This window comes from Macrobrachium nipponense, chromosome 16 (assembly GCF_015104395.2).
Source record: "Macrobrachium nipponense isolate FS-2020 chromosome 16, ASM1510439v2, whole genome shotgun sequence".
NCBI lineage: Eukaryota > Metazoa > Arthropoda > Malacostraca > Decapoda > Palaemonidae > Macrobrachium > Macrobrachium nipponense.
In genome coordinates, this window is record NC_087209.1 from 21,216,768 (window position 1) to 21,288,856 (window position 72,089).

Consider the following 72,089-nt stretch of genomic DNA (forward strand, 5'->3'; position numbering starts at 1 on the left):
GTTAATAATAATAATAATAATAATAATAATAATAATAATAATAATAATAATAATATGGATGGAGGAAAAGATGAAAGCGAATGAATGATTCATAAAGTTTTTTTGGGATTAGTAAAAAGGACGATGGTAGGGGGAGAGAAGAAATTACTATAATTATTAGTCAGAACAGAAGAAGCAAGGCGGGCAACAGGATGCGTGCAATCGACTGGGAAAGAATTATGGAAGCCAAGGTCGTTGACAGAATTCCTTATTTAAGTGAAATGTGGATGTTGAATGCGATTTACAGGAAAATTGTGGAAATTCGTAAAATAAATGCAAAATGATTAGCTTAGGTAAATGGGTGAATCAGTTTGAGTTGGTTCGTTCATGTGGAAAGAATAAGGATAGTGGCGAAAAGACTATGGTTCGGAACTGCTAGGAGGGAGAAAGAGATAAAGGCCTAGTTGGGATATTGCCGAGGAAGAGCCTCCAGGCCAGGAAGTGCTAGAGCAAGTATTCTTTAGACCTTGTGCTAGAGTACGCGCAAAAGAAGGTTGACATCGTATTGGGGAATAGGCCGGTCGACGCACCACTGTCGACCAGCCTTAATTGACAGGTATAAGGCCCCGTCCACACGGTCGAGCTTTGGTCGACGAACTTTGTCCGATGTGACGTCAGAAGCGGAGAAACACCGAGAAAAGTCAGAATTTTGGCACGGTTTCTCCGATTCTGACGTCACGTCGAACAAAGTTAGTCGAGCAAAGCTCGGTCGTGTGGACGGGGCCTAAGAAAAAGCGTATGTTCTGGAAGTTTTGTAGACAAGGTGTTTCACCGAGATACAGCTATTAAAGTATAATTGTAGCAATGGCCACTGTTTTCTACTATGGTGTTACCACGATCGTCAGGGGCGAATGGCTATACTATTTATAAAATCCTGAAACTACCTGTTTGAGCGGAATGGCTTAAATATACATTCACACAAGTAGGCTATGTAGGATACTTGTGTTTTCATGGCCCAGAATAACATTTTTGTGTCATGTAAATGTTTTGCCAAGCTAATATCTTTTAGTTTTTACCAAAGACTTATGAATATTAGCCTCTCCTTGGATATCGGCTTGCGAGGTGATAATTCACAATTTATTAGAGACGCGATGACAAGAGTCATAGTATTTCATCTATACACGACGAATTATTTTACAAGGTAAACATTTTGGTATTTGAGCAGTCGATAATAAGTGGTGCACGTGGTCTACTGATTACAAATTTGCCTTTACTTCTCAGGTACTTTTGCAGAGTACCGCAAGCGGAAAATTAACCACTAGCTTTCATTCCCGAACGATTTCACCTCTAGTTTTCCAAGACATCGAGATCTGCGGTAAACCGAGATTTATATCGAGTGTTTAATTTCCCCTTAGTACTAATTGTTCTGGAGTTTTCAAGATTTAGATTGAAATTGTATGACATTTGAAAACTTCGCCTTCTTACATGTTTTCTGATTAAAATGATAGGCAATAATATTTCTTACATTTGATTACCATTTTTCGCGGCAATTTGAGCATGCAGGAAGAGATCTTTGAATTTAATTTGAAAGTTGATATTAATTATTTTGTGATCATCCAAAGGCAACACTAAACAGCTGTTTATGACAGATGCGGGAAGATGCGGTCTGGTAAGTGGGCAGGCGTTATGATTGATTAATCAACACATATTAGGTTTTTGTAATATCAGGCTAAAACAGGAGGAATCATGCAGTGATGATTCTGGTAGTCAAGCATTCTTTTTGAAGGATCCGCGTTGCACCACTTTTGATCACCAAGTATTGTGAGGCGTCTGCTCCAGTATAAGCGCTCGAAACAAATTGAAATTATAATAAAAAGAAGCAGCAGATCCTAATTCCCTTCGGAAAGGGATTGGGAAATAGGCTTCGATCAAAACAGTAAACGTTTCCTGACACCGGCGGTTTAGTTTAGCCTTCATTTCTCCCGTCGTCTATTGGCCAGAGAAGGCGTTCAGCGTAGTGGCTAATATCGATTACATTCTGTTGAATTTAGACTAAGTTACAAGAGTCCTAGGGACCATGTCAGCAAGAGGCATAGCCAAGAAGAGACAGAAGAATATTAGCAAGAGTCAAAGAGCCAATGTCTTGTTTCCCGTAGGGCGTCTCCACCGTTACCTGAAGGCAGGACCAGGAACTCGCAAACTGAGGATAGGAGTTGGGGCGCCTGTCTATGCCGCCGCTGTCATCGAATACCTTACAGGTCGGTACAGAATTCGCAGATTATACGTGACTGTGTGGAATAATTGCCCCATTTTATTGTCAGTTCTCACTGTGCCATTATCATTTACACATTTCCATATAAAAAATAACTTTCAAAAATACTTTCACATGAGAAGTCGGAATTCTAAACATCCGTAAGCGCAAGAGAATCAGCATAGGTCACTCGATGAATAAGCTTATCAATAAGCTTTGAACTATGGCACATGGCTCTCAGAATTTCGTAAAATTTCATTTACGTACCTAATATTTACCTAGGTTTTTTTAATGATGACACTTCTATCAAAGTTGCATGGTAGGCTAATCCTAGCTAGCTAACTTAGTCGCTATCACCTAACCTACCTAATTAAACATTAACCAGTGTTAGGTAGCCTATGTTGCCTTAGAATAGGTAGAACTTAACCTCGGTAGTACAGTACCTTAAATATTGGTTAGATCTAGGCATACCTAACAGCTCCACGTTGGGGTATTTCTTTGGAAATGACAGTTTCCTATGGTATTTGGGTTGTTTGTTAAGAATTTAGCCTACTGTTATTTTTTTGGGGGGGTCAACTGTGATTAACCCACAGGGGCCAGTACTAGGTAGTAAATATGGCAAAATACATTTGACACCCCAATCCCTAATGGCTGTCATATTTGCGGGACTGTTCTTTGCCATCTGTGCGGAGTTATTGCCTAGAGTTGTTAAATATTGGCTTATTTTTATACAAGCATTCCGCATCGTTCGCCCCCACGAATACGAAAGCCACCAGGAATTGGGGCATCAAATGTATTTTGCCGTGTTTAGTACGAGCCCCTGGTGGTTAATTACAGTCATCCGAATAAATATTACTTAAAATTCTTGTTCAGGAGGTAAAACTGCATAGAAAAACTGCAACTGCCATAGTCTAGGCTGCCGCGGAATAGTAATGTAGATCTACCATACAGGCAGTCCCCGGGTTACGACGGGGGTTCCGTTCTTGAGGCGCGTCGTAAGCCGAAAATCGTCGTAAGCCGGAACGACACTTGGAAATATGCCTTAAACTAAGAAAAAGTTAGAGAGACCTTACCTGTGTGACATGCAAGTATTGCATGATGTGTAGTGTGGTTATTTCAATGGCAAAGGATGGTTCTTGAAGGTATAATTCTTTATTAAACTCTTGTGACACTATAAAGCACAATGTACTACACTTAATCCTTAGGTTAGATTATACACTAAACACTATATTATGCACTGTACACTACGTAGTATGTATGTAGTAATCCTTTGGTAGATCCTGGAGTACACTAAAATCCCAGTCTGGTAGCTCTGGAAGGTAAAAGTATAACACAATTAGTATACAAAATACTACACAAAGTCCTGAATGCAATATGTAAATTATAGATATCAAGAGTAAAAGAGTTAATGTATGTTAATTAATTCCTTACTTTTAGTTTATAATTCCTTACTTTGAGTTATATCAAGAGTAAAAAAGTTAATGTATGTGAATTAATTCCTTACTTTTAGTTTAAAGTTGTCATGCTATGTAACCCTGGATGCACAAAGTCTTATGTGGCCCCATAGCCTACATCATTCAGGGGGGTTCTGGAATGTACAAAAAATAATTAGTATGTCAGTAAGTACTCTATGCATAGTAAGTTACATACAGTAATATGCACCATACAGTGGTTTAATATCACATATATAACATGTATAAAACTTAGTTAATGTATGTTAATTAATTCCTTACCTTTAGTTTAAAGTTGTCGTGCTATGTAACCCTGGATGCACAAAGTCTTATGTGGCCCCATAGCCTACATCATTCAGGGGGTTCTGGAATGTACAAAAAATAATTTTGTCAGTAAGTACTCTATGCATAGTAAGTTACATACAGTAATATGCACCATACAGTGGTTTAATATCAACTGGTATGCATAGTAAATGATTGGTCTACACCCCCTGTTCAGCAGGGAGTGTACAGTATGTACGTAATTCCATGAGGGACCTTGATCACTTATCCCATGTGAGAGATCTTGGTCACTTTTTTTTAGTATGTACGTATAAAACTTACTTAATGTATGTTTACTACTATGTATAATTCCTTACCTTTATGTTATGTAGTAACCCTGGACAAAGTTTTATGTGGCCCCATAGCCTGCATCATGGAGGGGGTCCTGGTTTTCTGGAATGTACCAAAAAAGTATCAAAGTTAAGTCATGTTATGTATGTTTAGTAAGTTACATACAGTAACCATACGTACAGTGGTTTATAACATGTATGTACATAATCAAACTTGGTTGGAAATTCCTGTAAAAAAAAGTTATGTACGTATGTAATACTACTGTATGTAAAAACCTTACTGTTCATACTTTGTTACACTACATGTTACATGTGATACGTATACTTTCCTGAAGGGTTTTTTCCATCCAAAAATGGTGCTTCTACTTGTAGTTATCCCTTGATGACACTTGTAGTAGTAATTTGTTAGTAACAACCTGGAGTTGTGTGAAAAAATGTTGGTTCTGGAAGGAAAAAGTAACAAAATTAGTGTACAAAATATACACTACAGAAAGTTGTGAATGCAATATGTTAATTACTGTAGATATATCAAGAGTACTAAAAGAGTTAATGTATGTTAATTAATTCCTTACTTTTAGTTTAAAGTTGTCTTTTCAATGTAACCCTGGATGGACAAAGTCTTATGTGGCCCCATAGCCTACATCATTCAGGGGACTCTGGAATGTACAAAAAATAATTTTGTCAGTAAGTCCTCTATGCAGAGTAAGTTACATACAGTAATATGCACCATACAGTGGTTTAATATCACATATAACATGTAGTATAAAACTTAATTTAGAAATTCCTTACATAACTTACCAACTTTTAGTGAGTCTCAAAGCTGTTACCTAGGTTGTGGGAGATGGAGGTGGAGGTGTAGAGCATTCATGATAAGGATGCATTCCAAACCTAACTTCAGTGTGCTTTATCACAGATAACAGGCTAGGAGATGGGCAGTCTGGAATGAAGAATTAATATTAAAGGACAGTATGTAACCACTTAGGTGTACAAAATTTATTGTACGTATGCAAACATTAAACACAACTGAGAATTCCTTACCTTCAGCAAAATGAAGACATGTAGGCTATGTAGAGGTCTGGTTTATGTAAGTCACAGGTGCATGCCAGTCTGGAATGATAATGTAATAGTACATATGATTATATAGTATGTATGTTACATACATAACATGGTTATTACATATGTAATAATAAAACATTAATAAAAAAAAATGCCCTTACCAAATTCTAGTGGTTGGCTGCTTACTGGGATGGCCATATGGTACATGAGAGTGGGTGGCTGGGCTATGGAGTGGGATGGGCAGGTGCTTGGGAGTCTGGAATGATAAAAAATATATAAAATGATAGTTACTACTACTGTAACTACTGCACTTGTTATTACTATTTGATTATGTAGTGTGTAATACGTATGTTCAATATAAAAAATGAAGAATTCTTTTACCTGAAGGAATGGGAGAGGTGATACTACTCTCGTATCAACAGATTTGGGCTCTGGAGAGGTGATACTCGTATCAACTGATGAGGGAAATCAGATCTGGAAAGAATGATAGGGTACATAAAATATATTATAAGGTGGATGTAATTGTAGCATATGTACACTTTTAATAAAATTTCTATTAGCAATTTATAAAACATTTTATACAAATTTGTTAAGGATTCCTTACCTGATGTATAGGGCGAGGCATCAAAACCATGGAAAGGCTCAGGGTCATCTGGGTCACTGTCACTATCAAAGGGTCTGAAATGAAAAAAAAAAAAAATAATAAGGTTATGCAACATCAAACACATTGTACCACTATGTAAGTTAGTGTACGTATGTATGTAGGGTGTAAACAATTTCCAACATGAAAATGAGAAAAATGAAATTGCTTACCTGATTGTACATGTACAGGTGGGCGGGCTGATACAGAGGGTCCAGGTACAGGGGGATCTGGAACTGTCACAGGTAGTACAGGGAGATCTGGAACTGTCACAGGTAGTACAGGGAGATCTGGAACTGTCACAGGTAGTACAGGGGGATCTGGAACTGTCACCACTTCTGCAATAAAATTACAAATGATGAAAATTAATGAAGTTACAATTTACTCTTACATTTAGTTGTTACATTAAAAAATTAACACATTTTAATATGTACACTATGTAAACACATAAATTAGTAAAACAGTTCAGAATTCCTTACCAGGACTAGGAGTGGGAGGTGGTGGTACTGGAGACTTGTGAAAGAAAGTGTCAAGCCTGGACTGCACACTTCTCTTCGTCTGCTTCTCCTTCAGGGTCTCCTTGTAGAAAGTCACCAAATCCATGATTCCTCTCTTGATTTTGTCAAACCTAGAAACGTTAGGGTCTTCTGCCTCAAAAGAAGCCAAGGCTCTCTCCAGATGAGTAAAACCCTCTGACAAGCCTTTCACAGTTAATGACCTGGGTTTTGGCTCTGGTGCCGCCTCCTCTTCCTCAATCATTTGTTGTTCAAGTTCAAGTAAGTCCTCTGCAGACAATTCCTCTCCATGGGAGCCAGCAGCTCTGTTACATCATCAGGTTTCAAGATCTAGTTTCAGCCTCTTGCTTAGCCCTACGATCTTCCTCGTCACAGTCTCGACGTCTTCTGCCTGGTCAAAGCCTTCAAAACTGTGCACAAACTGTGGACACAGTTTCTTCCAGGCCCCATTTAAAGTGGTCGTCTTCACCTCGTCCCAAGCACTTGCAATATTTTTCACTGCATCAGCAATGTTGTAGCCCTTCCAGAATTGCTTCAGTGTCAACTCCTTGTTAGCTTCTATGGCCCTCAAAGCAAAACGTATGGTCCTTCTAAGGTAGTAAGCCTTGAAATTAGCTATTACTCCCTGGTCCATTGGCTGTATCAGCGATGTGGTATTGGGTGGGAGGTACACCACCTTCACATTAGGATGCATGTCGTCTCAAATTTGAAGGGTGACCAGGGGCATTGTCCAGGACTAAGAGGGCCTTAAAAGGCAGACCCTTCGAAGTCAAATACCGCTCCACTGCTGGCACGAAATGGTCATTGAACCAATCTTCGAAGACCATTAAGGTAACCCAAGCCTTCTTGTTTGATTTCCAAATCACAGGGAGTTGACTCTTGAAAATGCCCTTGAAAGCCCTGGGATTCTCGGCCAAATACACCAGCAAGGGCTTCAGTTTCAAATCACCACTTGCATTGGCCCCAAACAGCAAAGTCAGTTCGCTCCTTTCCAGCTTTATGGCCAGGTGCTGACTTCTCCTCCTTGGAAAGGTACGTTCGATTTGGCATTCTTTTCCAAAATAATCCAGTCTCATCCACATTAAAGACTTGGTCAGCCGTGTAACCACCATCCTTAATTATCTCAGCCAAACCACCTGGAAAACTTTCTGCTGCTTTGCTATCAGCACTAGCAGCTTCACCTTGCAGCTTCACATTATGCAAATTTGCACGAGCCTTAAAACGGTTAAACCAACCTCTACTCGCGGAAAATTCACCACCAGCACTGCCTTCGCCAAACTTTTTCACTACTGCCTCATGCAGCGCTCTAGCCTTCTCCTGGATCACACTTAAGCTCACGGAACACGTCGCTGGTTCTGGTCCTCCAGCCAGATCATGAGCAATTTCTCCATTTCAACAATGCTCTGGCTACGTTGCTTCTCGTTTATCACCGTTGACTTCATCGGTGCAGCATCCTTAACATGCTTCAGAATACGTTCCTTGTCCTTCACAATGGTTACCACCGTGGTCCTGCTCAAGCCTAAAGAACGGCCTATTTCGGTGTTAGTTTCTCCCTTCTCCGAACGCTTTATCACGTCATATTTGACCTCCATCGTCATGACCTTCCTCTTCTTGGATGAACTATCATCAGAGGAAGTACTTTGGCGTTTAGGAGCCATTGTAAATTTGCGAAAATGGCAAGGAATTTCAGCAACGTCTTAGCACACAACCGACTGAACTTCAGGCAGACACGCGATTGAAGTGGCGTCCTTTCGTATTGTTACGCTTGGCGTCCTCGACCGTCCGAGGTCGTTGTTCGGTCAATTTACCATACAGTTTAATAGCGTTAATTAATTTATGCTCCTCCGCTCAAAAACTAGTTCTGCATATGAGGTATCGTTAAAAAGCATAACAAAACGTCGTAACCTTGGAATTTGTGTTGTAATCTAACCAGAAACTTAGTTTTTTTAATTATGTACTGGAAACAAGCAATGATTTTTCATTATATTTGCGCTTTTGGACTGTTTTAAACTGCGCATCCCAAGCTAGTGTATTCATTCGCCCGCAAACTAGTTCCGCATATGCGGCGTCACTAAAAAAATTAAAAAAATACGAAAAAAAAGTGTCAAAAATCATCATAACCTCAAAATTTTTGTTGTAATGTAACCAAAAACATATTTTTATTATATACTGTGCTAAACTATAAAGGATTTTTATCATAGCATGCGTTTTTTAAAAGCGTCGTTAACTCGGAGCGTCGGAAGCGTCAGCGTCGTAACCTCGGAACAAGCGTCGTAACCCAGGACGGAATTTCCATTGAATATTTAAGAAAAAGCGTCGTAACCTCGGAACGTCGTAAGCCGGAACCGTCGTAACCCGGGGACCGCCTGTATTGGCATCCAGCATAACAATAATAACATGTTTTTTAAATATGGTTAGAACATATAATTATATGCATTAGCTATGGGTGTGCTTAAATTCATGGCCTTGAGTGGCTTTTTATTGTTTAGCACTTTTCTTGGTTGCTTAGGCCCTCGTATTTCCTATCCCTCTGCATAAAGCATGGGCAAGGCTAAACTAGGTTAATTATCAGTGATACGTAGCCTAGTAGACTAACTTCTTTCCTTTAGGAAAGGAAGAGTGCATTTGTAAAGAAATTACTGAGCAGCAAATAACCTGTTGTAGTCAAGCACAAACTAGCCGAGCCTCTGTGCTAACCCATTTTGTGAGTTGTTGATAGTCCACTTTATTTCTTATTTTCTTTACCCTGAGGGTAGTGACATATCCTTATCAAATTTGTCCAACAAAAATAGTATTTCCAAATAATCTTTTTGTTGCCTCTGTGGTATGATAGCCCCCGTGCTGCTGTTATTCTGGACATACTTGATGTGATTCAAGTTATTGAAATTGCATTGTTTTCATTAGGTTTTACATGTTATTGATGGAAAATAGGTAATTCTAGTAAATAACTCTGCACTGACTGCAAGGAACGGTCACGCAAATATGACAGCCACTAGGGAATTGGGTCGTGAAATCTATTTTGGCCATGTTTAGTACTAGCCCGTGGGGGGTTAATTACAGTCGACCCCCCAAAAATAACGGTAAATTCTTAATGAGTATCTGAAATAAAATAAGAAACTGTAATTTCCAAAGAAATACCCGACACGGAGTTATTACCTAGATTTACCTAAAAATACACTGTGAAGATCTTGCATTTGAATACAAGATGAGAAAATTTGTGCATTTATTATTGTTCTCTAGTGCTGTTCATGTGTAGTACAACTTGAAAATTACCTTTATTATTGTTAACCACACTTCATTAGTGTTCTTATTGTTAACCATACTTCATTAGTGTTCTTGAGAACTGTGCTCTGTGTGCTTGATGCAGTTCTAAATTTATATGATTGGATTCCCATACTACATCCTTATATGTACGTATTGGTAAACATAAATGTCAACTTCTTGCTGCTACCTAATGAAAGGAGCCCATAAGAATGCCAAAATATAGTAAGTAAGTACTATATTTCAGAGGCTCCTGTCTCTCTCTTCAGGTAGGTTCATTACCTACCTGAAGAGAGAGACAGGAGGCAGAAATATAGTACGTACTTACTTTCTATATTTTGGTGTTTTTATGGGCTCCTTATATTAGATGGAATCCTGTTGTAATGGAATATTTTTACCAGTTATTATGCTACTAATGAAATAACATTAAATTACAAAAGTTAAGCAAATGAAAATTTTAGTCAAGTTGCAAGAACCTAACTACCATCACTGTTAGTGTGAATTATTATGCTGACATATGTATTTGGCATTTTATAATTTTATTTGAAGAAACCATGGATCAATACCAGAAAGTTTTCTTAACCAAGTCCTGTATAGTACTCCAGTGAAACTTGCAAATCCACACAATAGGTTATTACTAGTGTCAAGTACTTGTTGAACTAGGTAGGTATTTTCTCATTTATATTAGCACAAGATCATTCTGTGTTCTTAGGGGAACTGCATTGGATAACATGCTTGTTAGAGACCAGACTCAAGAAGAATCAAGTAAAAGATGTGTCTTATGTTTCTTTAGGTTTCCTGTAATGCTGAGTGAGCCAGACTCACAATCATGCCTAACTTTAACCTTAAATGAAATCAAAACTACTGAGGCTAGAGGGCTGGAATTTGGTATATTTGATGATTGGAGGGTGGACGATCAACATACCAATGTGCAGCCCTCTAGCCTCCATGATTTTTAAGATTGAGCATGACAGAAAAAGCACAGACAAAAAGATGTGTCCATCTCAATAGTTTTCTTTTACAGAAAAATAAATTGATTATATACAGATTTCTTTGTAATGTATGAACCATATATTTAGGCCTAAGCATATTTCATCTGTATTTTTGGTGTAAACTCCTTTGTTTTATATTTTCTATAAATCTTAAGGATTGTGAGCCCCCCTGGCTTTTTGGAACGGGGAAAATGCAAAGCAGGTGACCTGCAACAAAAGGAAAAGTAAAATATGTTTAATGCAAGATAGGCAGTTGAAAGATTTAGTTTTTGTGTATAGTCAATAAAAGTATAAAAATATGTAGTAAATATGAAACCTGAAGAGTGGTCAAAAACAGGGATGTAAGCTAACCTAATCTGATGCTTGTTCCTGTCTGGTCTAGTTACCCCCAACCTAATTTCTGAGTGACTTAAATGATACATAGTTTGAAATTGAAGAGTCCATCCTAACCTAAGCTGCAGGTCTTGCACCTCCGTCAGCCTAATTTGGTCTAGAGTATGTAAATCATGGTGTGAAATCTGTGAATGTGTTTTGTTCTAACATAACATAACCTAGAATACTGTGCTCTGCCTGGTCAAAAGCGTCCTAAACTTGCCTATCCTACTTTAAAAATTGCGTACTGTGAATCTGTAGGCCTGGTATCATATTTGAAAGTTTGGTTGAAATTAGTCAGGTTCATTGGATGTTCTTTGGAGGTTAGTAAGAAAAACAAATACCTAAAAGCATCTTATCATATTTACTTTGCATTTTTTGAAATTATACCAATGAGAAACTGTTGCCCAAACATAGGTCCAAGATTTCTTGAAGTACAGTGGTACCTCAAGATACGAAAGGCTCAACTTACGAAAAACTTGAGATACGAAAGCTGACACGAAAAATTTTACTCCTCTACATACGAAAAGTTTACAAGATACGAAAGGTTTCTGGAAGTCCGAGATTCGCCCGATAACAATTTTGAAACTCGCGCCTGCCGCCATCTTAGTTCTAGTAGACTCGCCACCATCCTCCTGCTCTCCCATTGGTTCCTGATGCTAGCCAAGCAATGAGATCCTTCTCTCCTATTGGACAGCATCCCTCCCATCATGTATCTTTCTTACGTGGTGGCGTGCCTTCGCTCGGCCATTTCGCACCCGAAGCTTTATCGTACGCATGCGGCATTCGTTCGGTCTAACGATTTCGTTTAGTATCGTAAATTTGTTAGTGATTTTGTTGTACTACTTTATCGTGTTGTGAGAACCTAATTAGTATACATACTACATACGTAACTTAATTACGTACAGTACCTATAGTCATGGGTCCCAAGAAAGTTGCTGAAGTTCACAGAAAGAAGAGAATGCTTTCTATGGAGACAAAGATGGAGATAATAAAAAAGTATGAAGCTGGCTTGCGGTTGAGTGTGATCGCTAAGGAATACGGCTGAAATCCGTCGACAATAGGCACCATCCTTAAGCAGAAGGAAGCCATCAAAGCAGCTACACCTTCCAAGGGCGTGACTATTTTGTCCAACAAGAGGAGCCATGTGCATAATGAAATGGAAAGGCTGCTTCTTGTATGGATCGAGGACAAAGAAATCGATGTCGATATGATAACCGAGACGGCAATCTGCCAGAAGGCCAGCGCTATTTTCGGCGATTTGATTGCCCAAGCCGAAGACGACGGCGGAGAGGGGACATCAACGGCAACCCCAGAGTTCAAGGCTTCTCATGGGTGGTTCGAAAAATTCCATAAACGGACTGGCATCCATTCGGTGGTGAAGAAATTGAAATTACGTAAAGTATAAAAAAGTAAAAAGAAATGTAAAAATAAAAAAAAGACAAAATAAATTTTATATTTAAGTTTTTTGTAAAGTTAAGTGTTACAGTTTTGTTAATGTGTTTTGGAAAGTTTAGTTTGTTTTTCTGACATTTTTTTGTGTTTCGTAAAGTTAAGTGTACGTATCTGCCGTTTGTCGTCCTCCTCCTCTGCCGCCACTTTCGGAGATAGCCTCATTCGAAAGGTAAGCTTCCACATTTTACGTTAAAGTAATAATATTTCTTGTACACTAATAGTATACACTTTATTTACAGGTTTTGCATTTTTATTATTAAGTTACGTATTGAATGGTCCAAATTGTTGTAGTATTTCATTGTTTATAGGTCAATTTACCTTGATTATGAAATTTACTGGGGTGTTTTTGGAGGGCTTGGAATGGATTAACCATTTTACATGTAAAATGTGGTCCAAGATACGAAAACCTCATGATATGAAAGGCGCCTCGGAACGGATTAATTTCGTATCTCGAGGTACTACGTACTGTACTATTTTTTTTTTTTTGCATTGGTATCCATTTGCAATGGATGTTTTATTCTTGATCTTTAAACCTAATGTTAATTGGTAGCATATGTGAAGTAATCAATATTTAACTGTCAAACTTGTAAAAGACCAATTATAAGATTTAAAGATTTATTTGATTTCTTGTACTTTGTTGGCGTGATAGCTAGTGTCTTAAGGCCTGTCCAGATGAGCAGTGTGATTGCCGGGGAGTGCGGTAGGTGGGCACATTCTGCCGGGCTTACCTGTGAGTGTTGTCCACACGGCAGAGTTGGTGAATGGGCAGACTTGCCCGACGATGCCAGTACACTGTCGTACGAAAAACATGGTGGCTAGTATTGCTCAGAAAAGGAAATGTTGTGCGGCATAATAATTTGTGTATGTATAAAGAAAAAGACGAGAGTGTAGTGCAAAGATTGGCTAAATAGGAGAGATGTTCATTGGAGACATACAACAGTATATTATGTAACAATATACCTATGAACATGATTATAGAAACTACTAGTATATGAAAATAAGTGTAGGTACATTCCATCATGGCCGCCGACTCCATACATGCCTAGCAAAGGTAAAGCCATACATCCAGAAACAAGATACAAATAGGCGACACAGCTAAACAGCAGAAGCTCGTTTGGAAGCAACACTTGACATTTTTTTAGAGAGAGAGAGAGAGAGAGAGAGAGAGAGAGAGAGAGAGAGAGAGAGAGAGAGAGAGAGAGAGAGAATAGACATAAAGAAACAATAACTAAAAAGAGAGTGACTGGAATTCAAACAGAAATGAAGTAACAACTACTAAAACGGTCTACGAGAGAGAGAGGTAATCGAATAGAAATGAAGTAAAAGTTACTAAAGTGGTCCATGAGAGAGAGAGAGAGAGAGAGAGAGAAGAGAGAGAGAGAGAGAGAGAGAGAGAGAGAGAGAGAGAGAGAGAGAGAGAGAGAGAGAGAGAGAGAGAGAGAGAGAGACTGGAATTAGGATGAAACAAAATTGCCAAATGAACAGCTTGTTTTTTATTTCATAATGACAGTAGACATTTGGACAAATGACCTTGAAGAAAAGCTGGATTAAACAGTAATATTTTTGTAAAGCCTTTCTTTCTTGCCTTGGTAAAAATTATCAGGAAAAAAGTCCTATAAAAAAATGTTTATCATTCAGTTGCAATTTGATTTTACTCTGGGAACTATAAGAATAGTTCAAGATATTTAGTGTCAGTATAGGGAGCCACAACTGCATATGCATGTATTAATGTATGTAGTATTTATAATATATATATATATATATATATATATATATATTATATATATATATATATATATATATATATATATATATATATATATATATATATATATATAATATTATATATATATATATATATATCTATATATATATATATATATATATATATATATATATATAATATATATATAGATATATATATATATATATATATATATAATATATATATAATATATATATGTATATGTATGTATGTATGTATGTATTATAGTATATGTAGTATGTATGTATGTATGTATGTATGTATGTATGTATGTATGTATGTATGTATGTGCAATGTATAAATAAAGGCAAAAGCCACGGAGGAAAGTGAAACAATGGGCTACTCCATTGTTTCACTTCCTTTCATGGCTTTTGACTTTATTTATACTACATTCATCAGATTCCAAATGTTTTTATTCAGTTATACTTGTATATATTTGTATACTGTATGTATGTGTATATATATACTATATACAGTATATGTATGTGTATGTTTTGTATTTATATATTCGAATTGATAAGGCATTTTCGTTCGTTAATTTGTTTATTTATGTAAGATCGATTTACCTAATCCGTTGGCTTTTCTTTATTTCGTTGTATACTAAATGCCAAGTCATGCTTAAGTTACAAAGATCTATGATAAAACAGTACTTTTAATTTCTATTTTATGGTGCCTTATGATAACGTAAGTCTTGCAGTGTTGTACCTTCAGTCCTTGTCTCAGATTACCAGGAACCAACTGGTGATTTCGCTCAACAGAGGCGCACGACCATTTCGCTGGTTTTCCCAGTATATGTCCCCAATAACATGCTTGCCCGCCGATCAGGCCCGCTTGTCTGGACATGCCTTTATAGAACACCAGCAAGGAAGGAAAAATGGGAGGAGTATGACAGTGTACTTACGTCAGGGAATAAGAGACCTTGAAAGTTTTCGATACACATGAAGGAAACAATATGCATAAAAAATTGCACAAGCTGATATTCCAACATGACCCCTTGAGCTCTTGTGGCCCTTAGCAATTATCTCTGCAGTTACGGGTACTTTTCATCAGATCACAGATTTATTTATACACCTATGTAGAGACAAGCTCCCTCTCTGTCCCTGGGGAATCCCATCACTTCTTTGAGCCCTGCCTTCCTTGGTTTAGTTGTCTTGTATGTAGGTGCTTTGGAGCTATGAATAGCCTTCAGAGTAGGAGGTGACTCATCTTTCACCACCTATCGCAGGTGCCATAATTCCATGGGGAGGCTTCAGATTGAGATCTCACTCTAAAGGACACTTTTCTGCTAGCTTTTAAAGCCTGTTGAAATATGTTGGCGAGCTTTCTTATCTTGTTCAGCACTTTTACTCATTCCTGAATAACGAAAACTTAAATCCCAGTAGTCTCAGATGAAGGATTGAAAATTTTTCTGTTCCCCCCAGGACTTGATAAGTGGGGGCTGGTTGAGATACTACTAATTATTCCAGTGCAAGCTGTGCAGCACTATCTAAGGAGAACCTTAACCTCTTAGGCCAGAGTTTTGATGTCTTATTGTACTACTGATAAGCACAAGACGCTGTCCAAGAGCACCCTGGCCTTCTGGTTTTATGGAGAATTCTCGTCTAGCAGACCTACAGTCCATCCTGTGAGGAGGATGATTATCTGGTTCGTGCAAGGCCTGTGAAGCCAGTGGTATTGGCCCACCCCTAATCTATTGGAAAAACTTTTCATTTTTACAGTTAGTGAAGACAGTTCTCTGACAGCACCAGAGTATTTCAGTTGACCATTGTGACATTGCCCAAAGTCCCTGGATCCTTTCCTTAGGAAGTTTGGTTTCTGCCTAACAGATTGTAATGTCTCGAAGCGCCTCTCTTACAAAAAGTCTTTCATCTAAAGAACTCTGAGGGCATAAAGCTGGAGGTTGTAAGGTGAGCAACTTGCTTTTCTCCCTCTTTTTTTTCTTTTTTCAATAGTTTACAAGTTAGCAATCAGGCCAAATTTGTTCTGGATGGGGATTGAGGGATCAACCCCGATGTCATGCCATATGACTCATGCTCCCCATTCTTTTCATTCATAGCTTGGTTCTCTTAAGTTTTCTTAGAGCAAGAATACAGGCAAATCTTACTCTGGCTCTGGGGATTTTTCCAAATTATTTAAGAGGCTACAGGTCACCCATGCATTATCGTGACTGGGAACATAGCATTTGTAGGTCGAGATTCATCTTGGCATTCGGTTAAGAGACCATCATTCCACCCAGGGAGTGGCCTTCTACGTTAAATGCAATGCTTTGCATTTTTGGAGGAACCAGTATAAAATTATCATTTGTATTTTTCCAATGTGTACAAACCTGAGCCATGTAGTATCATGATTTCACCTCAGCCATGCCAGGCTGAAGAAGAAATTGCTAGCATATGGAAGGTAAGTGGAGGATACCCCAATTCAGCCACTTACCATTAGTTAACCACCCTGTTACCAAGCTTCATTGGCTGTTTGCATCTAAAGCGCCGAGGAATACTTTTTCTCATAATGCTCTGGTTTGTATACATACTTGGAAAAAATACAGATTCTTTTTAAAATTTTTCACTTTTAGCAACATAACTGTTGGTCCTAAAAATAACAGGATGCAGATGAATAATAAATGAATTGGCTGCTAGTATTGTATTACCAGAGATAAAGAATAGGATTATGGGGAACTCTTAAGAAACCAAGGCTATATAGATTATCTAACACTCTCACTCCCATTCAATGCGCCCCCTTGTTCTGGTTGTTAATAATATTTAATGATACATGAAATTGAAATGCATGTTAATTTTGACTCAAGTATATTTCTTATAACACTCAGAAACATATAACATGTTACAGTACAGAAAGGTAGGTATTGTTTTTGAGGCTTCATAATGCCCCATCATTTGTATATATTTTGGTCTATCATTTCTATAATATTTTGCTCTTTTCTGGGTGTTGATAGCATCTATGAACCTCAGTCAGTTGATGAAAATTATGATTTAGATGGAATATTTTTTCATGTGCCTCTAACATGACCTTTATTTCAGTAGGGAGTACTATTTACTATTAGGTGTGTGCACTGTTCAAGTTAGTGTTGAGTACTACTCGATTCCTATCTGCATCCATGTTCTATGATTTGTGATATCTGTATGCCCAGTACTGGAGGGCTTTTATTCTTTTGAAAGTTGATGGTTTCAATGTTGAATAGATGATGCAGTGTTTCCTTGAAGTGTTGTAAAAATCATAATTTTGTAACCTGTGGGTCTCTACCATGGTTGAACCATTTACTGTATATACTACGTATTTACTTTACTGAATGCTCTGGAAGAGGGAAGGATGTTGTCAGTGATTTGGCAGCTCTTTTTATGGTTTTTTTGATTTTGTTTTGTTTTTGGTACAAAGTAAATATGGTTGGTTAATCTGTTTAAATTTTTTACTTTATAGGAATAAATTTTATTTGAAATATATATTTTACTGATCATAGAAGGTTTGTCTTGATTTATAGGTTGCCATTAAACTGATTCTGGTACTGCTTATTTTCTTACATTTGATTACAATTGTTATATTCCTAAGTGTTATGTCTAATTTTTCTCAGATGTTTTATTTATTTTTGTATTTATTTGACTTTTTACTTATTTTAGTACTGTTTGTTGGAGCTATCTTTTCATCTTTTCAGCTGAAGTTCTTGAACTGGCAGGAAATGCTGCACGTGATAACAGGAAAACCCGCATAACACCTAGACACATCCTTCTTGCTATAGCAAACGATGAGGAACTTCATCAGGTATGAGGCTTAGATACATACTATATATTATGATTATACAGGCAGTCCCTGGTTAACGGTGATCCAGTTTTATGCCACTTGTATAGTGCCAAAAAATTGGCTGATGGCAATTTATAGCGCCATAACAGTTCCAGTTATCGGTGCCATGAGGCGCCTTGTGGTGTCATAACATGCCTAACAGAGGCGCCATAAGTACCATTATGGAGCTATAAATTGCCAAGTTTTGGTTAATGGTGGTTTTCACTTATCAACACCCCCTCGGGAACGGAGCCCCCACCGATAACTGGCGACTGCCTGTAGCATCCAATACAATATGAATATAGTATTGTGCATGTTGTGGAATGAAATATACTTTAGTACTTTTAGATATACAGTAGGCAAAGGAGGTATTTGTTTGTTCCTACAGGAATACAAACCAAGCCTTTTATGTTGGAGTGTGGAGACTTGATAAGAGAGGCAATCCCTCTGCTCAAGTGCTCTTGCTGATGCAATGACAGTTCTTGCCATCCACAGCTTCAGCTTCAGTTCCTCTACAACCACTATGCTGAGGTATTCTCAGAAAATAAAAGAGCTGCTGCAGGTATTGTGGCCTTTCTCAGCATTCCATGAAATTGTTCCCTCTGTACCTTTCAGTTACATTTGGGTCCTCCCAAAAGTTTCACTCTCACGTCAGTCTTAGTGGATCCTATTACTTCCGGCCTGGCATTGCCCTTTAAGTCTGAGTGAACTACAGTTTTGGATGTTTCTTCTATTCCTACTTGACCACAACTTCTTTTACTGGGATTGTGTCCTCCCTTTTTGCCCTTGTTTGATTGAAGAAGGATACATGTAGACCAGACAAGGGTTGACTGGCTCTTCTCGGGCACAGGGTTGTTGCTGGTGTGATGTCAGTTCCTTTGATCCCTCCACTGCTTCTCTTTAGTCTCTCTGGTACTTCTACTCTGTCTTTCCCAGAAGATCAAGGAGCTGCTGTGGGTGTTTTGGCTTTATTTTGGCATTCCAAGAGATTGTTCCCTCACTCTGCCTTTCTGGTAGTACATTTGGCTTCTGTGAAAAGTTTAACACCCCATCATTCTCAGTGGATCCCATTACTTTATCCCTGGCTTTGCCCTTTAGGTCTGAGTGAACCACAGTGTTTTATTCTGTTGTGCAAGCTGTTCTGGTAGCTCTTGCTCTTATCTTTCTGGGATGTCTGTCTTCACCTTGTTCTTCCTCAACATCTTTCTTATTTACCTTGTGTTTGGCTTGGCAGAAGGTATAGAATGTTGCTCTCCACAAGAAGGGTAAGAAGTTTCCTCATATACTTATTTAGTTCTTGTGTTGGGAGTGATGACAATCCCAGCACCCACCCATATGTAGGGCAGGAGGAATATAGGCAGTAAAACAAAAAATATTTATATCATGATACCACACTGTTGTCTATGAATGTATGAAATTGAAATGCAATCCTTAAAATGAAGTGTTTTATTTGGAAAAATTATTCATAAATGAAAGTGAATTGGAGGTTTTATATGTATCTTCTTGTGTTGGGAGTGATGACAATCCCAGCACCCACCTATATGTAGGGCAGGAGGAATATAGGCAGTAAAACAAAAAATATTTATATCATGATTCCACACTGTTGTCTATGAATGTATGAAATTGAAATGCAATCCTTAAAATGATGTGTTTTGTTTGGAAAAATTATTCATAAATGAAAGTGAATTGGAGGTTTTATATGTATCTCCAGATTTTGATGTCGCGTGCATGCTTAACAACTTTCTTCTATGTGACAGACGAAAGAATGGTGAACCCAGTTTACTATACAAATATTATGCACATTATGTAATTACTGTATATGAATGAACAAATTTGTTATGAAAAGTGGTTAGGAACAAAAAAATCAGACTTGAAAAAAAATGCTCTATTTTTTGCCTACTAATAAAGATGGTTTTGTCAACAGCTCTTACGTAATGTCACCATTGCATCAGGAGGCGTTTTACCAAAGATACATCCAGAATTATTGGCCAAAAAGAAAGGTGGCAAATTTGTTACCGGAGGCAACACTCCTGTTGCTGTACCTTATAAAAAACCTATTGCAACCAAACCACCAGCCCATAAAAAGGTCAGTACCCTATAAGGATTTATATTTTTATTTGGTAATACGTATAGAGATTTGTCTTGTTCTTGAATGTGTGTTATGTCCATTCTTTAAAAAACATTCAAGTTTCTTACTTGAAGAGAAATATTTGCTTTTGTTTTGTCTGCTCTATTTGCAAAAGTGTTCATGTTACAATAATTGAAAATTTATGACTTTAAGACGTCTTTAGTTGGAGGTTAGTTTCAGTTTTTTATAATTATTCTAATGAGAGATTTCCAGTATTAATATTCATGTTGTTTTGTTTTGCATGCTTTTTTTATTTAAAATCATCAAAAGTGTTCATCTTTGAAATGTAGTTTCTAAACCATTCTAAAAAACTGACAAACACGGGTTTGAGGTCACATGTCCTGTCTGCAAATCCATTACTTGAATTTTTCCTAGTGGAAACTGGTATTTGGAATCCAAGTGACTATATTTATAACTTTAATACTGCAAGTTTTGATTTCACTATCATTTTTCATGGGTTTCTCATCAATAATTAAGAACCATTTATTTTTCCGAGTTTTGCACCCATCCATGCATGCCTGCAGAAAACTCTTGTTGGCTAGAATGTTGTCCCTGGTAAAGTTTTATTTACAGCCATTATACTTGTGCTTTTATTATAAAAAATTCAAAATTTTGTGCAAAGGATAGACTATGTACTATTCATATTTGGTTGGAAATGTAGAGGTAACCAAAAAAAAAAAACCTAAAAATGCTTATACCTGAGTTTTTTAATAGTTTTATCACAAAAAATTAATTTAGTCGTGAAAATTATAGGAAAGTACAGTAATGATTGAATATTTTACTAAGAAGAATACAGGGGGTCCTCGAGTTACGATGTTGATCCGTTCTTAAGATGCGTCGTAACACGATTTTCAGCGTAAGTCGGAACATTAAAAAATACCACATGATTTAATGTAAATACCTATCAATAACAACGAGAGAACAATTCCTTACCTTTATTAATTTGATTGGCTTGCACACTGGAGAGGAAGCTGTGGTGCTGGAGAGACTGGGGGAGGTTAGTGAAGAGAAATCACCATAAGGCTGACTGGGATACGCCGTTGATTTTGGTCTTCCAACCAAAGCACCAATAACCTTTCCATTTCAATTATTAGACCACTACGCTGCTTAGTTATCACTGTCGCTTTCATAGGAGCAGATCCTTTCACATGTTCAACGATGCGCTCTTTATCTTTGATAATGGTAGCAACGGTCGAACGGCTAAGGCCAAGCGAGCGGCCAATGTTTGTTGGCGTTTCTCCCTTCTCAGATCGCTTTATAATGTCCACTTTAATTTCCATGGTGATGGCCTTTCTTTTCTTCGATGCACTACCATCAGAAGAGTCCGCCTTGCGCTTGGGAGCCATAACAAAGAGCAAAAAGTTACAAAAATGATACAACACAAGGGAGAGAGAGGCAGTGTAAACAACCAAAATGGTGTATGGGCGTGGAATGAGCGTAGCGAAGCGACGCCGTCCTCTCCCCCACAAAGCGTATTCTTCCGCCGTGCGCCCGGAACTAGTTCGCGTTTGTTTACGTCGCTTACGACGCTAAACCGCGTAAGACGGAACGACGCAAAATATTATTTTTTATATTTTTATGGGGGCGCGTTCGTAACCACGAAACATCGTAAGTCGAGACCGGCGTAACCCGAGGACTTACTATACAGCAAATTGGCAAATTTTCTGTGAATAATGTGGGTAGTATGTTCCATAGAAAAATCCATGAATAAGTAAAGCCGTGAATCCAGAACTACGAATAGGCAGGGGTCCAGTGTATTGACATTTACACAACTTGTTAAAAAATGAGGAAATTTTAAAAGTTACTGTTGACTAAAGAACCTGATTGGGATGCCAGAATTTTGTCTCAGCTACTAGTCTCTTTCACCTGACCATCTCATTCTGTGATCAGTGATTTCACAGATCTTGTAAGTTATTTAGTGCAGCACAGCTGTAAGAAAAAATTAAAGCTCTTTGTGCTTATAAAGTGCCAGCATGAAGCTGAATGAAGTGAAAAGACTTCAAGAAAATATTTAATTGTTGATTATCTATGTTTATTCGTGAAAATTATAGGAAAGTACAGTAATGATTGAATATTTTACTAAGAAGAATACAGCAAATTGGCAAATTTTCTGTGAATAATGTGGGTAGTATGTTCCATAGAAAAATCCATGAATAAGTAAAGCCGTGAATCCAGAACTACGAATAGGCAGGGGTCCAGTGTATTGACATTTACACAACTTGTTAAAAAATGAGGAAATTTTAAAAGTTACTGTTGACTAAAGAACCTGATTGGGATGCCAGAATTTTGTCTCAGCTACTAGTCTCTTTCACCTGACCATCTCATTCTGTGATCAGTGATTTCACAGATCTTGTAAGTTATTTAGTGCAGCACAGCTGTAAGAAAAAATTAAAGCTCTTTGTGCTTATAAAGTGCCAGCATGAAGCTGAATGAAGTGAAAAGACTTCAAGAAAATATTTAATTGTTGATTATCTATGTTTGGTGGATTCATGCTGAGGTTGCCTGCCAATGGAGCTTCAATGTGTTTATTGTAAAGTTAGAGAGAAAAGTCAGTTTATGAAGCTGTTGCTGAAGCTACCCTGGGAGTTGCACAAACACACTGTCATTCTTTAGTGTATCTTCTGGCTAATGTAACAAAGCCTCATTGAAACTACAGGCAGTCTCCGGTTATCGGCGGGGGCTCCATTCCCGACAGTGTGACGATTACTGAAAATCGCTGACAACCGAAAATTGGCGATAACAGCGCTTATCGGCTCCAATAACCAGGGATTGGTGCCACTGTTAAGTGGGGATCAGTGCTGATAAGTGGAGATTGGCGCATATTGGTGCCTAAAATCCATTTATTGTCGGTGCTACAAGAGCACCTTAAAACCGGGTCGACGCTAACTCAGGCTATCAATAACTGGGGACTGCCTGTACTGTAGGAATAATTGTCATTTAGCCTGTACCTCCATGTGCATCCAAAAGACAGGCAAATGGAATATATCTATTCCCTTTAGTGATGAGGGATTAGGCTGCCCTGATCATAAACCTGATGGTACTAGCACAAACAGCAGCATTAATCTGTTTATTTTAGATTCTTACCTACTGTTAAAGTTAGCTATACGTATCTCCATGCCGATTAGTTGAGTTGGCCTTCAAACAAAAAACAGAATGTTTTAGCTCTTCTCCTTGCTGCCCTTGTGTATAGGCGATTTTTGGTATTCTATGAAGTTTGGCTGTATTTCACTTGTTTATGGTATTGTAATTTAATTTTCCTAGGATGCCTTCCACCGGAAGCAAAACCAATAACATCAGGCTATGTAGGAATGATTTTGGTGTAAGCAGGATGTTGGAATTTGAAGTAGGTCAACATTCGGTTTGTACCAGCTGCAAGGGTAGTGTGGGATCTTTGAACTAGATGCGAGGAATGTATGGGATTGGTCTGAGGACTTTATGCTGGAATATGTCAGATATGGGAAAGAAGGGAAACTGATGGATTGCAAAAGCAATTAATTAGGTGAGGACTTAAACCTGTCAATTGTATCCTACCTTGTGTCCATTCTTGTGCAGCTGTCCCTACTCAGGCTAGGCATTTGATAGTGCTAGTATTGAGATTTCCTTTGGAGCTCCGCCTTCTGCTCCCCATTCGGTTCAGGAAAAGCATATTGAGAAGTTAGAACATAACATTAAACATATTTTAAGTTTTAATACAAGTTGAACCGAGTTTATGATGGGGAATGTTCCAAATCCCTCCATAATGTGCGCTTGTTTTTGAGTTTCCCTGTTAGAAGTAAGGCATTGGACTGCCCTGAAATAGTATGCCTTTGGGAAGTGTCAGCTACCAGGGAACCAGTACGGTTCTCAGGACGATATGGTTCTGTGCTCTCCAATACCTGCATTTGCCTAAGTACCATTTTGGTAAACGTTAATCTTCACTCTGTATGTGCATTGTGCCGTCATCGGCACCTAGTTTGAGGTGATGGCATGCATAGGATTAATAATATTTAGTATAGATATAAACATTTTTATTGAGATATGATGTGTCTGTAGCAAGTTTTACACATTCCGATGTTATGTCGACGGTTTAACCAATCTCTCATATTTTTGGATGCCTTTTCTCCGGCTATTGGCAGATCTCTTGCTACTGCCTCGGTTAATGTTTCTCTTTCAAGTCTACAATATTTATACTTGAGGGGGTTAGTGCCATCAGTGGACCTCATGCTGTGCACTGTAGGCATTACTTATATTTCCATTTCAGTGCTAAATGACCTCATAGGTCTCACTGCTTGGCCTTTGGCCTAAATTGTATATTCAACTCAAATCAACTCAACTCTACTCAAATGTTTATAGTATCTAAGGTTCTCTCCAAGCTAGATATTATTCTAGCTTCAGAGCTTTCTAACGACGTGTTGTATAGGAGTGCTATAAAGTATGATGATTTGCTTTCAGACGAAGTGGGATTGTCATTGTAACTCCTCTCCCCCGCCTCCCAATCTTTCCTGTTTTCTTTGGTGCCTTGTTTTCTTTCCCTTAGTTGACTCGTGTGGACGTAACTGAGCCCTAAGTTGCTTAAGAATCTCTCTTTCATAGAGTCTCGGATGCGAAGAAGTACTCTGCTCCTGTTGCCTCCTATCGACAAGTGTCGCTTCCTGTCGCCAGGTGTTGTGAAGAAAGATCAATCCTTTAGGTTCTTTTGTTTACCTCCTGAAAGCAGCTGTCTCCTGTAGCCCTCTGGTGGAAGAGTTTGAATTGGAGAAACTCCCTCGGTCTGATTGGTGTTTGTTGCGAATCACGCTTCGCTGATCCTCATTTAGTTGAGGAAAGAGGTCACATAAAGAATGTCTTGCTTGTCTTAGCGTATTTCTGCGCCCTTTAAAGATTTGGAGACGAGAACCTAAGGTTTCTCCTTCTCATTAGTGTGTGTTTCGTAACTTTTCTTGTACTTGAACGCACAAAGTTCCCTTTAGGTCTGCTGTGGCTTGTCTTCTTGTTTCTTATGAAGTTGCGGAGAGCCGAAGACCGCCTCTTGTGATACAAGTGCTTATTGGAACTTTAACAGTCTTTAGTATGACGTTTGGTTTCTTTCTCTTTCCTGTGGGGAGATGAACTCGAGACTGACAGGTGCTTTGGGCATGCTGATGGAGTCTCAGTCTAGTTTGTTGAGTTGTTACCTTTTACTCGCTACATTGTCTTGTCTCTGCATCAGCTTAGAGTAGTGGAGGTGCCAATCTAGCAAGTTTGTGGAGCCAGCTTTATGGTTTTGATGCCAGTTGGAGTTTAGCGAGGAAGAGAGAGAACTCATTTCTGATGCTGCAGAGTAATGTCTTCATGCTTATATTAACTCGGTTTGGAAGAAGTGATAACACTTTTGGTGCCTGCTTATGCAGCTCAGGTTAAGGCGATAAGGGAGTATGTATCTATTGGTATAGTCTTGTTTTATTCCTTTCGGGGACAAGTGCAGACCTCAGGTTAGATGGATAGTTGCAACTTCCAGGCTTTCATAGAGAGACTTTAGTACCTTACATGGTGGAGACAGTGAAGGAGAGTTGTGATTCTTTTTGGTTGTCCTCCACTGGTTTAATCCCCTACAAGTAGCTGTTCCTTTGTCATCTTCAGCAGAAATCTCTCTCATAAGTCTTCTCTTTTTAGTACGAGGTTGTATATAGAGAGAATGAATAGACCAGGCGGTAATTTACCCTTATTTTACCTCTCTCCTAGCTCCATAAGCAATTGGAGATAGGTGGTCATTTTTGGACATTTTGAGACAGAATAACAGGAAATGTCTGTCCACATACTTTTGGTTTTCTAGCATGGTTTTAGTATCTTTCCTAAGAACGGTCAGACTTTTGGTACATATGAGGACACGTATTCCTCTTAACCAATACATTCGCAGTCACACAAGTTCCTTCAAGATGTATTTACAAGAAGGTATTGCTGTTCTGTGTGTTTTGTTTGGGTTGGTGTACAGCATCTTTATAAGTAGTGTCAGGGATTTTGTTGCCCATTGGTGGATGGTGTTGACTTTAGGAGCAAGAATCTTTTCTATTGAATCACTGGTTCAAGTTGACCAACTCTGTCAACAGTATTCCAAATGCCAAGGACCTGTTGCTTCTCTAGGCCCGGTTTGTATGCATTATAATTTTTAATTCTCTTAATTCCTCCTTCCTATCTAGTGATGTGGGGATGATGCTTAATTGGGCAGGCTTGTCTGTCAAAGACGAATAGCCACTTGCTTCTTGAGGAATTTTAGGTGCTGAAAGGAGCTTCCTATATGGTAAGGGCTTTCCTTGTTAGGAAACATGGCCTCACAGGGGATTTTATCAGATAATCAGGCTCACATATTGTAGTCTCTAAGTAAAAAATTACAACTTACAACTAACTTTCGTTAAATTTGTAAGTAATCCAGAACCATCTTTGTCTCCAGGTTTTGGTTTTTCCCTGTGCCATGCAACACAAAACAAAGAGTTTTAACTAGTATCATTACACTCATGCAACATAGAATGGTCAACACTACACCTGGTAAAACTTAATAGATGTCAGAGTAGTGGATAGACCATCAGAGATGCCTAGCAGGTTTATCCCTGGTCAGAAACAAAGTTTTTGTTGGAAATGTGCTGCATTGAGTGAAATGAACATAATATTGGTTTGATCATTCATTCTATGTTAGGACAGTGTTTTGGCGATTGGGGATTCTGAAAGAACAAACTACCTGCAGGTGGTCTTTCCATCTGTAAGTTTGGCAATTGCTGTGGGATTTGAGGAGCACTCATTTAGATTTACTACTAGCATGAAGATGAACAGGAACACCTGGATGATTACTACTCCTTTGATGGCCCTCAGGCTTGAGCAGTGGATTTTTCCTTAAATTTGGCTGGATTCAGACTCGCTGGCCTACTCCTTGTATCTACTCTAAATACTATCGAGCAATTTCAAGTTCAAGAATTGCTTAGTGTCTCCTGTAGAGCCCTTGTAGCCTCAGAATAAATGATTTTCAGAATTTCTAGTGCTCTCAATAGATGTCTATTATTCTTCCATTAGAGGAAATCAACTCGACTTCACAATTCCATTCAGTTCCACTAACTTATGCATCTCCTTAACTGCTTGGAGATGTTAGAATGTCCCCTCCCAATAAGGGGATTTTCAAATTATCATATGATCTATCCTTAGTGGGTCAGAAGCAGTGGTCTGTGTATTGCTGACTGTGCCATTCAAGGGGAATTTTCAGCACCCGGAATCTTGCCGACATCAATGTTTTTCTGCTCAGAGATAGTAAGACTTTTCGCTGTCTACTTTCATAGTTACCGTTCCATACTTTCCTTGATATTGCATCATGCCCTTTTAGATCTCGCTGAGGATCAGCACCATAATGTGTTGGAATTGATGCACCTTCATCTCTAAATCAGTCTCTCTGGGGTTTAGATGCAGGTCTAAACTTTATCTGAATTATTTACTATGAAACCTTTTATTTAACACTATTGTCAGTTTATGAGTAAATTTATAGCCAGCACCCTTCTTTAAGCTATTGTAAAGGGAATGCTACTTTATCTTTCTGCCTTAGAGCTGAGGGTGATGTTAAGGCTATGTTTCACAGTGACTGTAAGAATTCCAATGTAACCTCCTTAGTGGGGAAGAAGAGGAACTGCTTCTCTGTCCTAATGGGGCAATTAAAACTTAATCTTTGTTATCCTTTAACAAACCTAGAACATCTTTGTCAAAAGCTAATCCTGAAAGGGGCAAAATGGTTAAGCCTGGAGGAGGCGAAGTTAATTTTTTGTTTTGTGGTTTTAGAAAACCTAGAATGTATTTGTGAAGGTTCAGCTTGGAAGAGGCAAAGGTAACCTTTTGTTTTGTGTTTTTAGAAACCTAGAACGTCTTTGTCAATGAACACAAGGTCCTCTGTGATGTATTTGATTAGGCTAGTGCATGAAAACTAGCTCCATGTCTTATACCTTTATAGAAGGCGAGCATTCATAATGTGAGCGGCAGTTGTAACTTCATTTAGTGTTATGTCAATTTATCGTATCGGGATAGGATTGATGTGGCTCAGTAGAAGTGCCATTTGGTTTTTGCCCACTCACTAATTGTGTTTGAAAACCGTAAAGCCCTTAATTCACTACTAGTAGTCGGTAGGCTTTTCCTGAACTAAAGAAGATAAATCTTTTAGGCTCCTTTGTTTAAATCCTGGGTTTCAATATTTTGGGGAGCTTGAAGGTACAATTTTGTATAGGAGCATACCTTTATATCACAAAGGTATTTATTCCAAGTGACTGTCGTTTTATAGGACTTATAGACCCAGGCACAGGGGTTTCCTAATGTGTCTGCAAGGCTGATCTTTACTGTTTGCTGCTCATGTATGTGAGCCTTGCTTCCTGAATGGGATCCAACTTCTGGTGGTTGTAAAATCCAGAAAGGATCAGGTAAGAGTGTTTTGGATTTCATGCAAGAAACTTTCAGTTTAATTGGCTGAACGGATTTTTGTCTAGCTGCACTACCCACTGTCACCTTCTTAATGTGGGAATCAGGTAACTATAACAGTAGGTAAGATTCATCTCAAATAATATAAATTTTTTAAAAATTTATTATGTGGATACTTACCTACTAGGGGAAATTTACAAAGGAAGAGACTAAATGGCAGAAGACCTCTGGTAGTGGTTTCACTCGCCCCAGATACCATACCGACACCTTAAATAAAGGTGAGCGAGCCAGAATATTCTGGCATTACCATATAGCTTTTTTCTCTGGTATTTATAGCAATATTTACACCTTAGAAATGTGTGCTAAAGGAACATTTCACTGGGCAACACAGGTCATCGCCCAGAAATAGATTTTTCCTTTGTCAAAATCCCTTATTTGGTCCATTGAAGACAGATTTTTTTATTCTGAATACGTATTTAATTCATGTGAACATTGACTGTTTCCAATGTTGTGGACCACTTTCTGAAGTCAGCATTTATATATAAGTGTTTCTTTTGCATCTCAGTATATGTTTTTTTTTTATTGTAAAAGAAGTTGAAGGAGATAGTGGGGAAATAATTGTAATACGGACAGCAAATCTATTAAATTAGTCTTAAATTCATCAAGGGTTGTCCTATCCATTTGGTTCTATTGTTTCATTGTCAGTTTTGATCTTTCAGCTTCCAGCTACAAAAATAAGTGATAGCACTGGAGACACAGCAGCACCAGATGCCACCGACACATCCATACCAAATTCAGCCAATACACCAAATAAGACGCCAAATGCAGCTGCTAATGTACCCGCAGGTTAGTTTGTCTTAAAGTTTTGTATGCTTCTTTCTTCTACTTGTAAAAATGACCATTCAAGTGCCATTGTTTTTGGTCCAATAAATATTTTTGAGTTTTTTTGTTCCTACTTTTCCCCATACAAAGATGTACATAAGTTATTGATACTATAAATATAATTCTAGGGTACTGCATAGTGGAACACTTGTATTCAGAGGTTTGCAAATACAATATTTGAATATGGAGATTATCAGGAAGTATATGCACTATTTATAAAATAATCGATACGTATTGCTAAAAATATACTTAGAATACCAAATTTAAGTACAGTATTGTACTGTACTAGCATTTCATTTACATGTATCTAGTTGAAAGAACTGATCTTGGTAGGCAAGTGAAGCAAAAAAAAAAAATTCAATATTTCATATTTAGCAGAGTTGAGATGTAAGAATCTTTGATGTCAGTGGCAACAAACCCTTCCTTTCAACTTTATCTTATTTACGAAAATATGAATATATATTTGTTATAAAAATGTTACTTGTACTTTAGACATTATAGTTTGAACTTTTTAGTGCAGGATATCTGTAAGCAACATGTTGTAATACTGTGCAGTATCATGATTTTATTATGTTATTCTCCATAGGATCAGCATCTCCACTGAAATTAAGAGCAAAAGGAAAGGACATGGGCACTATACTACCGCCACCAGGATCCTTCACTGTTCTCTCAGAAAAGAAGCTTTTTCTTGGCCAAAAGGTTTGAATTTCATTGTATATTTTATTTCTGAAGTAATTACCATCACCTAATTTTAGAAAGGAATATGATAGCAAATTGCTATTTACTTATTGGTAAAGCATTAATTAATTATTAGTCTCCTACCAACAAAGTTGGAATTATTGTTTTTGCCTCTGTTTGTGGCCCATGTCTGTTACAGTTGGCGTGTCATTGCAAGGTTTCGATCACAAATACTTTTAAGCATAACAACTCTTACATTCAGGGATATCATTCAAATTTGGTGCAAAGGTAGATGTGTCTCTCTCTGTCAGTCTAGTTGTCAAGTCTCGCACTCTATTAAGTTGTCGTAAGGTTTTAAGAAGTGAATTAGAGGATTCACCTAATACTGCAAAAGATCAGAGGGCTGCAGAGATCCTCATTACGGTTGCTTGATGTAGACCAACAACTTCCTCAGCATTAACCAGATGACATGTATAAGTAATGTAAATGATGAGCAGGGTTATGCCTCATCTCTTAACAACACAACACTGTTTTTGTGGCACCTCATGAAATATGTTTTTTTTTTCTAGTACTATAATGATTGGAGGTCATTAGAGCAGATTCCTTATCTTGTCTGAAATAACTTAATCTCGTATTGCGAATACCATAAAGGTAAAAACTTTATTTGTTTGGTTCTTTATTGTTGAGGAAGAGGAAATCTGTTTATTCTCGACTAATAGTGAATCAAAAAATAAATAAGAAACAAAAGACTCCCAACTCACATCCTGCTCGACCTAGGTTCATTTGCATTACTGAAAGAATGGCTAGGAATTGAGTTATGAAATGTAAAAAATCAATTTTGCAAATGAAATATAGAAAGTGCTGCACAAATAAGGTTTATGTATTTTTACACTGGTAATTATTTTAAGTCTTGGAGAATGCCATAAAAGTTTTTGCTTACTTTATGAGAATATTTGTAAATGTTATTAATTCTATCTTTTTTTTTCTTTTTTTACATTGCAGCTGACCGTGATTCAATCTGATATATCAACTGTTACAGCTGATGCAGTTGTTCATCCGACCAATTCTAATCTGGACTTCCTTGGTGAAGTAGGTCAGGCTTTAAGTAAAGCAGGAGGAAAGGAGTTTGTACAGGAAGTGCGAGACTTGGCCAATGGTAGTGGAGCTTTACAGTCTTGTGATGGTGAGTTTTTATTTTATATAGTATATATATTACCTATCTTGAGATAGCAGTATTTTAATTCTGTCTTGGTTATACATTGTTAGCATTTCAGGAAGCTCCATTAATATAGTTTGAAATTCTCTTTTTATGTACAGGTATATGGGCAATTAAACAGTACTCGGTTAATTATGGGCATGAGTAGATTTTGTGAAACAAGATAAATTGTATATCTGCAGAACAACTCTTTTGTCATTGTTATTGTGGAGGACGTATACCTTGGAATCTGTTTACAATTTTTGGCTATCTGTGTGGATTCATCTTTTATGAGACTTAAACAGATGGTTTAAAATCCATGATAGATGACATCAAAATGTCATAAAAATAAATTTTCTGCTAATGCAGGATATTGTGTTATTATTATTAATAGGGCTTAGTTTTTCCAGACCTCTGAGTCTTAAGTAGACTCTTCTCGGGCTGGTTCTCAGGGATTAATCCTGAGAGGATATTGTGTTGATTCTAAGGCTTTTACATAAACATTAAATGCAGATTCAAAGGCTCAGCTTGAGCTGAATTTTAAAATGTTATCCTTTAGTAATGGTGCCAGACTTTCAGAAATGATGCCTTTAATCAAAATAAATTTAGTAGACCAGTTTTTATTTAATATGATTATTTTTTTATTACAGTTGCTGTTTGCAATGGGTTCAAGCTTCCAGCCCGATGGGTTATTCATGTCAATGGGCCAACTACTGGTGATACTGATGCTTTTGAAAAATTAGAACGTTGTGTCAAGAACTGTCTTGTACTTGCTGATACAAGGAACTTGAAGTCATTGGCATTGCCTTCCATTGGTAGTGGCAAGTAAGTATAGTAATATATTAGCTAAATGAAACTTTTCCTCATGACCAGATTTTTATTGAAAGTTCTTGTAAAGTGTTTTAATTGGTTTTCATTTATGTATTTTATTACTTGACATATAGTACAGTGGAACCTCGACATGCGAAAGTTCCTACTTACGAAAAATCCAAGTTACGAAAGCAAAGACGAAGATTTTTTTGCTTCTGTATACGAAAATAATTCAGGTTGCGAAAGGGTAAAGTCCGAGATTCGCCCGGACCACCAAGAACAATTTTAAAACTCGCGCGCCGCCAACTGAGTAGACTCGCCACCATCCTCCCGCTCTCCCATTGGTTCCTGATGCTAGTCACTGCCATAAGATCCTGCTCTCCTATTGGTCAGCATCATGCCTCTATGTAAAGGCGATCCTTGACCATTTTTTGCGGCAGAGTTATCGTAAACACTGGAATTCGTTCGTTCACATATATGTATTTCGTTTGTTAATGTAAATTCATGTTAGTGATTTCGCTTTTGTTGTACAATAAGTTACTTTATCGTGTTGTGTGTGAACTTAATTACGTTATTAGCCATGTTTCCCAAGAATGTTGAAGTTCACGGAAAGAAGAGGATGCTTTCTATGGAGAACAAAGATGGAGATAATCAAGAAGTGTTAATGTTTTCTGCCATTTGTTAATGTGTTTTGTAAAGTTTAGTGTTAATGTTTTCTGCCATTTTTTAATGTGTTTCGTAAAGTTAAGTGTTCATGTTTTCTGCCATTTGTCCTCCTCCTCTGTCGCCACTTTCGGAGATCGCCTCACTTGAAAGGTAAGGTTCCACATTTTTCTATATATGTACGTACATGTACGTAAAGTATTTCTTATACCATGTACACTAATACACTTTATTTACAGGTATGTACTACAATAAAGGTTATGTTAGATATTGAATGGTCCAAATTGTTGTATGTCATTGTTTATTGGTCAATTTAGCTTTATTATAAAATTACTGTGGTGTTTTTTTAGGGCTTAGAACGAATTAGGCAATTTACATGTAAAACGTAGTTCAAGATAAGAAAAAATCAGGTTACAAAAGCTGCTTCGGAACTGATTAATTTCGTATCCTGAGGCACTACTGTACTGTACATGTTTATCTGTTTATCTAAAACCTTGTATATATATTTTTAGAACATTGTTGATTTTTACTATTGTTGTACATGGTTTATACAAGTACAGTAACTAACTTTTGTTTGGTGGTATAGTATTTGTTGGTCATTTCTATGGTTAGGCAAGACTTGTGTGCTTCATACCAATTGGCCGTTGAGCCTTGGGTTTGTCAGTGTGGTTGCTGTTGTCTGGCTGGTATTTTTTGAGGGTGTGTTTTATGTTCCTGTCCATGTTTATGGTTTCTGTTTGTATAGTTTTGCTTTTGATATTCATTGACTTGACATTTACATTTGATATTGTCTCTCACTTTTGGTTAATACCACTAGAATATGGAGGAAGGTCATTTTGTTAACAATGTGTTGGTTCTTATTATTCATTATATTCTGGCCATTATTGACTGTCATGGTGTTATTTTAGAAATTACAGCTTTTCATGGTTCCATTTAACATTAAAACAGCCTTTAATAGTAAAAAGGTTCTTGAAAGGACATTCCTCTTGAGTATGGAAGTCCTCTTTATGTTAAGGTGATTGTAAAGCAGGCTCCAGTTTCTTTTGTAATGTATCCACTTTTCCTCACCATGACCGAGATCGGCACAAAAGGGGGAGTTTACTTCAGGAATTCCAACAGACAGGAATGGATTTCAAAAGCCATTAGTACAATGTTTAGAGGAACAAAGCTAAAGTTGCTGGGGACATCACCAAGGATTGAAAGTTGGCTTTGTTGCTTAGCTGTGTCAATTCTTCATATTAGAATGGCTGTCTGCCTTCTCATAGATGTGATGATGAGTCGAGGTGGGGCAGTAAAATGATATCCCCAACCCTCTTATTACCTATGACCCAAAGGACTCGACGGTGTCAGAACTTTTAGACTCCTTCCTGTTTTCAGAGAACATAGGGAACTTTCATGAAAGTTGATTGATAGCAACTGGGGTGGAGATTTTTACTTTTAGCAATGCAGCCTTGTCCTTAAGTCTGGTTTCCACCAGGCAGTATAGCTTTGTCCACAAGTCTGGTTTCCACTGGGCAATGTAGCTTTGTCTTCAAGTCTGGTTTCCACTTCCATCATAAGTCGGTGGCTAAGGTTTTGCACTCCACTGATGCTTACATCAGAGGACATAGAGTACATCTGGAAGGTGTACTTTATCTCGTCCATTCACCACGTTTGTTGACTCCATTGTAAAGGCTGTGGTTGTCCTTTCGGCCTAGGGAAAGAGTGAAGCTCCATGGTTATGGAGTTAAAAGAAATGGGTACAAATTCCCCACTGACATGCCTTCATCCAGTAGAAATATGTCCAAATATTCTGGAGATTGTGGTAGGAAATAACAGCAGAGGTGCTGTTAGAAGTTACCCGACTTGGTAGTTGTGATTTCACTATTTAGATACAAGCTCCCCTCAACTCTTGCCACACCAGTAGACTTTGAATGTACAGAGGTTCCAGGCTTGGGCAGCAAGGTGAAGTCAATGATACAGCAGCAGGTGATCAACAGGTGAGGGATTGATCACTTCTATACTGGCCAGTTTTTTGTTCCAAAGCTTAGGAAACTAATTGTTAACCCTTAAGGGATGGGCTAAATATATATTAACCCTTAATGGAAGGATGCCCTCATATGAGTAACAATAATAGGTTTTGAGTGGTGGACGGATTACAGGCAGTCCCCAGCTATCGGTGGACTCGGTTAATGATGATCAGGTTTTATGGTGCTTGTCTAGTGCCATAAAATTGGTGATTTATGACATCATAATGCGCCAAGTTCCAGTTATCATCGCCATAAGGTGCTGATTATAGAGTTATGGAACCATAACATACCTAACAGAGGCACCATTAACCTGTTATCAGCGCCATTAACTGGATATTGGTGCCATAAGCGGCATAAATCGCAGTGTTTCAGTTAATGGCGGTTTTCGCTTATCAGCATTCAGCCGAGAACGGAACCCCTGCCGATAACTGTGGACTGCCTGTACCTCCTGGTGAGTATCAGTATTATGCACCATTGATTTGGAGAAATCCGGCAAGAAAGAGGTTCCATTACTTCATCAGCTCACTGATTCTAGTCAGCTGTGTACTACTTAACTTCAAGTGGCCATGTAGAGTGTCTCTCTCACATGACATCTTATAAATGTATTTGCTTGTAAATATACCCAATGGTTGCTGTTTGTTTTAGTTTGTATCTTTTTTGATGGTACGTACGTCAGTTATAATTGTAAATTTGCAAGGAAATATTGGAAAAAAATGTATACAGTACACCCCCGTATTCATGGTTGATGGGTACCAGACCCTCCCCCACGAATAGCTAAAATCTGTGAATACTTTAAACCCCTTAAAAAAAAGTTTAGAAGCCTATTTTGATAGATAAAACAAAATAAACATCTAAAAATGCTTATACCTGAATTTTTTAAGTTTTATTACAAAAAGTGCATTTTGTCTTGAAAATGATATGAAAATAAAGTAATTTGTGAATATTTCTTAGTGAAAAATATGATGAATGGGGGAAATTTCCACAAATTATGGGTATATACGGTGAGTCCACGAATAGCTTGGGGTTGACTGTAATCCAAAAAAGTTGATGTATCTTCGATCTCATTAAATTTACGTATATTTTACCACAAATACTCTCAGAATTTGTTACTAATTTTAATTCTTATCTATGATATTGTTTGGCTGATCTGGGTTGCTGTACGTATATTGATTTTTTAGCCTGGCTCTTAAGGATTAAGCACACCCTCATACCAGGCAAACTTTAAATGATGGCTAATTTAAGAAAAAACACATCAATGGAAAGAGGGAGATATGACAATGCACATGGTGTAAGAAAAAAATTAAAATTGTTCTGTACCTTCCATGGGAAGTTGAAAGTTCCTGTATTTTTTACAACCCTGTACAGGGCCTCTTTTCCAAGACACTCGTAAATTTTACCAAGTTATACATGTTTTTACTCAATGTCATAGCAGATAAGAACTAAAATCAGTAACAAATTCCTTGTAAATTATTTACAAGATTTACTGAAATGGGGAGATACAGTAACTTTTTGTGAGGTATAGTACTGTACATGTTTCTTCTAGTATTTCTTTGCAAAATTACAATTATAACTGACATTCTATTAGCAAAGATAAGAACTGAAACCAACAGCAAATCCTGGGCATATTTATGAGAAAATAAATAAAAAGACATCATGGGATATTTTTTGCCCCCTGTAAATGCTAGTGTTTTTGGAATTAAACTTGAAATGAATTATATATATACTGGTAATTAAAGGTATAAGCCACGAATGAAAAATAAACAACGGAGTTTCTGCAAGATCCTTCGTGGCTTATACCTTTATTTATGGATTTATCACATTCCAAACTTTCATGATTCAGTTACAGGTAATCTGTGGTTGAATCCATGTCCTCAGATAAGCTTGGTATAGACTGATATTTGAAAATTAACCTGTCTTCTGTAATCAAGTTGATTATGGAGGTGTAAATTAGTGCTCACTTTACTGAATTATGACAGCTAGCGCAGTTTACTTATAAAACAAGTTACTTATTATATCAAAAGCTTGAAATGCTATTTAAATTAATCTCTATATCTTTTATATGTATATAAGGTTTAATGAAAGTGGTGAAAAAATCGGGAATTACTTTTTTTTTTTCTTTTTGCTGGTTATGTGTGCACTTATTCTTGTATTGACATTGCTTCATTTTTATCATGGGGAGTGTGTTGGTATGCTTCAATCACATGGGCTGTGGGTTTGGTACTTGGAAGAACTGTGCTAGTCCACAATATTAAGTATTTTTGTGCCCAATATATTATTATTTATGATTGATGGTTTGTATATAATTCCTGTGGGTGTTTACTTCTGTTATTCTGTCTAGCAATTTTCGTGTTTGCACAGTAACAGTATGGCTTTTCAGATATTCATTATGGTTAAATGCATAGGCATACCAATACATTGTTCCTGAAAATACTTTAGTACAGTAATGACATTTTTTCCATAGAACAGTGTTGATATTGTTTTAACATAGTTTTTCAATTTCCACTCGTGCATTACAAAATGTTTTTTTCCCTAGGGCTGGTTTTCCAAAACAGCAAGCAGCACAAACCATAATTAAATCCATCTGCAGTTATTTTGTCAACGTCATGTCATCATCACTGAAGCAGATCTATTTCGTCCTTTATGATATGGAAAGTATTGGCGCATATACAGCAGAGCTTGCAAAGCTGGATTCTTAAAGGTAATATTTATGGAAAGGTTTTTCACTGAAGTGCTCACAAAGGTTCAGTTTATGATGAAAGCAATTGCTTTGTAAGCATTTTTGCAATTATAAATTAAGTGGAAAACTTAATGTATAACTTTTATAAGACCAAATTTTCTAACTTGTACAGTCACGATATTTAATACTGCATCACTTTACAAAATATATAATTTGGATCATACTAGTATTTCTTTTTTTGTAGTCTGCATATTGATTAGTTTGCGAATTTTTAATAATATTTATAATACGACAAGGAGAATAAATAAAAAAATCAGATTGCAAGAAAATTTCTTGTTTTATGTGGGTTTTTAAGTATTTTGTCCAAATCATGATGCAATATTTCATTATGTTTAGATATGAAGACAGTTCTACCAACCATTTATCAGAGTATCATCTGTATAAAGAACCTTCTGTTAAGAGGATATAATTTTGCACAAATAAAACATATAAGTGGGTAGAGTTTAGGATATGTAATGTTATGAGATTATCGTCTGTTTAAAGAACTTTCTTTTAAAAGAAATAATTTTAATTTAGCAAATATGATGTAATTATAAAAAATATAAATTTTATCATTTCATTTCTTATATTACTTATACGTAGTTCACTTTACTGAAGGGTGGTAAAATGTACTAATGTATGAGGTTCGGTTGGCATGCCTGCAATGCTGAATGTTCAGTAGACCAGTTTGGATGCATGGTGACCAATTAATCCTTATAATATCATCAAAAACATCAAATTGGATATTTTCACATAAGTAGAATTCAGATATATTATCGGATATGCCTAGAATGAGTGGTGACTTCTAAAGATATGTGAGTTATTGGTGCTTTTTGGGGTTACACTAAATATCAGGACTTGAATAACATTCATGAACTGAAACTGACTAAGAGTAATCACTTTTGCTGAAAATATGGAATGAACAATTTACCATTGTTTTTCTAAATGTTCAAAAGGATCTGTTGACTTATATTTTGATTTTCTTGTTCTTTAATTATATTTAAAAGCATTTACTGAAGTTTTATCAGTTAATTTTTTTCTACTAGAACTTTTTAGTGTTGTTGAGAGAGAAAATCAGAGAAAAAGATAAAGAAATATAGAAAAGACAAAACAGAGAAAGGAATTGAGAGAAACATAAAAATAGAGAGAGAAATTGAGAGAAACAAAAAATAGAAAAAATAAGAGAAAAGAGCAAAAAAAAAAAAACAGAGAATGAAAAACTATTGTCTACTATGGTTTAAAGTCCATGAGGCAGCAGTCAGAGGCGGCATGGTTGACAACAATACTTGAGACGCACTCTGATTGGCCATTGGCCTCAGCACCCTCATGGGTTAGATCACTACGCCCAATCTAAAGATAGTCTGCACCTCTTGTTGGACAAAAACACGCAGGGTGTTAGCTTTTTCCTTTTTCAACATCAATACAAGGTTTTTGAATCTACAGACAACACGTTCATGCCTATACTAACTCCAAACCGTCATTTTTGAGGGTTAGACCACTTTTGCACTACACGCCACATATATATTTGCATAATGGTTGTAACAGGTTACATTGTTGATTATGAAAATCTAATAACACACAAATACTTATTAATAGAAATGATAAAGCATATCATATGATACCTAGCCTTCCTTCTGTTTTTTATTTTGATAGCAAGTTTTGTTTTTTAATGCCGTACATATACATGAAACATATAAGCCTACAGATTTTGAGTGCTAAAATAAAACCCTCTTGAGAACAAAAAAAATGATTTATGCCAAGTCACAAGGAAAACTTGAAACCAGAGTTCTTAAAAGAAAATAAACGAAGGAACTATAAAAGGGATTACCTTTAAATAGAATGTTATTTAGTTTGGCAACCAGGATGCTGATTGTCCACCTAATACCATTAGTGAGTGACTTCATTTGTTTTAGGTCAAGCCAGCCTTGTGCTGGCACAGGCTTTTGCTCTAGGGCAACCCATAACCGAGTGACAAAAACTGTTAACTCTGTCACCATGGCACATCATACCCCTGTGCTGCCAGGCAAAGAGTTGCAAGATAACCACATGCTGAATACTGCCATATGCATATTGTGTGAAACAGTAGGGGAACTAATGTAATTTCTAACTTGTACAGGACTATATTTTCTAATGTACAAGATTATATTTTCTAACTTGTACAAGACTATGGTTGCTAACTTGTACAACTATATTTTCTTAAGTAACTATTCTCTTTCTTTCCCAGTTTAAGCTTATGCTTACAAATGTATAAATTTAAACGTAAATTAGACTAAAATCTGGCAATATATTAAAACTCCCTGAATTACTTGTAAAGTCCAAGGCTACCATCTTTAATAATTATAAAAAATTATGCATGTGATACAGTATTCAACGCCTTTAGTAAACACTATAGATTAAACATGCAATATAATTTATTTGGAGCTCAAGTACTGTACAATAGTACTGTGTAATTTTTACCACTGGCTAAAATTCTCCTCCTTACATATGATATGGTGCCATCCCTATCATCATGTTAAACAAATTAGGTTAATTTCCATTATCTAGCTATGCCTTGTTTCATGAGTACATGCCATTACACAAATCAAGTAAAGTTCAATGTAAAAGTAGTGTTTTTTTTTTTTTTTTTTTTTTTTTTTTTTTTTTTTTTTTTTTTTTTTTTTTTTTTTTTTTTTTGTTTTTTTTTTTTTTTTTTTTTTTTTTTTTTTTTTTTTTTTTTTTTTTTTTTTTTTGCCTGTATTGTCTAATACAATAACAAACTTATTCATTCCATAAATTAGCATGAATTCTTTATTGTGCTTGTATTATAGATATAATTATTTATATGCTTCTCTACCCATTCCATGAGAGAAATGCTTTGTTGAAGTCACATGGTTTCACCACAGATATTCATATTCTAAGGTTCAAGCTGTGTGTTGAATAAGGAATCATGCAAGATTTAAGGGCTGTTCATCTTAAATGTACAATACAGAAGCAAAAAACTTTGAGAGAAAAGGAATGACCAAAAAGAATCTGAACTAGAGCAAAAGTAAAGATTTTTCTGACTCATCGAACTACAGTACGTACTGTAATAGAAAATTATTAAATAAAACCCCCACCAAATAAAGACTGCATCTGACACAGCTAAGATACTTGTGCAGAGATACCTAAAAACAATTTTAACATCTTTTAATATTTTTTTTATTAGGATTTTAATAAGGATTAATTTATGAAAACAAACCTTGTAGGGACAGCAGTGTAAGTTAATATTGTAATTCATTTGTAGTCACAAGATTAAAAATATATGTACTGTATTTCTTCTCTTTAAATTTTAACATTCACATTAATTAAATTTTCACTTCAACAGATGCCACTGCCTATGGTAATTGGATAAAAGCCTCAAAATAGTACAAGATAACTCTCCCGATTAAAGAGGCTGTATGACTTGGATCGCTCAACTCGGTAGATGGTAAAAAACATACTAAAATCCCTAAAAGGAAAGTTTTTTTTCTTATGGTTTTGATGCCCGTTAATATGATAGTCAGTCTGTTTGGGAGATAAAGTAAATTTTTTATTAGTATTTAGATAAGTATGTCTTGAATCTAGCCTGAGGATCGTGTTTTTTCGGGAGAACCACAAGAAATATGACTTTCATGCATATCCTTTAATAGGAGGGGATGTTTCTCTGATTTTTAGCATCTCTGTGTAACACAGCCTCAATGTAATAATCATACAATTATGTGCAGGAAAGGTTAAATTTCATTTTGCTTTGTAACTCAATTGTTTGTGGTGGTGTAGAGCAAACAATTGCTTTTGAACAACTTATTTTTCTTTTCAGCTTAGTTGTGATTTGAGGATTTTTTGCATGTGAGGGTTTGTTTTATCCATGTGATATATGCCATCGTTAGGTAAGAGATGTACGCTTATGCCTCGATTGTTCAGGATACTATCATAGGTAAGGTTTAGGTAAGGCTTGTTGGGATCTTGTTTGACTGGGAATGCATTTTAACGAAAGTTGACAGTTGTTTAGAAGAGGTGCAAGGTTAACATGCTAGTTTTTTCCGTAACTGATCCTATTAATTTTCAGAATCAGTGAATACTTGAAGGTTAATATTGGAGACACATTTTGTACTGGTGTAGCTTCTATATAAGTACTGTACAGTTAAAAGAATTTACTGAATGAATCAGTACTCAAAGAATTCATGATACATTTCAATTATTTTTCATAAAAACACATGTTGTTATAACTTAATGCAGTATTTTTCACCATAGATGATATAACATTGTTTGAAAGTAATCAGAGTGGAATTATATACACTGGTTGAAAAGTTTTTAATGGTGTGATGTTGCACAGTGTGTGAAATTGATGAATATGGAATAGCTTAGTATTATATAACCTTACCTAATTATGTACTTACAGTAATTTTGGTTATGTTTGCCTTATTGTTTGAAAGTTTATATAAAATTTTGGATAATTTAATTTGTATTGTGATTGGTTTTCTGTGGTGCTTTACTGACAAGTGATATAGTTTACTGTGTTATTATTTTTTCTGTAGTCTGTTGATACCATGATAGTTATTAAGCAATCTTCTTTCACAAGTTGTTTGAAGAGATGAAGATGGTGTGTATAGTGTTAGAGATTATTACACTGTCATGTAATGTGTGGAACCAAATGAAATAATTAGGGCATTGAAGAAGCTGCAGCAGTTTATTAAAACTAGACCAAGAATATTATACATAATGTATACTTACTGTAATGCCAAAATCTGCAATGCTGTTGAAAAATTAAATGCTCTTTTTAGCAGCATGTCAATATAATTTTCTGCCAATACTGTTGATAAGAAGCCTCGTTTCCATAGACGTAACAAGTAAACTTTTAGTTTGAAAGTAAAATGAGAATTATGATAATAGCAATGGAGTAACAGTACCTTCCTTAGGATAATATCTTACCATCATTGAAAGCAGTTGTTGTTTTAATGGTCATATTCAATCCAGAACAAAATTTGGCACAGGGATGAAGTCATTATGAGAGTATTTATTGTAACAGAATGTAACTGTTTTCAAGTCCATTATATGATAACTATTCTTATTGGGAAGAGTTCTCCACAATCATATAATTACATAAAGTCACAAAAGTATACATAATGGTTTTGAGTCACAAAGTATACTTTCTGATCTGTTAACTTATATTATTTAAGAAGGATTGACATTGCATGTATGCTATAACTGCAAACAATAGTAAGGTAGTTTTATTTCTTTTAGCACCAAAGATCTCTCTAACTAGACCAGAGATGTCAGACTTGCATATTACAATAGCAAGTAACATTTGGAAACCACTGCAGTGTTAGATGAAGGCCATTGTGTGTTGTGATCATTTAGTGTGTGTCTTGCTAGAGAATATGAAGGAGCCAGATCAAGGTCGTGCAGGCAATGTTTTAATTATTAGTTGAACTTTGATATGATGTTGAGATTCTGCTTTAGGGGATGCACTTACTTTGTGATTATAGTCATTACATTTTTCATTTGTTAGGTTTTATGTGGATGTATTTATTGAGGTTGACCTATGATGATGGTATATCTATATCCAGTGACTACTCAAGGGAATATGCTTTTTGTTGTCCTCCATTTTTTGAAATACATGGGTCTTTCCACTCCATACATTATTATTGGTTTTTTGTTTTGATTGATTGGAGTAGCTCTGAAATTTCAAGTACATTTCGGCAACCTTCAGAATATGGATACCAGGTATTTAGTCCCTTTACCATAATATTGTCAGGTGGTGTTTTGTATATTTCAGTATCCTAAAATGATCTCGATTTAGGTAGAATAGGATGAGCACAGGAATGGGTCAAAGTAATTCCAGACATTTTGTAGAGATAATCATTATATTGCCTAAAGGGTAGGGCATCTGAGACACTTTGTAAGGTTTAGTAGCTTAAGTAATTAATATTTTCTTAAGGAACATACATAAAACCTCCATATATCAACATATATAGCTTTATATGAAAGTTATTACTGATAAAGTGAGTTTTTCACTTTTGCTTATCTCTTACTTTTAGAATTCAAGAGTTTTTTCTCATGATGAAACTAATTTATGGTCTTCACAACTGTACTGTCTTCCCTTTGTGATATGATTTACCTTGCAGTTTAAATCTTATTTATTATACATATATATTCAACAATCTGTAAATAATTTTTCTCATATCCTCAAGTGATACCATATTTTCACTTTTCAGCTTATTACATCCATCCAGCTTATCTGTCTCCGAGTAAAGTGAGGTACTGTAATGGTAAATCACAAACTGGGATAAAGCTGAATGACTTTGAAGTAAACTTATTTTTCCTATTCACACTTGGTCATTTTAAAGTGCACTTGAGCATGGTATCTCGTATCCTCTTCCCATTTCATGTACATAATAAACTGTAGGTGACATCTAATCCTTTAAAGGTTGCTGTGCATGTTTAGAAGACTGTAAATTACAGTATTTTTCATATTTTTGTCTCTAAATGCTTGAAAAAAATTGCACTGATGAGGTTAAGGCCTCATAGAAAATTGTAAGTCTCTCTCTAAAAAAAAAAAGTAAAGTGCAATTATATTTGACGTTTTGGGAACCATTAATTCATCCTCATGATCCTATCAGTAGCAATTACTTTGACATGTAATTTTACATAATGCCCATCCCCATTGTTTTCCTATTAGAAAGTGTTTCTTGTCTGATGTTACTTCTTCACATTTTCTTAAAAAAAAATAAAAACTCCAATGTAGAAGGAAGGTTTGGCTGTCGGCTTTGTCCCTCCAGTATCACATTACGTATATATCTGTAAACTTCAACTGGTTCTTCCTTGACATGTCAAAGCTTTCCAGTTCAATTTCTTTGACAGTGATAGACAGTTGTACATCTTTAAAAGAGTACATATTCTCATTAAGGACAGAAACCTCAATCAAAACAGAAAAGTTGTCAAGATGTATTTATTTGGACATCAGGATTTGTCTTGGAGAGAATAGGTATTATTTTTTGTTGAAAATAGTTTTATTAACATTATATTAGTAGGAAAACTAGTACATTCAGCTAGGTTGATGTTCATGGAGGTTATAATTTTTTCTTTCCATCTATGTTACATTTAAAAATTATCTATTTGAATTTAGTTTGTTTAGTTAAATGTTTGAATCACTGCCATGTGTTATTTACTACATCTTGCTGTCCCAGTCTCTCTCCTTTCTCAGGCTGTTGAATAGCCAGAAGTACTGGATATCAGTTACATTTAAGATAACTTACAGCAATGGAAAGTAATACAAACTACTTGTAATGAACTGCAAAGTGTTTTGCAAATGCAGCATTTACCTCAGCTATTGGCATATAGAAAAATCAAATGCATAATCTAATTACTACTATATAAGTATTTGCCCCTTTAAATGCAAATTAGTCCCAATAGTATTGTCTCGTTGTTAATCAAATTTACATGGATTAAAGCTTTTGGTTTTCAAGATTTTTGGGAAAGAATATTGTGACACATAAGAAGGAAGAGTAATGTCTTCTGTAGATTCAAAAATTTTTTTTCATAAATTACATGGGCAATTTTTGCATTAGATTTTAGTGTAAAATAAAATGATTAGGACTGGCTTGTCAGATTGGGCATTATTTCAATTTTGTGTGTTGGCTACTGCTGTTCAGTAGTATTAATTTTATTGTACGCACAGAAAGATGGAACTACATTAGCCATGATCAACTAAATCATGTTCAGTAGACAAACTGAAATTTAGGAGTTTGATGTATGTAGTACCATTTTTAGATTTCAGTCTCTAGGATTAAAGCTAATCAAATTTGTCTTTTTCCAAGTTTGCTTGGGAGGGCTACTTGGCAGATAGTTTTCCTACTTTGTCAGAATGTTGTCAGGCATGATGATATTCCTTCTGAAATTGTATTTATAATTGAAGTGTAGTTATCTGTGATTATATTAATATGTTTATATCTTAAATTGTTATTTCATTCTAGATAATTTTATATATTTCAATTATATGTTATTGGTATGCTTTGCCCATGGCATTCAACCCAGAGGTTGCTGAATGTTTATATTTTATCGAGATAGAAGAAACTGGGAAAACTTGATTCCATGTGACCTTTTCAGTTTTTTCTGTAATTTTGGATGAGTTTTGATAAAACGTTTTGTATGTATATCTAAATTTCCCATGGCTGTAAAGATATAAAGAATTTATGAAGCTCTGTAGTCAGTTCTTTCAGATACACAGTATCTGAAGTGCATTCTCTCTCTTAGGTTATTGTGTACGTATTCAGATACGTAAGCACAATTTGTTAATTGATGTAAGTTTGTCATATTAACAACAGTGATAAGGTAGACTGGCAACCATGTTTGGAAAGTGTGTACTTTGATAACAAATCACATTATTTGTATTGCATACCCAGTACTGTATGTATATATTCCTTTGCTGTTTGAATCCTTAGACATAGGAACGTTTTAGGATATACTTGATGCTCATTTGTGTGAGGGTAAGTTTTTGTTAAATTCCATTTATATTAGTATAGTTAATTATTTTGTTGTTATGTTATTCCAGAAGTTTTGATAGAAAATTATCTAAGTTTGTGCTTTATTAGTCATTGTATGAGAAAATAAAATTGTATATTATGTATTACCTTGAAATTCAGGAAATATATAATGAAATTTTTAAGATTCATGTAATAAATAAGAGTTGGATAAAATATTTTATTTCCCATACTACAGGTAATATTACATGTGACAACCTGTCAATTTGTTCATATATGTATTACCTTGAAATTCAGGAAATATATAATGAAATTTTTAAGATTCATGTAATAAATAAGAGTTGGATAAAATATTTTATTTCCCATACTACAGGTAATATTACATGTGTGACAACCTGTCAATTTGTTCATATAACAAACCTTGGTCTTAATGTAGGGATAAGTTTTCTAGCGTCAGCTGGAGTACGGTTAAAAATAACAAGGAATTGGTGGCAACGGTAGTCAGCCAATAGGCGAGTTGAAGGAAGCTGCACAACCTGACTTGCCACCCTCTATTCATCATCATATTAGTTTCTCTCTAGTTGCCTTTGTAGCAAAATGGTATGTGTTCATCTCTTGCATGAAGCCGGTTATTTTGGATGTCCTGCCTGCAGAGAGAGAGAGAGAGATTGCCCTTGCTCTCATTTATGTTCATGTTCTCCTGGGAGGGATAGCGATTGGTGCTCTTTCTCACACAGGCGTGACTCTTGTTCACATGGCCGTGACCATGCTTCATGTAATCATGTAACAACGGCCCAACACATGGCAGTGATGACCGTAATCCTCGTTCCCGATCACACGGCCCAAACATGCTACACGTAATGGAGCCCTACAAAGCCATGCAACTGATCAAGACATTAAGCTACTCATTTGTGGTTCTCACTCCTGCTCACGCAGGCAGGATTGGGTTCAGGACAAGCTAGCTTACTCATTCTACAGGCCACCAAACAAGTACCAGGGCTCGATCTAGCCTACACTTCAGTGGTGAATAAGAGGTGTTACAGATCAGTAGGGTCCTTATCTCTTCATGTCTGGAGACTAGTATCTCTTGCGAGTGAAACATCAGGTTATCGCAGATCATTATCTACAGCTGTGTATAAGATAAAAAAAAAAAAACTTTACTGTGATTAGCGTCGTCAATGGGGTTTCTCTCTTTTTGGAACAAAATTGGGCTTCATCTTCCTCCTTAGGAAGAAACTACTCTCATTTTGAGCTATCTAAAGGCCTGTCCACATGAGCGGGCCTGATCGGCGTGCTCCGGGGTTGAAGGGCAAATTCTGGCGGGGTTACCCGTGAATATTGTCCACACGGGTAAGGCGATGGAGAGGTGGGCATGCCCGACGATGCCAGTATATTGTGTTCAGTGCGGTACGATAAACATGGTGCCTACTGCAAAGAAGATATTGTGTAGCATGATAATTGCTTTGTGTATGATGAAAAAGAAGAAAAGAAGAGAATATGGTGCAAAGAATGGCTCGGTAAAAGAAATGTACAAGCAGTCCCCGGGTTACGACGGGGGTTCCGTTCTTGAGACGCGTTGTAACCCGAAAATCCTCGTAAGCCGGAACATCACCAAAAATCCTAGGAAAACCTTACTTTTAATGCTTTGGATGCATTCAAAACTATGTAAACTCCATTCTTATTGCATTTTGCATAAAAAAAAAAAACCTTCAAATATTGATTATTTTGCATTTTTGGTCATATATTTCTTCTGCCAGATGAGCGTTGTAGGCGCCGTAACCCTGATGAATATAACCCCGGGGACTGCCTGTATATGGTTAACGTAAGTCTGCCAGGGTCAAAGCTCAAGCCATCGGGCACCACCATGGTGATTTTGCTACAAGACCCATCGGGCAATTTGACGGTTTGCCTGTTAGAGGGAAGGTCTGCCGATCAGGCCCAGTCATGTGGACAGGCCTTAAAAGGACTCAGAATCTCAGACTTGATTGCCAAAGGTTTTTTGTTAGCCCATGCCAGAATGAGAAAGAATTGTCCAAGAATACAATTGGATTCCATCTTCCTCCTTAGGGAGAAACTACTCTAATTTTTCAGCTATCTATAAAGGACTCGGCATCTGAAGACTTGATTGCCAAAGACTTTTTGTTAGCACAAGCCAGAACAAGAAAGAAGTGTCCAAGAATACTATTTCCTTTGGTTACTTACAGTTCTGGTTCACATTCAGTTGCTGATATAGTGCATACAACACCAAATGATGTTAGGAGTCTAGGCCCTACCATCACTTTCAAGAAAAACTTGTTGGTTCACAAGATTTTGAGGCAGGTACGTGGCTTTGCCACACCACTTCACATCCTTCTATCTGTGGGACATTGCCCACAGGTCCTTGGACACTTTCCTTGGGTCTGGTTGTGACTGCTCAAGTTTTATAACTCATCTACCCCCTCATTTTGGGACCACCTTGACGTGGTGAGGGGGCTCTCGAACCTCAGGAATCTCTTCCCAGGTTCGAACCCAAGAGTCCCATATGACATTATATATTTTCGAGTAAACTTATGTGGACTTTTCCATTTTTGCCAAAGTTTTTGAAAGCAAATAAATGAGAAAACATATCATGGCTTAACGTGGAGTTAAATCCGAAGCTAAATAGTGAGAACTGTGGTAGATCCATCATCTACCCGACAATGTTCGGACCTGTTTTTCAGGCGGAACTATTCTGTGGAGCTGGACCACGGATTCCAGGGGTGGGGCCTGGTTCTAGGAATAGAACTCTCGGCATTCTATCCAGTTTGCCCATAATGTGATTAGGATGGGGATAATTGTATTAACAATAAATACTCTTAGTCCTCCGCAAGCGGTTGTTCTGCTTACACTTGGGCCATACTAATCATTGTTATGCCATCCCTTTTTGGGGTAGGGTAGGGATGCGGACATTTGGGAGTCCTTTCTCACTTGTGCCTTTGGCAGAAGATTTAACTTCGCGAAGGGCCAATGATATCTTTTCAAGATCTTTTTTTTTTCTTCTTTTTTTGTAAAAACTCAAAATTTATGAACTTTGAAATAAATGATTTGAGTACCCCTGGGCCCCATGATGGAAAACTACGGCACAGTTGATGACCATTGGCACGTCACTCCCGAATTTCCTAGGTACTGCCACAAGTAGTGAAATTACTATAAAAAGATACAAAGGAACACCCTGTTCCAAGTAAGCAGTCAGAGCCAGAAAACCAAATAGAGTGCATAAATACAAAAGAAACAAACAAAAATAAATTGGTAAACTCCAATATCGTAACAATGGAACCATACATGATGAACAATAATTCTGAATTAGAGAGAAATAATCCTCCCAGCAATACAGAAAAATATAAAAATCATAATAGACAAGCAACATACATAAAACAAGGACCAAAAGAAACAAAAATTACAGACTTAATCCCACATTGGTACATTTGATGACCTCTTTGGACCAGATAATTGGTCAAGATTTCTAGTCCTCAAAGCTGACGACAAAATCTCAGCAGCGATGCTAGAAAACAAATTACTTAACATATATCCAACACAAGACATGGAATGCAGACACATCAGGGACAATGAATGGCTTATCCAAGTAACCAATAAAAAGCAGTCCACTGCCTTTTTAAGTAATAACGAAATAAATAATATAAGGTAATAATTACAAGCCATGAAACATTGAATTATGTACAGGGTACAGTCATCCTACCCCAATAGCGAGCAGGAGCTTCCTTCAAAACAACTATTGCTAGACTCCTAAAATTGAGATATAACAATATCCACGATTTAGAAATATACTCTATTTCAAGTAGGAAAGATAAAAGTAAAAATATCAACATTGCCAAAATAAAATTTACAGGCCAAGACTTACCATTTAAAATAAAAATTCTTGGACAAAATAGAGAAGTTCGTTCCTTTGTTCCTAAACCATTACAATGTACACAGTGCTCAAGGTATGGACACACATACAAAAGATGCTGTAATAAAGCTATATGTGCAGTCTGTGCATCAGATGACCATACCACTAATTGGAACTGTAATCAATCAAAATGTATTAATTGTGGACTAGCCCATCACGCAAAATCTAAGGAGTGTTCATTTACCAATATAACACAGAACTTCAGTTGTTAATAAATAGGACAGGAATGTCAGTCATGGAAGCCAGACTTGAGCTAAAAGTAAGAGGCGTTAACAATCCATCCAAAACCCCCACCTTTTCAATGTGACTAAAAATCAAGACATCAAACAGCACAATGACAAACAAGATAGTATAAAACATGGAAACTGAATTTCATACCAATAATACTGAAACCCAAAATAAAAGTGATATTACAACAACCAATACCACCACCAACATAGATGATTCAGTTTATCCATGGAAAAGAACTTCCAATAGAAGAAGATTAAATAATGATGATAATCGAACTGGCAAAAAGAAAAGAATTCTAGAAAGAACCCCACCTAAGGGAAAAAAAGTAAATATTGAAAATTACAATCAATCCAGAGAGACTCCAACTACACAGGAGAACATTTTAAAAAAGATATTAAACTAAAACCTCATCAACAAGTGGAAATACACAATTACCCTCAATCTCAATCAAACAGCCAACATCTGGACAGTAAAGATCACTCTACAATTTCCATCAAATAATACTAATGAAAATCATACCATTAAACCAAACCAAAATATAAACTATCACCCCCCAACCATCCACAAGACCGAAATATCCCATTAACAACAACAAAACAAATAACCCCTCAAACCAACAGTCCTTATCACTAGAGAAAAGGAACAATAGAATTACAAAACCAGAAATTTCTAAAGCTAGACCAAAACTTCTGAACCAATAATTAACATTACCAAACATGCTTCATCTTGTGGTTGTAATGAATGCTTTGTAAAGGTACGTCTAAGAACCCAAACTAAGCCTACCAGAACAAGGAGGACACAGTACGAAATTGTATTGACAATTTTGGTTACCAAATTAAGGAGGTGCCTTTAACACACCAACATGAGAACGAATTATGTTCTGAATCCTTAAAATACAAAAAAGGAAATTATAAAATCAAAAATAGACTTATTAATATTCAACTATGAAAAACAAACAACTGCAGAATCTAATAACCAACATACAAATACAACGATTAAAAAACAAACAAAATAATTCAAATGCATATAAACTACGAGATAAAGTAAAATCAGCAATCAATTTACAGAATTTAACACCAATTCCTCCCAATAATGGAATATAAAATCATTCAATGGAATATAAATGGTCTCTTAACCCAACTACGTCTGGGTGAATTACAAAGAATCATACGAGACCACAACCCAATGTGCATATGTCCACAACATATAGGAAGTAACCCTACAAATATCCAACACTATAAAATTGCCTGTTATTCACCAACTGATGGTGGAAAATTAGGCACAGCCATATACTTCATAATAGCATTACATATGAACCTGTTGACATACCATCTATGCCATATCAAATAACATCAATTAAACTGTATATGCCTGATAAAAGTAAAATCACTATTTGTAATTTATATAACCAACCAAATTTCAATGCAAATTTCAGTGATTTTTCTTAACTTATTAGCAAAAGTATACAGGAACCCCTACTTATAGTAGGAGATTTTAATGCACATACGTAATCCATTATGGGATATTAATAACCCCACTGACACATCCGGAATCAACATAGAGAATACTATAATGAAACACAACCTGTATTGTCTCAATGAAAGTGAAGTTCCAACATATTTTTCAAATACACCTAACCTTTTCTTCAATTGACATTCATTATGTTCAAATGATGTAGCGGAGAATTTGAATGGAACGTCCTAGACGATTCATACACAAGTGACCATTTCCCAATCATTCTGACTACTTAAGTTATGTCAAAATATTGCCACCTACAAGATATAATATCCAAAAAGCTAACTGGAGAAATAAATATTTCCTATACACACGAAACATACCTCCATTCCCACATAATGAAGATCACAATACTACATGTGAATCCTTCTCAAACTTCATAATAAATGCTGCAGATAAAAGTATTCCAAAAACCAAAAACACATTCCACAAAATCCCCTGTCCCATGGTGGAATCCAACATTAACAACATTAAGTAAAATAAAACATATATTGAGTCGCAATCTAAACAGACTCAAAACTCGCCTTAATCACTCAACAAATGCCCTATAGTATAAACATATTAAACAAAATAGTTATAACAAACATAACATTAACCACATTAAACCACTATATAACAAATATACAGCCAAATTTAGAAAAACGGTAATAGCTGAAAAAATCGCATCATGGAAGGATATGTCTCAAACATATCTTCAAACACATCCACAAGGGATGTCTGGCAAAAAGATAAGGAAAAATTCAATGGAAAACATATAAGACCTCCAAGAAGTTGCAATACATTTAAATGGAAAAATATACCATGATACTTATGAAATATCAAACATAATTGGGAAACATTTTGAAAACATCAGTGCTTACTCCAGCCTAGATACACATTTTCAAAGTATCAGAAAACAAAAGAAAATATAATACTCAATTTTGAAACTCTTGAAGACCTAGAATATACTATATTTTTAACATGGATGAACTAGATAATGCCGTCAACTCTTGTCATCCCTCTGCACCAGGATATGATAAAAATATCATTTGAAATGATAGAAAAAATTAGCTCCTATGCTAAATCCATATTTATTAAAATTTTTACAATCGTATCTGGCTAAAACGTGTCTTTCCTGATAAATGGTAACATGCCATAATTATTCCAATAAACAAACCAGGAAAGGATGCAAGTAATCCATCAATTATAGACCGATATCTCTAACAAGTTTGCCTATGCAAAATCTTAGAAAAAATGGTTAATGCACGATTAACGTATGTAATAACCAAAGAATCCATTTTAACACCAACACAATCTGGTTCAATAGCTGGCAGATCAACCCTAGATCCCTTAACACATTTAGAAGATCATATCAAAAAAGGCTTTGAACAAAAGAATTAACAGTAGCTATATTTTTTGATATAGAAAAGGCATACGATACAACATGGAAACATAACATCATGCAAAAACTCCACTCCAAGGGACTAAGAGGCCACTTACCAATATTTATTAAGAATTTCTTAACAAACAGAACTTTTCAAGTAAGAGTAGAAATTCCTACTCAGTAACCTATAAACTGGAAGAAGGATCCCTCAAGGTAGTGTCTTGAGCTGTACATTGTTTGCTTTAGCAATCAATGACATTACTATAAATTTACCAAGTGGTGTAAAAAAACAGTTTATATGTTGATGACTTTGTCATTTACTATACGAGTAGTAATCTGAGACATGCTCAGAGAGTTCTCAGTACTGCCATTTCAAATATATGTAGTTGGGCAAATTCAGTTGGCTTTAAAACATTTTCAACTGATAAAATAAAAGCAAATCGTTTCTTCTACAAAGACAAAAGGTGGATGAAGAACCAAACAATCAAACTGCATCTTTATAGCACTGAAATACAATTTTGTACAAAAATCAAGTATCTAGGAGTAATATTTGATCAACATTTAAATTGGAAAGAGCACATCAAATACATTAAAGCCAAGGGCATCAAAGCCCTTGCCATATTAAAAAAGTTATCACACACTAATTGGGGAGCAAAGCGAGACATTTTATTAATGATATATAAGGCAACAGTCTTATCCATAATAGATTACTGCTGTCCAATTATATTCATCCGCCTCAGAATCTGCATTAAAATCTCGATGCAGTGCACCATGAAGGCGTGCGATTGTGCACAGGAGCTTTCCGATCGTCCCCAACAAACTCACTTTTGGTGGAGGCAGGTGTTTTTGCCCTTAAAACATCACCGTAATTTAATAACAATACAAAGAGGTCTTTCAATGCAAGCGGGATCGTCTCCTGCAACTTACTGCTTCCAAAACTGTAATCAAGTAACAGCAGTTAATAGTACTAGCTCTTTCCCAAAAAGAGCTAGATACATATGAACATACATAATATGAATCCAATTTTTCACCCACCAATGGAATTGCCACCACCATGGATTTTAAATAGAGTAAAGATATGTACCTCCTTGTCTTACCTACTCAAAAACAAATGACAAGTACGGAAATGTACCGCCAACATGCTTTGAAGCACATTAGAAGAAAAGGCGACAAATTTATGATATATACAGACGGCTCCAAAAATAATGTTGGAGTAGGAGCATCTGCATATTCGAAAAATATGTTAAGTAAAAAAAAGCATACCTTCAATATCAGCAGTATTACTGCTGAAGTCACAGCCATACAGATGGCTCTAGATATGATATCTGAGGCAAAAGCAAGTGTCTCTGTTATTTTCAGTGACTCACGTAGCGCTATAGATGCAATAAAACAGTATAAACCAGGAAACCAAATAGTACAGGAAATTCAAATAAAAATTCATCAACTCTCCAATCAGGAATATCAATGGAAATATGTTGGATCCCAGCACACGTGGGAATAAAAGGAAATGAATATGCAGACTCTGCTGCCAAATTAGCCTGCACTATCCCTCCAACAATTTCATATGCCCCAGTGTCAGACTGGGTAAAATCAGTTAAAACATTAATTTACCAGGATTGGAAAGAAGAATGGGCCTCGGTGCCAACAACAAATAAACTTAAAAATATAAAAACTGAAGTCTATGCATGGAGGACATCCTCACAGGAGGAAAGAGCAAAAGAAGGTGATCCTAGCAAGGCTACGTATAGGACACACAAGATTCTCACATGGTCACTTGATGTCAACACCACATGCTGACCCAGTGAAATGTAACAGATGTCAAACACCCATGACAGTACAGCATTTGCTTGTTGAGTGCCAAATTGGACCCAGCAAAGATCTATTATCTGCGGAGTTCGGAAATGAAAAATATTTTTGCGGAAAGCAGGGATTTTTCAATTAATAAAATCATAAATTTTTTAAATAAGACGGGTTTCTCAAATAAAGTCTAATTTTTTTTTTTTTTTTTTTTTTTCTCAGGATTGATCCCTGAGAACCAGCCCGAGAAGAGTCTACTTGAGACTCAGGTCTGGAAAAATTAAACACCTATTAATAATAATAATATAACTCATCTAGTGCCCCTGGTGGGACATTTTGTTTCATACCTATGATGTTGGATATGAAAGTGAGAGTAAATAAGGCAACTGATGTTCTTCCTTTCTCTTTCTTTATTGCCTCAAAAGTTCCTCATTGGACAAGTGGATTTCGAGCTCGGCTACCAATCTGGTGGTCTGAAGTTCGACTCTTGGCGCGGTCAACGTGGAACCAGAGGAATTTATTTCTGTCGTTAGAAATTTATTTCTCGATATAACGTGTTTTGGATCCCACAATAAGCCGTAGGTCCCATTGCTAGGTAACCAATTGGTTCCTAGCTATGTAAAAATATCTAATCCTGCGGGCCAGCCCTAGGAGAGCTGTTAATCAGCTCAGTGGTCTGGTTAAACTAGATATACTTAACTTAATTGCCTCTTAAGAGCCTATCCACACTAGCGGGCATTGCCCAACGGGCAAACACTGTTCCCATAACCCGTTCCACTTTACTGACTGACCGAGTATGGAGCCAGAACGATGCAATATCTGGTAATGCTGGTTCAGAAGCAAGAGAAAATATAAACGGCTGCAAGTGCTCGACGGGCATGCCTGCTAGTGTGGACAAGACATAACAGCAGGCAGTCGAGAGAATTCCATTATATATAGTATTAATGTTTGTCCCTACACAATACAAATTCTTTATAGAACCAGGTCCCTTTCCTCTCTTACAAGGGGAGAGGAACTGATAGCAAACAAGATTGGTGGCTTAACAGAAGTTTTGTTGCCTCCAACAGTTCTTTGCCATTCTTAAGACAATGTATATATGTATTTACATAGCCTATGCCCAGATGTCTGGCTGATCAGTAGACTTGTGCTCAACAAATCAAGAGGCTTACAACTCCTTTCTGTGTCCTACTTTTAGGTCAGGAAATGAGCCTAGGTGGTCCAAAACTCCAGTTGGTTTAAAGAATCTTATCCTCCACCATGAGCAAGTCTTCTTCACATTAAGACCAAGGTTTGTTCTGCATGTGTACAAATAACAAATTTTAAATAAAATTTTTATTTTTCAAAGTAAACCAACCTTTGGTCTTAATGCATAGTACTACTGCCCACCTCAAGCCACCCATAATTTTTTTCCTGGGCTGGAAAGAAACTTGTATGATGACGAGTAGAGGGTTTAAGACAGGTCGCACAGCTACCTCCTACTCCCCTATTGGCCAATTCCCACTGCCACTAATTCCTTGTTATTTTAACCAGGATGCAGTTGGCACTAGAGAATGTATCCCTACATTAAGGCCGAACATTTGTCAAGTTATGAAAAATAAAAATATTTAAAATTTGTCATTTTGTCTTAGTTATGTTTACATTAGACAGCCCATCCACAAGTAAGGAAACACACTAAAACACTCAGAAGGAAGGTGCTCGCTTGAATTCCAATGAGACTTCTTGTTGGAGGCCTTCCAAGACCATTTATATATATATATATATTTTTTTTTTGTACAAGAGAAGATATGAGACACACGCGCTTGGCTTTAATTATCTTATTCTGGACTAAAGTCTGACATTCCAGAGCTACAACTGAAATTGATACTCTTAAGGGCTCCATACACTGAACGATTGCCGTTATCGACACACACACTTCCGACAGTATGAACCCTCTCTTCACCAACTTCAGTCTGAACAAAGATTTTGTCTTGGGAAGACAGCATCATCTCTAGAAGAGAAGTGCGCGATAGTATTATATTGGCAGACAAACATACATTAAACAACCTGTGTATTTCAGACTTAAGTCGCAAGCCAGCAACCTGGTCATGACAGATTCCCACTGAGATTGTTCAGACACGAAGCTCCGCCCACTTTTGCATTCAGAGAAGCCCATACACAATGTTTTTGCAAACTATACAGACAGTCGTTCAGTGTATGGGGGTCCCTTAAGTGGGTATCTCCTACTGGTGAGGTGAGACTATTGTTACAGGAGGCTCCGAACAGCATCAGCAGGAACAGGGGACCCCTCAACCAAAGCAAGGTAGTCCAAGCAATGCAGAAAATTATGTACCAATAGGAGCTAACCAAGCAGGGGTAGGTGGTAGCAAACCATGAGTATGTCATTGGCATCAGGGTCTGGGTCAGCACTTGTAAATTGCTTGCTAGTCACCAGGTTTCATGTGTGTACCCTTTTTGAACCGAGCCAGAGCAGATTGAGTAGAAGAGACAGAGAGGGAGGACAGTCCAGAATGGAACCCCTGGCAATATCTTTGCCTTTCCTTCTTTGCTTGCCAAATTTCTTCCACTGCAAGGAGACTAGCCAGTACACTCACTGTAGGTGGCATGACTACTGGATTTACCCCTGAAAATAAAACTGGTGGGGAGCCAGTCATAGAGGACAAAAAGTTGCTACTCCCCTGCTCACAGTCTTCACACTTTCTGCTTTGCTCTGCTGTGGAAACGTGTGGACACACACACACACATACAAAACACAAAGTTCCAGCTTCCAACAAGGCAGACGGCAGCATACACATCTATCCAGCATGGAAGCCAAAGATAAAGTGCTGGCTTATGGCAGGTGAAGAGGGAGACTCCTCCTTCTCACCAGCCTTATCACTATTTAAACCTTGTTTTCAATTTCAACAACTGTCTCCAGAGGATATTGCATAAAAGGCGGTGGTTTGTATTCTGTAGGAATAAAGCAGTATTAAAGTAATCTAACATAGTATACTTGAATTGTATGCAGGGTACAGTATTGCGACTTAAGTCTGAAATACACAGGTTGTTTAATGTATGTTTGTCTGCCAATATAATACTATCGCGCACTTCTCTTCTAGAGATGATGCTGTCTTCCCAAGACAAAATCTTTGTTCAGACTGAAGTTGGTGAAGAGAGCGTTCATACTGTCGAAGTGTGTGTCGATAACGGCAATCGTTCAGTGTATGGAGCCCTTAAGAGTATCAATTTCAGTTGTAGCTCTGGAATGTCAGACTTAGTCCATACTAATTAAATATAAATTTTTAATAAAGGGCTAAGATTAACGGACAGTCCTCCAATAAAAACTAAAAACTTACGTACAAAATCAAGGCCCAAACTAAAGGCAAAAAGCCTAATAGCCTAGAACAAAACCAATAGCAAAACCTGAAAACTGCAAAATATCCAACAAGTGATCACTCAAAAAGTGCATCACCATTATAAAAATATACACTTGACAATATAGTTAAGACAAATAAGGGCTTCATTGTCACTGATCACAAAAATGTATAAATAGACTAAATTGCAAAACCAATCAATAAAGTAAACCAAAGACTAGGACCCCACATCTTCAAAAAGGTGAAGTATGACAAGACAGCAAATTGCAAAAATAAATGTAAAAAAAAAATTTTAAACTAAAGACCTGGAGCCTACATTTGCAAACCCAGGCATATTAGCCCTTACAGAAGAAAGTGGCCTACGATGTCATTATGTAATCACAAAGATATGAACGAAAAACACTAATAATCAAAACAAAAGACTGGTAGCCAGCACCTTCAAACCCAGGCATATTAGCCCTTATAGAAGAAAGTGGGCTTACAATTTCATTGATCACAAAAAGATACAAATGGAAAGAGCAAATTGCAGAAGTAATAAAAAAGAATATATTATTCTCTAACCAAAGACCAAAAGCCTACACCCTCAAACCCAGTCATATTAGCTCTTACAGAAGTAAGTAACGTACAATTGACAAATGAATTTGGAAATAAAGATTCTCTGCATAAAATTCACCTAAACAATATGTCATAAATGTTTTAATGAAATGTGCCCAAAAACAAAATTAGGTCCACAACATGTAACTTGAATACTAAACTTTCCAGTAACCTTCTGTCAAGGAGAGATTCAAAACAATCTACAGAGCTGTGAACAACAGATATGTCTGCCAGCATGTTTAACCAAAGGTTAGGCTATGAGACAGCCAGAGTGATGTCATGAAAAAATACTCTGACACTAGTCTGCAGAAGAGAAGGAACGACATTCTATGTGGGGAGACCGTTCGTCCGTGTCCAAAGGAGTAGCCTTCATATTCTCTGACGTGTGCAACATGGGGAGGGTCATGCTTGATTGGCTAGATGCTAGAGAATTCCCTAATCCTAAGATCAAGGTACTTACTTCATCCAAAACAAGACATCCAATGGTCTCACTAGACCAAAACATGACATCCAATGGTCTCACTAGAGGAGTGTACCTGAGGAAAGCTTGATCAAAAAGACCATAGCCAGGCAGATAGTGGTTTCCTTGAGATTATGATGTTCACAAACAAGTGCAATAACTTCACAAAACTGCCAAACTCACCCAGCTTTTAGTTAACGGACAAAAAAAGTAAAGAAAATGTTCAAGTCACAGACAGTATAACCAAAGCTATAACATAAATCCAATAAATTATCACATTTGACCAAGTGACCTTTGATGCCATCATTCGAAATAAGAACTGGCAAGTCTGGCAGGAGCTACCAATTCAAAAGGCTGTCAATTTAATGCACAATATCACGGTGTATGAATTTTCAAATGAATTCTGCATTTTATGGTATTAGCCCAAGTGTGGTAAAAACTGCCAAGGGAACCCTCCTTTTGTTTTTATTTTGAAATTTTTTTTCCAATACACACTATTGAAAAGGCAGACATTATGTACTGTCACTCCCACCACTACAATATGTAATGCATAAAAGGCTGATCTATCAAGACCCAACCACTACACAACTTATACTAGGTACATTAAATTTAAGAAATTAGAACTTCAGTGCTTTATGTTCAATATGCTATTGTTACCATAAAACTGCAAATATCTAGCAATTTTACTAAAAGAAAGTTACAATACATTAGTACTACTGCTACACTAGGTATGCATAAAAGGATGAATTTATAATTGTTGGAAGAGTTCTCCCTACAACTACAACACTACAGCACTGACAAATAAAAACAGTTGGTGCAAAATTTTCACATTATTTTAGCATGGCTAATCTTCTGCTGGAAATAGCATACATGCAATAAAAATTCTTTTCTTGGATGACCTGAATTATCATTAAAGGGATAACCAAATGTAAAGTTTAATAAAGTACGAATTGCTACAACTTATAAAAATATGGTTCCCATACATGCACTGTGGATGTCAAAAAAGGAAAATCGAACAAGATTTTATTGTCAGTTTTATTAAAGAGAATATGTAAAAAATTAATTTTTAATCAATTATTGTAAAAAATCCTGTTCCTAAATCTAAATTTTCCCTGTTAAAAACTTTACAGTGTACTGTATATTCTTTTAAAAGGAAGTTAAGTACCATTCTAATTTTACAATATAAAAGTTCAGTAATACTTAAGTTCTTACATTTCTTTAGGCATTGTCACTTCAAGCTGTTGTTGAAGCATTTAAAAAAATACAACAAAGATTAAAGTAAGATGTGTGACTTCTTTGAGACAATTTGCGCAGAATTACCTAAAAAGAAGATTCTTAAGAGAGATCCACTAGTATTTCCTTTGTCTAATATCAGTTTTGTTCGGGATACTCTATGTACATAGAACACACTCATCATACAAAACTAAGTATAAACCCTTCAGCTTCCATTCTACTTAAAACTATAAAGTTTCAATTTAATTTCTACAATATCTAAAATACTTCTATGGTTCACTTTTCAACAGTACATGAATACAGTATTAATCAATAGATCTTGTCTTAAGAGACAAGACTGCAGTTAATCTCTTAAGAAATGCAGTAAATCATAATATGTAGTAGTATTTAAATACAGTAGTATATATATACTGCAGTTCCTTTAATTGCATTTTCATCAAAAGTATTCTTCAGCAATAAATATAAGTTATTTTCTAGTGCTGTACACAATAAGTTACAATAACAAGATTTATACAACTTTCAATAACTATGAACATTTACTTATTCTTACCAATAATCCATTACCAAAATACACTAGCAATCTGATGCTAACTTACACTAAACTGAATTGGCACCAGCTGCAGATGCTGCATTTCGCTGAGCTTGGACAAACTCTGGATAATCAATAAAACCATCCTTATTTTTGTCATCCTGATCTAGAATAGGATCAATCATAGCTACCAATTCTTCATCAGTGAAGAGCTTTGCTTCAGGCACAGGATGACCAGTCTTCCCTGGCTCATGGTTAGCAGCATCATGCCAGTGAAACAAAGATTTAATGAGTTCCTGCCCATCAAGTTTATTATTATTGTCTGCATCGTGCATCTTGAAATAATGATACTGGAGCTCCTGCTCTGACATACCAGAAGTGTCAATAGGTACTTCAAGATGATCTTTGATATGATCCCTTTCCTGGCTCAAGTTTGGGTTGTGAAGGACATGCTGATTTTGGTGTGGCTGATGTGGTTGATGTGGCTGATGAATTCCTTGACCAGGAGCAGCTGGCTGTTGGAAAGCCTGTTGAGTTTGTTGTGGCTGCATTACAAAAAAAAAAAAAAAAAAAATTAAGTTGTGGATTAAATTAAAATGTATAATTTATCCTATCACAGGTCATATAATTAAATGATACCCAGCACGTACAAGTAATCACTAAGTTTCAATAGGAGTTCTCAAGCAATTACTAAAATAAAACATGGCACATTATATGCTACATATACAAAGAGAAGTACTATTGCTACTAACTGCCTGAAACTGTTGTTGTTGAGGCTGTTGTGGTGGAGGGGCAGGTTGACCATACTGTTGCTGCTGGGGAACCTGCTGGGGAACCTGCTGGAATTGTTGTTGCTGATACTGCTGTGGGGGAACACCTGGTGCTTGTTTATACTGCACATTACTAGCCTGAAGAGAGGAAAACACACTTTACATTATTTTCACTGGATATATATCAAATGCAAAAACAAAGGCAAATTAGGAAAATAGATAAAATTATGGACGTTTCATACTACCACAAAAATGGTAGAGATATCAACAAAATATAAACTATGCATTCACATGTAAATTATAAAGATTTACTTATCTTGGTAACTAATCAAAGGAACTGTGAGGTAATAAAATTTTTTATTTTGTAACTATTGGTGCATTTCAATCATTTACTGTGCTTTTTTGTGTGAAAAAATGAACAATTCTACAGTATTCTTGTCAAATTGGAGGTCAAATTTAGTACAACAATTAACTTCAAACTTATCAAGTCCCTTCAATGTCCTATCTTTATGTTTATAACCCCTGTGAACAGGACAGAGGAGACTAAGCAGAATGAGCAAGGAGAAGAATAATTTAGACTTGCACACTTGCCTCAGCACAAAACTACAGTACAAAGGTCATAATCTAGTAATTAAACAAAATCAAGAAAGCAGAAACAAGTGCAGAAGAATGTGAGGACATCAGAGAGAGATGGATGGAATCCATTCGTGTGAAAAATTACTAAGAGGAAATGAGAATTGTATAAAAAGAGATAAAAATCCAAAATCTGGAACGATGCAGAGGATAATAAACGAAGAGGCAAAAGAAGCACTAAGAAGAGGAGAGCTGTAAGTTACCAGGCATGATGGTAACCTGCTGAGAAAAGCAAGATACTAGCTAAGGATATACTATGAGAGTTGATGAAGAAAATTATGGGAAAAAAATTATACTAAAAAATAAAAAGACCAAACTGACAGCAATTCTAAATAAGGAGGAAGAATTTCAAAGTCGCAAGAACTTTAGAGAAACTAAATTAATAGCCTATACCCCGAAAATATTTGAAGGAATTCTGGACTGAAGATTGGACAGGTCACGTTGAAAGAGAGCAACCAAGACTTATGAAGGGGTTTGTTACCACTCATAGAATACTCTCCTAATATCAGGTAAGAGAAGTACAAAGAGGAACAGAAAGCTCTTCATATTTTCATCAAACCTAAAAAGAAACATTGTATGATAAAGTAGATAGACAGCAAATACGGAGGGGTCTGAAGGAGCAGGTGGCACCAGAAGGCTAGTTTAACAATCTATAATAATAAAAACTGAGCAAATCTTGTTTATCTGCTGCAGTGTGAAATGTGGAGTGTCGGGAACGTAGGTTCATACACTTTCGTATTGACCTTGCAAACTACAGCGGTGACAAGTTGACTTGTTTGCAGTGTAACACACGCCATCAAGCTTGTGCATGAATACATGACAAATGGGATGGATGATGACTAGCAAGCCTCAGTTGGAAGAATCGAACATCAAAAAACAGTTTTGAGTTGAAGTATTTGGGATCCATAACAAATGCAGTGGATGATATAGCTCAAGATGTTAACCATCGAATTCAAGCTGGATGCTCATAAATTAATGGAACCAGGGGATCAGCAATTGTCAATGAAGTGTCCATGAAATCCTCATGACTGAAGGTTTGGAGACCTAAAGGGATCTTGGAAATGGAATTGATAAGGACAAATATTAAAGGCCTATGAGAAGATAGACTGCATTTGGGAAGACCTGAAAAAACAATGAATGAATGAAAGGATGCCAATATAGAAATGGCAACCCTGACTAGGTATTAAGCTGGGAAGAAGATACAATCATTAAGATAATGAGCATAGTGATTGTTGGAAACTATAAGGTGACTTTTTGGTATTTAATGCTCAACTTCTTATGATTATTAATGCATCTAACAGGGTTTGTTATTCACGCCATGCAATCAGAAAGAAGTCCAATACTGGAAGGAGGTAATTTTTGTAGCAATTGGGTACACAAAATATTTCAATCTTGGGAGTAAAAAGTTAAAAACCTACATAAACTGGCTCTGTCATGTCTGTGGCATTCATTGAACAGTGCTAAGAGTGACAATTTAAAATTATGAGATGGGAACATACAAATTTCAGCCGACACTTAGGAAGACAATATGACCAGGACCCCAATTTTCTTATCAGCCAGTAAGCTCTTGCAATACACATTTCAACAGAAATTAAATCAGTTGACCATCGTGTCTGATGTGAGATCAATAAAGCTACTTCCCACAATACTCTGCTAGATATTAAAACATGAGAATCATTAAGACTCCCAGAGAAAGACCTATTCCAAACTAGCAACTCTGACACTAACAAAATGTTACACTCCATGTGCATGGGCATAGTAAGTGTGTTGAGGCTCCTTAACAAATTTCTGCTCCTCAACACTGCATGCCTTACATACACTATAAAAATCTCCTAATAACCCTTGCTGGTACAACCAGTCAAGGTATCCACTGACTAAGAAATTGTAGTAGAATTGAATAAAATGCTACGCTGTGAGCTGAACTCGACAATAGTCGCAAAATCTCCGAAGATGATTGTATGCTGTGACTTACAAATAAGAAAAAAAAAAAGAATATAAATGCAAGTCACAGCTAGGTCCCTAGTATATGAATCATATCTATCAAATGATTTGGATTGGTTAGATTTATTTCATCCTTTACCTCAAGGCCTGACCTGGGTTAATCAAGCAAACTACTGGGTCACCTTAAAGCAGACTGAGGAACTACCTAAGCTATGGGTGAGAGGCCACGTGAATAACTTTGGGAGCTATGTGCTGCATGACAGGGGTTCATGTAAATTTGAGGTCTAGTTAAATATTTTACTTGGGTGCTGTAAAATTGTCATTCAACAATTATAAGGAACTCAGCAGGTTAAGAGGTTTAAAAGACCAAAAACAACTATTCTAAAACTTTTTTAATTTGGAGATAGTGTAAAGGAAATATAGTAAATAGGTAGCCCCAGTTCATAGTTCTGCAAACTACCTAAATTTCAAGCCTAAACAGCTGGGTTTTTTATTTTATTTTTTTTTTTTTGAGATATTTCAGCAAAAATTATATACTCCCACTACTGTTTGTTCATCTCATCATCACTAGTAATTAGGAGACAGACAAGGATCAAGAAATGTAATATTTCTGAGAAATTTATATATTTATGATTGCACATTTAAAAAGAAAACACACTGTTACTTCTTGGGGCTTGGGGTGTAAGGGGGGGGGGGGGGAAGTTGGGGCTTGGGGTAGGGGCAAGTTTTTTATTTTTTGGGGGGGAGGGGGGAGGTATTGACCTCCAGTCACCCCCCCCCCACACAAAAAAAAAATGACACCCCTGGAAATTTGTAGAAATATGAGGTTGCCCTGCATCGGATATTAGGTACCTTTGAAGTTGACTTTTCCCTTAGTATTTAGCTTACTTGGTTGCTTATTAGAAATTTACAGTTTTTTTTGTCAGTCGATGTAATTAACCTCAGAACGGATATGTTATAGCATGCTGATGTTCCTGGAATGCTATAGGCCTATCGCATATGCGCAGTGTTAGCTATAGGGGAACTTTTGGTATAAAGTAGTTTCCTTCACCAGGGGGTCCGGGAGGGGCAGAGCCACCCCGGCTAAGTAACAAAGCTTTTTTTAGGATAGGTTAGGGGGTAGTAATTAGGTTAGTAGGGTAAAAAACCGCATGGTACAGGGGTGGACCATGTACGATCAATGTGTACAACCCCAAGAAAAGTACATTATAACGAGTCCTGACACCAGAGTAGAGGTCTTTAGCTCCGTTTCTCACCAACAACAAGTCGCGTCTGATGCCCATCTCCGATGTCAGGACACGTTATAATGAACTTTTTTGGGGGTTGTACACATTGATCGTACATGGTCCACCCCTGTACCATGCAGTTTTTTACCCTAATAGGCTAGGTTTTCTTAGCCAATTTCTTCTCGAACATACCTTACCCTAAGGTTCCCTTATGACTTCCAAGGTGGCCATCATAACACGTCCGTTCTCTCTCCGTGTTATACCACACCCAAAATATCCCCGTTTTAAAGGGGCCTCCGATAAAGATCTAAGGTTAATAAGTTAGGCTAACTGACCAAGAATAAACACCACCACCATCAGCAACACTACGTAGCCAGGCCCTAAAACTACCTATAGCCTACTACCTAGGAGATAAAGTAAATTCCTAAGGTACCTAACAATCCGTGTGGAATTACCCTGTAAGTAGTTTTACAGGGAAATTACCAATATTATAAATTTCTGAATGTGAAGGTTAAAAGTAAAAATGGTAGATCTAGGGTAATTATCAGCGGCGGCCTAGACCATGGCAGTTGCGGTTTTTCTATGCAGTTTTACCTACTGAACAAGAATTTTGGAGCGACTACATATCAGCGGATGATCGAATTATGTGTACTGTCAGTAAGGCCGTGGCGGAACGGCGCTTTGCGCCTTATCCACATATTTACAGATTCTTGGCAAGCACGGCATGTTCTGGCAAGAGGTAATGTTGCGCTGTGCGTGCTAGCCACAGGGGTTACAGTAAGGCCGTGGCGGAACTATGGGAGCTCCGACCACCGTGTCCGTGGATCTGTAAACTACCCAGAATTTTAAATAATATTTATTTGGACGACTGTAATTAACCCCCCCCCCCAGGGGCCAGTACTAAACACGGCGAAATACATTGGACGCCCCAATCCCAAGTGGATGTCGTATCCGCGGTTATGTTCCTTGCAGTCCGTGCGGACTGCTTCTGTAGAAATACCGTAAAATTTTTTAAACATTTCTATGTTGGAGATAACCTGGAAAGAGATAGCTAGGTTAGCCTATACCTACCTAGGTAGGTATTTGTAGGGTCCGTAAAATAGGTAACGCTAGGCTAGGTTAATACATATAGGTCAAGCGCTACTTAGCTTTCGAAACATTGTTACATACTTTCTATCTGATGAAAACTGAAAAAAATAGGCCTGTGCAAATAACAATAATACACAATAAAACTTAATTTTACAAACCTGGTACTGGCCATGTTGCTGCGGTGGTTGCTGATGCTGTGGCTGGCCACCTTGATATTGAGTCGGAGGTACACCAGGTGCCATTCTTTGCTGGGCACATGCAAGTCCAGCTAAAAATATAACCACGTAACAAGTATTAATCAACATTTTGCTCGATTTCAGCTACCACTTCTCGGCAGCTAACCAACAGCTGTTACGGACAACCGGGACCTCGTTAACACCGGTCCTTTCCTGGGATCTGCTAACGTCAAACTGAGATTCCTGTTTTCTAGGAGCGAAAGGTAAGGATTTTTCACATTTCATTTCCAGTACTTTAAAGATTTGTTTCACATATTTTTATCGCAGAATTATTCCATGAATTTATTAATATCTGTTATCTTTTTCTCCCATCAGAAATAATTTTTACTTGATTTAACCTGAAACCCTACCTACAAAGTTGGTTTCTTTAGTTTACCTTGTAAAAGAAAAGGGTGACAACCAAAATAATGACGTGGGCTTAAAGGATACGGCAGTAAAAGTTGTTCAACTATTTAACTTAAATAATCTGCATTACATATTTTCGAAAGTTATAATGGTGGAAGAGTAACTGGACTAAATTAACTAAAATGATTTCATAAAACTTAAAAAAAAAAATCCAGAGTGACGAACAGCTTTCTTTACGGTTCATCATAAGTCTATCGTTAAAATATTGTTCAAGAAAAATTAAATACCCTAAGAACATGAAATACTAAAAAGCGATAAACCTGTTTCCTGAGTGGTGTTAGTTATAAGACTTGTTATTGCGGATACCTGGCAAATTTTCGAAATTGCTAAGCAAGAGAACGGGAAGTTACCAATGAAAAAGATAAAAAGGATTACAGGAACAAGGGCGAATACAATTATGCTGTTTTTAACATTAAACCGTGAAATGAATTCCTTATACTCCAATAGAAGGCACCAAAATATTTTCTAATTCAGATATTTAATAAGTTGACATTTGCCTCAACTTGTTTACCCATAATTAATGTTACCTCATATCATAATTTTCATCGATTGTCGAGTGTCTTTATACTTATTTATCCACGATTAGGAATTCTAATAAAAAAAATAGAGAAAAAAAATAGCACATAGAAGTACTATGGATCATAATTCAAGGTGGTATAATACAGTATTGAAAAATATTGGGTTCGCTAATATTGACATGATCCAGTACTTTATCTTTTCTGTAAAATTCCTGTTGGGGTAGGAGTGCTTCCATATTACAATATATGGTCTTATACATCAAACACTGTCCTCAAACTCATGCAGAAGTGTGTGTTACTGAAAACAACGCACAGTATGGATTCCTATGGAGGCACGATGCAACCTGGAACCCCACAAAATCACCCAGTCGAAAAGGATGACTGATGTAAAAGCTGAAATAATAATAACAATAATAACTTAGTACATTAGCTGAAGTGCTTCTTTCGACTTCTTACAAATGTAACACTTGTTTACAGTGATATGCAGATCTTTGGTGAATAATACTACAGACAATAGTAGTAGTACTGGAATGAGGTGTCAGAGGAAGATATTACAACAGCATTATGATGCTGGATCCAGCATTATAAACTGCAGTCTGCATTGAGTGAACTCATGTCTTAATTTGAATATCTGTATCTTCTTGTACCCTTTTTATTTGTCATTATTCTGCTATTATACACGGAGATCCACAGGTAACTGTTTTATGGGGATCATAAAAAATCGTTATGCCTCTCAAGAGCCGAGATGTTAAAGGAAATAGGTTAATGATTCATGAATAGTATAGAACAGAATACAGAATTTGTGCCAAAGGCCTTGAGCGCTGCATGGGACCTATAAAATGAAAATTAGTAGTAGAGAGGTTTGAAAGGTGTAAATGGAGGAAAACAGCTTGTAGTTTTACGTGAAACAATTGTTAGGAGGGGTGGAAAGAAAGATGGAAGAGAATATGAACGGAGGTACAGTGCAAGGAATGAAAGGGATTGCAGCTAGGGCCTAAATAGACTGCAATGACTCCCAAAGAAATGCCTACTGTTCGCCGCATGAGCTTCACTGACGTCACTAACCCCGTTTGTATGGTGTTTTTACGTTGCATAGAACCAGTGGTCATTCAGCAACAGGACCAACGGCTTTACGAGACTTCCGAACCAGGTCGAGAGTGAACTTCTATCACCTCGAACCCCTCAGTGGAATGCCTGAAATAGAACTAGCAGCCACCGAGGTGGCAGGCCAATACCATACCGATCACGCCACGGAGGCGCCTCTAACCTCCTATAGGAAATGATTCATGAAGTTATAGACTAACAAGTGAAGTACTGTAGCAACTTCAGCACTAAATAAAGTGAAAAGAGAGAGTTGGAGTAGTTGGACAGTAAGCCTGACTTGAAGTATGCTTAAAAAAATAATAATAAGTATGTAAGCAATACTGTATTATACAGACATACGATACTTAAACATACAGCAATCCAGTCTCTGAGAGAGGGTTCTATTTTTCTTTTTTTAAGTGCTTTGGTACTGTATGACAGTTGGTTGGTCATTATAATACTGACAATATACTTAGATTACAAAATGGCATAATCCAAACTGTAGCATCAAGACCACCCTCCTCAGAGAGGAATATATACATACATACATACTATATATATATATATATATATATATATATATATATATATATATATATATATATAATATATATATATATAACATATAACAATACCGATGAAGGGTCAAGTTCCACAACTTGGTAAGCTCAGATATATGCCAGTTTAAGCCATATAATTGGGAAGTGGTTATCCACATTCAGGTGTAACAAGGTTGCTTAAGAATGAATGATTTTTCTGAGATAAAATTGGTTATCAGTCAGGTACAAGGCAACCCGAGAACTTTTATGTTTTTTTAACTACAGAATTGAGGCAAAAATACCTGCTTAAGTGCATGTAAACAACTTTAGGAAAAAACAGGAGGCAATGTGACATTTATCATGTGGTAAAATGTTTTACTTTTAATACAAGTCCATCTGACGAAAGGAAGCGACCACACAAAATTATTTTACAAAAAAATAAATGGAGATTTATAGCTAAAAATAAAATGGATTGACAACTTGGAACTTGGAAGAAAAGAGCTTTTGGCATCAAAAGAAATAAATTAATTTTAAAGCAGATCTTGCAATTTGAAACAAGATCTTTCCGATTAAAGTTTAAGATACATTACTGAACACTCAAAACCTTGTTGCAGGCTCCCGCCAATAACCATCTCTTCTTTCCCTCGTATCTGATGAGGGTGATGGCCTGAAATGCTGGTCTTTCAAGAAACTGCTTAAGAGATTTTGAAGATTATCCAGGGACCTGTGATCAAAGCTTGCCTGCCAGGCCCAAACCTCCAGCTTTTGGGGAAATTTAATTGTTTCATCATCTTGTTCCTGACAGCAACCATCGAGAGATGTTATAATATATAACAGAATTGAGGTAAAAAGCAAGACACTGAGACCTATGAGGTTATTCAGGGTTGAAACAGAAATTGAGAGTAAAAAAAGTTTGAAATATGTTACGGGAGGGAAACTTGGCAGTTGCTCTATGAATTAACGTAAGGAGATGGTGGACAGCAATATGGAAGAGGTCATGAATGGAGGTACAGTGAACAGAATTAAAGGGGTTGCAGCTTGGGGTGAAAGGGATGTTGCAAAGAATCTTAAGTAAAGCTTACAGTGCTCTAGCTACTTTACAGGCATCGAGAGATGTTCCCAGCATCAAGATCAGGGTGGGTACTGGCGCACATGCCACCTTGACCTTATTAGCCTCTTGCTTATGTCCTGTTCCTTTATTTCTTTGTGGATAATTTATGAATTTAGGTGTCAAGGTAAGCACAGGGGCTTGGAATTATTGAACAGCAAGAAAAAGAACACCCATAGTATAGAGATGAAGTACTACAACAATGTAAATTCTCACTTTTTCTATGGAATTGAACATAGAATTTAGGCCAGTGGCCAAGCACTGGGACCTATGAAGTCATTCAGGCCTGATATGAAAATTATCAATCATTAGGAGAGGGTGGAAAGATTGAAGAGAATGTGAACAGAGGTACAGTAAAAGGAAGGAAATGGGTTGCAGCTAAGGACCAAAGGCACACTGCAAAGAACCTTAAATAATGCCCACTGTACACTGACAGCACTATACCCCTATGGGAACTTGTTCTCCTGCTCTTTCATTGGGTCTTTTCTCCTGTTCTGGGTCCCTCAGAACAGGGCTCTGGCTGCTATGGCTCATCTCATTCTTTGGACCTGACTAGCGGATATCAGTATTAAGGTATATATGTAGTGGTTATATGGACCCTGTGTAGGTTTTCCAACTTACAGTACTACTTGAAGTTTGATTGATTTATAGATTTTAGGCATAAATGGCAAGCACTGGGGCAACTATGGCCATTCAGAGCTGAAATGGGAATTCACAGTGAATAGGTTTGAAAGGTGTAACGGGAGGAAAACCTCACAGTTGCACATGAACAAATTGTTAGGAGAGGGTGGAAAGTAAGATGGAAGAAAGAGAATATGAATAGAGGCACAGTAAAAATTGAAGTTTGACCTTGCCCCTTTAAACCAGTAGTAGTTGTGCACTTTGGCAAGTAGCCATTATCCCACAGAGAGCTTTCTGGTGTTTGTACCAACACCTTCATTCTACAAGCATGGTATCTGAATGTTATTTGTTTACTGTGTATATTCCTTTAAAATTCTGTCAATTTGTTATGAAAATTGCAATTGCCATAAATTTCTTTAATTACATCACAAAGTCCTATTTCTATACTCTCAAAGGGCTTGCCAAAATACAGTAAATCATACCCAGTACATTCATTGTGACCTCTTAATTATTAAAATACTACTTCAGTAGCTATTGTTCAGGGTTAATGCATTTTATATTATTTCTAAAAAATGGAGATTTCTGTTAGGATTTATATCCTGTACACGTTTAAAATGTTCAAAATAACATTAAAGTGGATATATGACAAATTTTTAATAATTTTGTATTTTTCATAGCTAACAAACCTGAGGTCTTTACAAGAGGATAAATCTTTTCATGCCAGCTGGTAACCAGTTAAAACAATCAACAATTGTATAGCAAGGAATCTGTGACATCTGGCAACTCATGCGTTTACGAGGTGAAGGCTGGTCCACCATACATAAAGAACCATAA

General features: G+C 36.6%; 2 protein-coding genes across 2 annotated transcripts; one reads left to right on the top strand and one right to left on the bottom strand.

Annotated features, from left to right (window-relative positions):
* Positions 1 to 1,952: 1,952 nt before the first annotated feature.
* LOC135195596 (core histone macro-H2A.1-like) lies at positions 1,953 to 44,153 on the top strand. Its single transcript, XM_064221919.1, has 9 exons — positions 1,953 to 2,237; positions 18,010 to 18,116; positions 20,059 to 20,220; positions 29,379 to 29,505; positions 30,128 to 30,240; positions 31,222 to 31,402; positions 32,065 to 32,239; positions 37,430 to 37,594; positions 40,956 to 44,153. Exons 1-8 carry the CDS (start codon positions 2,057 to 2,059, stop codon positions 37,590 to 37,592), a joined length of 1,209 nt encoding a protein of 402 aa, XP_064077989.1. The 5' UTR covers positions 1,953 to 2,056; the 3' UTR covers positions 37,593 to 37,594; positions 40,956 to 44,153.
* A 16,188-nt stretch (positions 44,154 to 60,341) lies between these two features.
* Positions 60,342 to 67,183, bottom strand: LOC135195597 (activating signal cointegrator 1 complex subunit 2 homolog). The gene is made up of 3 exons (XM_064221920.1): positions 66,904 to 67,183; positions 61,839 to 61,994; positions 60,342 to 61,631 (listed from the first exon to the last, which is right to left on the bottom strand). Exons 1-3 carry the CDS (start codon positions 67,048 to 67,050, stop codon positions 61,155 to 61,157), a joined length of 780 nt encoding a protein of 259 aa, XP_064077990.1. The 5' UTR covers positions 67,051 to 67,183; the 3' UTR covers positions 60,342 to 61,154.
* Positions 67,184 to 72,089: the final 4,906 nt, after the last annotated feature.

Excerpts from the sequence above, each read along its gene's own strand:
- LOC135195596 (XM_064221919.1), top strand. The coding sequence starts at position 2,057 with ATGTCAGCAAGAGGCATAGCCAAGAAGAGACAGAAGAATATTAGCAAG. Across the intron at positions 18,117-20,058 it reads ACGATGAGGAACTTCATCAG|CTCTTACGTAATGTCACCAT; the intron begins GTATGAGGCTTA and ends TTTTGTCAACAG. Across the intron at positions 32,240-37,429 it reads CCTTCCATTGGTAGTGGCAA|GGCTGGTTTTCCAAAACAGC; the intron begins GTAAGTATAGTA and ends TTTTTTCCCTAG.
- LOC135195597 (XM_064221920.1), bottom strand. The coding sequence starts at position 67,050 with ATGTTGATTAATACTTGTTACGTGGTTATATTTTTAGCTGGACTTGCA. Across the intron at positions 61,995-66,903 it reads AGCAACATGGCCAGTACCAG|GCTAGTAATGTGCAGTATAA; the intron begins GTTTGTAAAATT and ends TCCTCTCTTCAG. Across the intron at positions 61,632-61,838 it reads AACAACAACAGTTTCAGGCA|CCACAACAAACTCAACAGGC; the intron begins GTTAGTAGCAAT and ends TTTGTAATGCAG.